At 40.3% G+C, this 68425-nt stretch overlaps 1 gene segment (V, D, J or C); it reads right to left on the bottom strand.

The window, feature by feature from the left end:
• Positions 1 to 8317: 8317 nt before the first annotated feature.
• On the bottom strand, positions 8318 to 58531 carry LOC112824783 (T cell receptor gamma constant 2-like). The segment is given in 7 exon segments: positions 8318 to 8925; positions 10593 to 10640; positions 14701 to 14826; positions 16495 to 16827; positions 24060 to 24118; positions 57963 to 58283; positions 58371 to 58531. Coding segments are annotated over 6 exon segments (951 nt in total).
• Between the last annotated feature and the right edge of the window lie 9894 nt (positions 58532 to 68425).

The raw sequence follows: 68425 nt of genomic DNA, 5'->3' as shown, positions 1-68425 counted from the left end.
CAATTATCATATGGTTTCACTTATTTGTGGAACATAAGGAATAGCGTGGAGGACATTAGGAGAAGGAAGGGAAAAGTGAAGAGGGTAAAATAGAACGGGAAGTAGAACTACTGGAGACTATGGACTCCGAGAAACAAACTGAGGGTTTTAGAGGGGAGGGAGTGGGGGATGAGTTAGTCTGGTGATGGGTATTAAGGAGGGCACACACTGCATGGAGCCCTGGGGGTTATACGCAAACAATGAATTATGGAACACTACATCAAAAACTAATGAGGGGCACCTGGTTGGCTCAGTTGGTTAAGTGGCTGCCTTCGGCTCAGGTCATGATCCCCAGGTCCTGGGATCAAGCCCCACATCTGGCCCCTGCTCAGTGGAGAGCCTGCTTCTCCCTCCCTCTCTGCCTGCCACTCTGTCTACTTGTGCTTTCTCTCTCTGTCAAATAAATAAACAAAATCTTAAAAAAAAAAACTAATGATGTATTGCATGGTGAATAACATAGCATAATAAAATAAAATTAAATTTTAAAAAGAATATGTATTTGTTGATTTTTTGTTGTCATATTTTCCTTAGTATTTTAAACATTTTTTTAACACATTGGTTATAGCCATCTCAAAGTATTTGTCTGCTAAAGAGAGTATCTGCCCACCTCGAGGAGAGTTTATATTGAGTTGTAGGGGTTTTTCTTCCCTAACAATGGTCACACTTTTGTGATTCTTTGCCTGTCTTATTATTTTTTATTGAAAAATATTTTGTTGGAAATATATTGTAGCAACTCTAGATTGTGACTTTTCTCCAAAAGGTTGCTTTCATTGCTGTTGTATGCTGAGAAAGTTGCTTCGCCTTAATCTGTGATATTATATCCCCTGCAGTATGTGGCTGCTCATAACTCTCCTGTTTTCTTTTTTAGTTATTTTATTTTTCAGCCTAGCTTCCTGGGAATCACCCTGTATCTAATAGCTTCATGGTTGCTATGATTACTTATGGATATGTCCCAGCAACTTGATTAAGACTTCACCTCTGCCAAATGGTTTTGTTGTAGATATTGGGTAGCACATTCATATTTTAGACAATTAGAACATAGATTGTACATGCTAAATTGTAAGTCTTCCCAGCCTATATTTTTTCTGAGTCTTTTCGTGGGTCCTCTGCATATACCAGTCACTTCAAGATTGACCAGTAGTGTTTGGCTGGCCTGGGCTCTTTTGAGTCTCTGCTAAGCATGCACACAGCTTCAGCCCAGCACATGCTTGCTGTAGCAATGACCACAACTGCAGACCAGCATAGGCCCTGGGCTTCCTGCTTGCATACCACACAGCTTGTCAGTTCACCTTCACATCATTCCCCACCCAAAATTAACTCAGCTCCTTATACTGTGTAACTTTGATGCCAGTCCACATGGCCTCTCCTATTTTGGAGGAAACTTCATGCTCGCTATGCTTGGTGTGGGACCTGGGGGAAGAATGGGAACAGCTGTAGGCAGGTGCATTACTGTTGTTCCCTGAATTCTGCAGGTTTTCAAACATAAACAATTCTCAGACTATTGCACAAATTTGGACATTTCCCAACCACTGAAATGATTAGATTTGTTGATCTAGTCCAGTTTTATTTTTGGCATCCAAGGGAAGATTTGTTGACCATAGACAGAGGGCCTTGCTAACATTCATTTTTAAATTATACAAGCTATTCATATTATTATGTTTTAATCAAATGTTTGGCTTTATTTAGGACTCCCAAATAATTCCAAGACATGTCAACTCCTTGTGGCTCAAATGCCTTTAGCTGGACAGGTAGAAAGGAAGCCCAGAAACAGGAAGATGTGGTATGACCACCTTCTTCAGACTCAATTCCAAGTGAGAAGGCATTTTATCTGCCCCAGTGTCTCTACAGCAGTTTAATAGGCTGGAAAGGGAAGCCCTCCAACAGTGATACCTTTACCTATATATGTTACCACAGATTTCACTTGAACTGAGAAGATAAGATGTGGGACACATCTTTTCTTAAGATTCTCTGCTATTTATTCTCCTGTACCAGATAGGTTCTTGGCTATAATGCAGGCAGACATTCTCAGAAGAAGAAAATATCCTGAGGTATATTATCAGACAAGAGGAAAGCAATTGCGAGGCAGGCTGCTTCCTTTGTGTGTGAGAAGGCTCTATCCCTCACCTGCTACCTTAGTCTTCCCATGGCTGTTCTTTTTTATGTTCCTTCCCTGATTGTGACAGTAACACATGCTTTTTGTAAAAATGTGCATAGAACTATAATCACAGAACCTGTTCTTCAAACCGTGACCACATCACTGTTGACAGTGATGCATTTGTTGACAGTTTAGTTTGTCTCCTGCTCATTTTGTGTTTGTATGTTCACATATTTGTGGCCATATGGCTGATATTATTCATACCCTGTTTTAAATTATAATGTAAAAGTAACAAAGTCATTTTGCTCTAGAGATTTTGGAATATCCAGGAATGATTGATGTCGCCTGGGTATTTTCTTCTTATCTTTCCGATTTGCAAATATATATTTAGGTTTTTATTTTGATAAATATGGTCTTAATGGGATATAGTTTTTTCATTACATATTTGCTTTTGCTTGATAGCATGACTATTTACTGAATTGTTGTATACTACATAAATATAATTTTAAGTGGATGCAAAATATTTCATGGAAATATAATAATTATTTAACTTTTCTTCTACTCTCAGACATTTAGCCTTCTTCTGATTTTAGAGAAAAATGCGCATGATGGAAAACAAGTATTATTTTGTCAGAGCTATTTCCTGAAGAAAAAATTACTGAATCTAATGACACAAATGTGTGTATTTGTGCAGGTCAGATCAGCTCCATCTGTGCTATTCTGAGAATGGACCAAATGACAGAAGTGCCACCAGGGGTGAGATGCTGAGGCTTAACCAGAAACAGTTTCTTAAGGTGGACAAAGGGGTGAGGAGGGTCTGCAGATTCTGGCCTTGGCACCAAAATCTCAAGAACTCAGTGGTGTGATCACAGTTAGAATATCCTGTGTTTAAAAAAAAAAAAAGATAGTAGGAAGGGAAAAATGAAGTGGGGGAAATAGGAGGGGGAGATGAACCATGAGAGACTATGGATTCTGAGAAACAAACTAAGGGTTTTAGAGGGGAGGGGGGCAGGGAATAGGTTAGCCCAGTGATGGGTATTAGGGAGGGCACATATTGAATGGAGCACTGGGTATTATATGCAAACAATGAATCATGGAACACTACACCAAAAACTAATGATGTATGGTGATTAACATAACATAATAAAATAAAATAAAATAAAATAAAAATAAAAGAATATCCTGTGTCAGGAGGGGAGTCGCATATACACCAGACCCACTGATGATATCTAAGCAAGGGGTGAGCTTATAATTTACCCTGAGAAAGAGCTCCCTCCTACACATACTGGGCTGAACCTGTGGCATGGGGCCCATGCTTATGGAAGCCAAGGTTCACCCAGAAGTTGGCTCTCAAGTACAAACCAAGAGAAGTGAAGTCTATGGTGAGAATGTGCTGTGAAGTCAAACTGTGAAAACCTAAAGCAGTGATCTCAGCAGTAGAGTTTTGTTTCCCCCAAGGACTGAATAGATTGGGTACAGGACTGGGCATCCTCTCTGTACCATGCTTGGGTGGGATGTGGCTGGGGACACTTGCTCTTTGTGCTCACATTACTGAACAGTCCTCCTCTGCTCCACTCCCAGCACATTTATCTGATGTGCATGACTTCTATTGAGCCTTGCTCAACCTGACTCTACAGTCACTTGTCCCTTTAGAGTGACTGAGATGACAGTCTATGACATTCAATGACAGAATTGAACTCTGGGCCTCCATATGCCTGTGTTCTTGTAAGGACAGAAGCATGTGCTTTTATGATGTCTACAGTCTACCTGTGCCAATAGCCTCATGGGCACAGGTCTCATGTCACCCTGCCTACACTGACAAAATGAACCTGAAAATCTGAGCCTTAGTAAATCACCTGCAGTGGAAAAGCGTGGATCCTGGTGGAACGTTGGGGATCACCTAATGCTACAAGTCTGCATGCTGTTTCCTTCAGAATAGTGTCATCAGAGTGGACTGAGGATGCAGCATCTCAACAGTCCTGGTCATAGCATACCAAATCATATAGCAACTACTTGGAATGAACTTGGTATAAATAGAGGGACCCCTCACCCACAGCCGAAGAGTTGACAGCAGGAGCATGCATGTGCAGATGCATATTTTCTTCCCATTAGCTGTGGCCTTTTGGAAATGAGCAAACTCGGCTGTGGTTTAACTGTCCTTATTTTATCTTTCAACAGTCAAGCCACATCTTGCACAGCTCCAACCAGCAGGGGCCGGTTTGATTTCAAGCATTTTCTACAAATCAACCACATGTGAAAGAGTAGATAGACAAAAAAAAAAAAAGCCTGAGAAATAAACACCATCACCACCCCAGCACCCTCCTGCCACCCACACTGTCTCCTGCACCACCACCCTCCACTTCTCTGCACCTCTCAGTCCAGGGCAGCCCAGGTCCAGTTGGGGAAGGAAGGGGCTAAGGAGTTGGAAGCCACGGGACATACTGCCTAGGAGACCCACCAGTAACATCAGCCCCACACAGATTTCCATCATTTGCTAGTTTCCCCTCTTTGCCTCCACGCTTTCCACGTGCAGAAACAGCTCCAGTTCCTCTAAGTAGAGGCCCAGGCATTTGTCCTAAAAGGTCTTGAAAAATTTTTGAGAATCAAACAGTAGATCAAAATTAAATATCCTCTTCCTTTATCTGCTGTGTCTTATGTTGTTTCCACATGGGAACCTCTACTTGGTGTCCAAAAGCACCTGTTTCTTTGGAACTGAACTTGATTGTAAATAAACAAAAACATCCTTCCCAATGTTAAATGAGACATTGTTTGAACTCTAATATATTAAAGTAATTATGTTAAATGCATTCATTAGCAAAAATAGAAAAATAAACAATAACTACTTTTTTCACCAACTCACCAACTTACCAAACACTGTATATTTTGTTTTACATCCATGTATGTAGAAATATACACACACATATTAATGAGTGTCCTACTTCTTAGTGTGTTTCTATTATATCTAACTTAGAGCTACCAAGAGTAGATGCTAATTTTGTTGAGGACTCCCATGTACCCGATAAGATTTTTTTTAATTTTATTTTGTTATGTTATGTTAGTCACCATACATTACATCATTAGTTTTTGATGTAGTGTTCCATGATTCATTGTTTGTGTATAACACCCAGTGCTCCATTCAATACATGCCCTCCTTAATACCCATCACCAGACTAACCCATCCCCCCACACTCTTCCCCTTTAAAACCCTCAGTTTGTTTCTCAGAGTCCATAGTCTCTCATGGTTCCTCTCCCCCTCCAATTTCCTCCCCCTCATTTTTCACTTCCTACTATCTTCTATTTTTATTTTAATATATAATGTATTATTTGTTTCAGAGGTACAGGTCTGTGAATCATCAGTCTTACATAATTCACAGTGCTCACCATAGCACATACCCTCCCCAATGTCTATCACCCAGCCACCCCATCTCTCCCACTCCCATCACTCCAGAAACCCTCAGTTTGTTTCCTGAGATTAAGAATTCCTCATATCAGTGAGATCATATGATACTTGTCTTTCTCTGATTGACTTATTTCACTTAGCATAATACCCTCGAGTTCCATCCATGTCATTGAAAATGGCAAGATTTTGGGGTTTTTTTTTGATGGCTGCATAATATTCCATTGTGTATATATATATATTAGATCCCTGGAAAAATGTCTGTTCATGTCTTCTATCCATTCATCTGTCGATGGACATCTTGGCTCTTTCCACAATTTGGCTACTGTGCACATTGCTGCTATAAACTTCAGGGTCCATGTACTCCCTCAGATACCTACATTTGTATCTTTGGGGTAAATACCCAATAGTGCAAATGCTGGGTCATAAGGTAGCTCTATTTTCAACATTTTGAGGAACCTCCACACTGTTTTCCAGAGTGGCTGCACCAGCTTGCAGTCCCACCAACGGTGTAAGGGGGGTTCCCCTTTTTCCACATCCTCACCAACATCTGTCATTTCCTGACTTGTTAATTTTAGCCATTCTCAGTGGTGTGAGGTGGTATCTCATTGAGGGTTTGATTTGGATTTCCCTGATGCCGAGTGATGTTGAGCACCTTTTCATGTGTCTGTTGGCCATTTGGACGTCTTCCCTGGAAAAATGTCTGTTCATGTCTTCTACCATTTCTTGATTGGATCATTTGTTTTTTGGGTGTTGAGTTTGATAAGTTCTTTATAGATTTTGGATACTAGCCTTTTATCTGATATGCCATTTGCAAATATCTTCTCCCATTCTGTCTGTTGTCTTTTGGTTTTGTTGACTGTTTCCTTTGCTGTGTAAAAGCTTTTTATTTTGATGAGGTCCCAATAATTCCTTTTTGCCCTTGCTTCCCCTGCCCTTGGTGATGTTTCTAGGAAGAAGTTGCTGCAGCTGAGGGCAAAGAGGTTCCTGCCTGTGTTCTCCTCTAGGATTTTGATGGATTCCTGTCTCACATTCAGGTCTTCCATCCATTTTGAGACTATTTTTGTGTGTGGTGTAAGGAAATGGTCCAGTTTCATTCTTCTACATGTGACTGTCCAATTTTCCCAACACCACTTGTTGAAGAGACTGTCTTTTTCCCATTGGACATTCTTTCCTACTTTGGTGAAGATTAGTTGACCATAGAGTTGAGGGTCCATTTCTGGGCCATTGATCTGTTGTTGTGCCAGTTCCACACTGTCTTGATGATTATAGCTTTGTAATAGAGCTTGAAATCTGGAATTGTGATGCCACCAGCTTTGCTTTTCTTTTTCAACATTCCTCTGGCTATGAGGGTCTTTTCTGGTTCCATACAAATTTTAGGATTATTTGCTCCATTTCTTTGAAAAAAGTGGATGGTATTTTGATGGGGATTGCATTGAATGTGGAGATTGCTCTAGGTAGCATTAACATTTTCACAATATTTGTTCTTCCAATCCATGAGCATGGAAAGTTTTTCCATTTCTTTGTGTCTTCCTCAATTTCTTTCATGAGTATTTTATAGTTTTCTGAGTACAGATTCTTTGCCTCTTTGGTTAGATTTATTCCTAGGTATCTTATGGTTTTGGGTGCAATTATAAATGGGATCAACTCCTTAATTTCTCTTTCTTCTGTCTTGTTGGTGTAGAGAAATACCACTGATTTCTGTGCATTGATTTTATATCCTGCCACTTTACTGAACTCTTGTATGAGTTCTAGCAGTTTTGCGGTGGAGTCTTTTGGGTTTTCCACCTAAAGTATCATATCATCTGCAAAGAGTGAGAGTTTGACTTCTTCTTTACCAATTAGGATGCCTTTGATTTCTTTTTGTTTTCTGATTGCTGTGGCTAGGACTTCTAAAACTATATTGAATAGCAGTGGTGATAGTGGACATTCCTGCCGCGTTCCTGACCTTAGAGGAAAAGCTCTCAGTTTTTCCCCATTGAGAATGATATTTGCTATGAGTTTTTCATAGATGGCTTTTATGATATTAAGGTATGTACCCTCTATCTCTACAATCTGAAGAATTTTAATCAAGAAAGGATGCTGTACTTTGTCAAATGCTTTTTATGCATCTATTGAGAGGATCATATGGGTTTTGTTCTTTTTTTTATTAATATATTGTATCACATTGATTGATTTGCAGATGGTGAACCAACCTGCACTCCAGGAATAAATCCCACTTGGTCATGGTGAATAATCCTTTTAATTGTACCCAATAAAATTGTCTCAGCCACACAACTCCAGGAGACAGATCACTCTAACTCCAAATTACAAATGAGAAAATTATGTCACAAAGAACTATAGAACCAAAATTTAAGCCCAGGCACTAGGGGTTCAAAGTCAAGCACTTATCCCCTCCACTGCCCTACCTTTCCAGTGTTAGTGCAGCTCTCATGGGGTTCTTGTGTGATCAGGAAACATGGTGCCCATGACACGCTGGGATAGGTCCTAGCACACCTGCCAGTCATGTGGCATGTTGTACTGTCACCACCAGAGCGTCTTCAACCAAATGAGTCTGAATCTGCTGACCTTTGAAGGAGAAATAACCTGGGCACCTTCACTGGCTGTGGCTCTCCTGGGGCCAGTGCCCCAAAGAAGGCATCATAAAGATTATCTGATGGAAAGAATTAGAAATGTGGAATTGACCATTATTACAACCAATGCTGAATAGGTTGGCTCAGTTGTCATGCTGTCCCTTATCTTGAACTCTCGTTAAATTGCACCAAATAAACTACACAAAGGCCAAATTAGACTTTTGATTGCTTTTATTGTGCCTATTATGAAAAACACTACAAACTTCAGGTAACAAGGATGGTGGCTTCCAGGTATGTAAAATAAAAGGCTTTGAGGCAGTTATCTGGTTAAAGAGTCCAAGAGATACAGATGTAACCTGTATGGTGGCTTTACCAAGGGGCGTGGGGACTGGGTGGCTGAGGAGCTGGTGAACAATAATGAGCGGGTGGTGCTGAAGCCCCTGTGGATGGCCCTCTGTCCAGGCCCCAGAGTGATGGCCACATTTGTTCTTGTTGCAGAGTGAAAGTTTCTGTTTGCCCAGCGGTTTGTAAACCCAGTCTTCAGTAATGACACAAGAGAAAAAGACACATGTGAACTGAAATAACCCAATCTCAGAAAGGAGCCACACTAGATCACTAGCAGACACTTTTAGGGACAATAGCCAATGGGAAAAAGTGGGACTTTGGTGCCACCATGTGTTAGGAACTCTTTCCATTGCCATAGAATGCTGGTCTCCCAAGCAGACAGATGGTGATGATGGTGGAGTAGACCAGGCTCTTCACAAGGAGGAGGAGGTAGGTGTAATAGGCAGAAGTGTTCATGAGTTGCAGCCGCAGGGTGTCTAAAAGAAGCATTTTATTAATTTCACGTGTTGTTTTGAAGGGCTAGGACTCATTAATGGTAGAGAGGTGACAGTATACATTTCTGGTGACTTAGCTGAAGTGACAGTCTCACACCAGCACAATGGATAGTAAACACCTACATCACCATCACCACCACCACCACCATCACCACCACCACTGCCACCACTGAGACAACTCAGAACCCAGTTTGCAGGTCAAGTAAGTCAAACACCTGTGAAATTCACCTAGAATTTCCAAGGTATTAAAAAGTAAAGTTGTGTTTATAATGAATGAATCCAATGGGAAAAAAGGCATTGGTGATAAATATCTTTTGGCATTTCTTCAATCCCACTGTGTCTCTAAGTAAGAGTAGAGGCAGTATCCATTAAGTACAGACTAAATGTTACTTATTTTGAGAAATTTGTGTGCAAAGCTTAAATCTTATTTAACTTTCCAATAACCTATGAGATTATAATTTTCATTCCCATTTTACAAATAAACTGGATGGAGAGAGAAGCCATTTGCCCAATTTCATGCAACTAGTAAGTACTATAATCCAGATTTCAATCCCTGCAACACAGCATTTAAGAACACTTTCGCAGCTGCTCTGTAATTCTGCAGCTCCATGTGCAATAAATACCAACAACTTCAAAATGATTAAGCAAAACTATAAAGTGGGATTAAGATGATAATGAAGATGATGATGATGATGATGATGATGATGATTAGAGTCAAGAAGTCCCTTGATATTGAATATGGAGGGTGGATCAGCAGGGCTAGAACCAATGCTCTTCATCATTACCTTTGTTCAAATGGGGAGAAAGAGCCAGGAGCTAATACTTATGATGAAGCAATTAAATGAGATACCTATGTTAGACATTCTACATATGCCATGTAATATCTTCTATAACTGAATTAGGTGGTATTTGTGTCATTTTTGGTGGGTTCAAAAAATGTAAATAGTTTACCCACACTCATGCAACTGATAATTAAAAGAATGGAGTTTAAGTCCAGTCTGTGACACTTGAAACCCAGGACTCACATCCCCTCCTGTGTGCACCTGTCTCAGGGCCTTGGCTTTGGGATTTCAGGAAGGATAAAAACTAAGGAAGTATGTGAACTCTTGATTCAGATGGTCTGGGATGAAGCCATCGATCTCACTGTGTAGCATGGAGACTTAAATAATTTCTGTTCATTGCCTTCATGTGTAAAATGGGAATAAACTTGGCAGTGACTCTTAAAGGAATTAAACAAAACGCACTTACAGGGCAGCACAATGCCTTCTGTACAAGAAGCTCTGTGTCAGCTCATGTTATTAACCACCAGCAAGAACAAAGACTTAAAAATACCTAGAAGCAACTTGATATCATGTTTTCCTCAGTCAGTAGAAACAAAGGTCATAGAAGTGAATGAAGTCCAGTGTTGAAAGAATTCAGAGCACATCACTGCACCCCTAATTATAGTCTTCTCACACCCAAACCTGCATTTACTGTGTGAAGAACACTCCTGAGAAATGATGGATTGACTTTAAATATCACTCAATCTATTTTGCAAGATTCAGCCATTCTGAGGTTTCTCCCTGAAGCCAGGGAAGTTCAAAAGTTATGTTGATCAGGTGGAAAAAATGCTATAGCATAACATAAAGGCAAACATAGACAAAACTTACTGTTTTCATCATTCAGAGAATATTTTGTGGAGTTAATAACAGCAAGATCTAAAAGAAATGAGAACATGTATTATTCAATTGTTCATATCCTTCTTTGATATTGTCTGGATTGTGGATAGATGTTAGATGACAGATAGATGATGATAGTTAGATAGATGATGATAGATGATAGATAGATAGATAGATAGATAGATAGATAGATAGATAGATGATAAATAGATAACAATTAGTCAACAGAGAGGTGAGCCATTACTAATTTGAGCCCCACAATTCCCTAAATGGTTGGTCTGATTCTGTGTAATTCAGTAGATTCAGTCAGCAAGTTCCTAGTGCTGACATGGAAATTCCCATGTCCACAGGTTAAAGGTTGCAGTTCTGGGTGTTGAAATGGCACTTGGGTAGGTATGAAGACATGGCTTACTGACTTGTGGTCTTAAGCTAAATGAGTACATTTTGAGCCTGTGGTTTTCCTTTTTAACAACCCTGCCTTTTGATCAGACTCTTAGCTTAACTGAGAGATAGGATCAAAATTGAAGGCATTAACACCACTCTCAGCAACTGCTCTGAAGTTCTCACAGTTTTTGTTGTTACTCTAGGTGATATTCACAGCTCTTGACCTTTTTGCTTAACCTTCGTGATGATCCCAGGTTACCACTTCAGTTTTACAATTTTTGAGTTGGTCATTCTCTTCATTCTTTGTGACGTTCCGGTCTTAAAAAGATCACTTGCTTGGAGATTACTGGCTTTGAATTTGCATGCCAAGCTTTTGAGGGAACATAAAACACCAGACAGATTGCTTTGATGCCAATAAACAGGATAATTCCCCATATTTGGAGTGCAATTTGATGCCATGGTCCCAAGACTCAAAGCAATTAAAGTCAAATAAGTAAGAAAGACACTGACGAAGAAGTCACTCAGTTAAGCCAAGTGGTTTGCACCCTGATCTGATCTTATTGGGTTTTAACTTCCCCAATAGTGTTCATCTGAGTATAGCACATGGTGCTGCCTAGAGCACAGATCCAGCCATGTTCAGCTGAGTCATAATCAAGGGCTATCTTACTTTCAAGAACTGCTTTGGTCGGAGTCTAAGGATTTTTATTGGGTATCCATTGCTTTCGGTGGGATTCTGCAACAATTTTAAGAATGGAGGAGAAAGTCTTGATAATCCCTCATTTCCAGTTATCCCTAACCAGGGAAGTAGGGCCAGCCAAAGGAGTGAATCCTGGTGGCTTCTTGGTAGTCCTACTAACTTAGGATATATCTTTAGGGAAGTCAACCAATGAGAGGTCTTATTTACCTTGAGAAAAATTAGGACTAGGGTTAGATTTTCTGCTAGCCTGAAATAAAATATTGCTCTAAATTCCAGAGGTTGACCCCTTGGCAATGACCAGGGAAATATAGGTTATTGCCAGAGTAAAAGAAAAGAGGGAGAAAGGATTTCATATTTAGTTGAAGTATGAAGTCTTGAACCCCTGTTTAGGTGAAAGCAGTCTGTTTGGATGTCAGCTACTTTTCTTACTCTCAAATTGATTCAGAAACTCCATGTCTGAGCAGGACCAGGTGTCAGGTGGAGACTTCTGTAGCTGTGGGATGTGTACAAGTTTCAACCTTTAGTTTTCTTTTTTTTAATTTAATTTAATTGTATTATGTTATGTTAGTCACCATACACTACATCATTAGTTTTTGATGTAGTGTTCCATGATTCATTGTTTTTGTATAACACCCAGTGTTCCATGCAATACATGCTCTCCTTAATACCCATCACTGGGCTAACCCATCCTCCCACCCCCTCCCCTCTAAAACCATCAGTTTGTTTCTCAGAGTCCATAGTCTCTCATGGTTCATCTCCCCCTCTGATTCCCCCCTCTTCACTTTTCCCTTCCTTCTCCTAATGTCCTCCATGCTATTCCTTATGTTCCACAAATTAGTGAAACCATATGATAATTGACTTTCTCTGTTTGACTTATTTCACTTAGCATAATCTCCTCCAGTCCCAACCATGTTGTTGTAAAAGTTGGGTATTCATCCTTTCTGATGGCTGAGTAATATTCCATTGTATATACAGACCACATCTTCTTTATTCATTCATCTGTTGAAGGGCATCTTGGCTCTTTCCACAGTTTGGCTATCGTGGACATTGTTGCTATAAACATTGGGGTGCATATGGCCCTTCTTTTCACTACATCTGTGTCTTTAGGGTAAATACCCAGGAGTGCAATTGCTGGGTCATAGGGTAGCGCTATTTTTAATTTCTTGAGGAACCTCCACACTGGTTAGTTTTACAGCAGGAGCACTTGGTAAAGTCCCTCATCTACTGGGATGTCGAGGGCTGTCTTCCTCCAATGTTGTGTCTAAAATACCTAATCACCAGGCTGCAACCTGTGACTGAGAGAATCCTTTTAATTGTGAACTAGGAAGGCTTCCATAACCTGGTGATGACAGGCTTGAGCATCAGACATTGGAGACTTACACTAGCTGGTCAGACTAACAGGCAACACAAAGGATGAGCAGAAGGTTGTACACTGAGACAATTCCAGGAAGGTTGCAAGATTTTCCTAAAGGCTCCTATGATTTGCCCAGTGAAGTAGGTGCCCTGGTCATTGGAGACCACAGAAGGTGTGCCCCAAGGGGGAAACCCATTTTTTAACAGTGTCTTTACCACAGCGCAGGCATCAGGGAAAGGCAGAAAATATACACACAATGACAAGGGAATATTGACAACCCACACTAAGTGGCAGTGGAATGAAATCCAACTGCAGATGTTCAAAGAGTCCAGAGGGAGGAGGCATGAAGCCTCTGGAGAGTAAACAGTTTTTCCAGGACTATGGACCTAGACATTGATGGTAAACTGTTTTGTACTTTTGGGATCTCCAACGTGATGGTTACCAAGCCGGTTCCTCAAGACACAAAAGAAGCTTTTAAGATTTTGCAACTTTGGGCTCACCTGGGTAGCTCAGTCAGTTAAGCATCTGCCTCAGCTAAGGTCCTGATCCTGGGGTGCTGGGATCCAGTCCTGCATCAGGTTCCCAGCTCAGTGGGAAGTCTGCTTTTCCTTCTTCCTCTGCCCCCCAACTCGTTATCTCTCTCTCAAATAAATAAAATAAAATCTTTAAAAATAAAGATTTTGCAATTTTGCTACATACCTTTAATCTGGAACTGTAGTTCTTAGGTGAAAAATAAACAGATATATCAGAAAAAATAATAAATAATATTTAAAAATTAAAAAAAAGAAAAAAACAGGTATTTCAGAGAATGGTGAGCTAATCTCTTTAGAATTTAAGGATACCATTAGTGAAGAATTTGGGCACTGGGTGTTATACAAAAACAATGGATCATGGATCACCACATCAAAAACTAATGATGTAGTGTATGGTGACTAACATAGCATAATAAAATTTTAAAAATTTTAAAAATTAAAAAAAAAATAAAAATAGTATGCTATTTTTCTGGCATTCATAAAAAAAAAAAAGAATTTGAGCTTCTCAGAGCCAAACAAATACCTAAAATGGATGTGGGTCTGGTATTGAGAATTTTGTGTTTTACAGTGTAGTTCCTTGCACAGAAGTTTTCTTGAGGTTGATGGGTACCTAGTGCTGATCCAACCCATTTCCTGACCAACCCATACAATCAAGGGAGTTTTCTTGAGGTAGCAAATGCTTGAGGTAGCAAATGCTCTTACAACCTCTAAATGCTTGACTCATGCCCACCAATTTCTGTGGCTTTTTCCACCTTCCTGTTCCTCTGTTGTCAGTATCCTTTATCTACACTGAAGACTAAAATTATGTGTACATTAGTGTAGGACAGTAAGAGATGTTACTGAGTTCTGACCACAGGAAGACTCTGTGTGCACCACCAACAATTCTCCTGAAAACTTACCGAGGTTTCCACCTGGGGAACTTGATCTGAAAGGTTAGGGGCTTGGTTGTGAGCCGACCCTTCTGCCAGTTCAGTTAGACTCTGGGCAAATATACCAGCTCAACAGAGCTCCAGAAAAACATGCTAGCATAACACTCTGGCAGCCCAAGCTGGCTTGCCCTGCAAAGCAAAGTCAGTTAGATTAGGAGTTTGAACACAAAGAGAATGGAGCTTAGAACCAAGAAGAACTCACCCACAGCCCCTGGAGCAGGTGAGAAGGATTGTGAACTCAAAGGGTTCACAGTTACCACCTCTGTGTTTTGTTCTGTCTCTGAATGTCCCTGGGAGTCCACTTTGGATTCCATCTCTGCCATCAAATCTGTTAAGGAACAAAAATTCAACTAAGTAAATGTTAAAGATCTAATGGCACTATTAATCAGTCAATTAATGAATCACACAGCAACCCATCTAGCAAGTAGAGGGGAGCTCAAAAGGACTACAGGAAAGGAAAAGGTTTTAACAATTGAGAGGGAGCAGAAAAAAAGAAAATTCAAAGAATCCATCGTTTTAGGCAAGGTCACCCTCTGGAAGGGAAGGGAAGGGGTGTTTCATGGTGCTGACCAGGAAATTCCCATGTTGACTGGCTAAAGGTTACTCTTTTGGGGTGTTAAATTGCCCTCATGTTAGGGATTAAGTCTTGGTTTAGTGACTTGAGCCTTAAACTAAGTGGGTTTTTTTCAGCATTCTAAGAACACAAAGACTGACTTGTATATAGAAAGGTCTTCACACGTTTTATGTGTTTGTTCCCCACTGCTTAAAAAGTGCTTGTGAACCACAGAGAAAAGTACAAACTGGTTCCTTCTTATGGGCCCTCTGGGGCCTTGGTGTGTGATGTTAATGGCAGGACTTGATTTCTGAGTCTAGTGAGTTATTCGATCACAGCAGGGCCAGGGCACTTTAGCCATCTGCCCACGCTATCTAAATATGTCCAGCATCTACAATTGGGTTCCTTTGGGACGCCATGCCTGAATTATGCCTGAATCATGAGAGACACTGAGTGATTAGGAAAAGTGTATTCTCTCTACTGTAGTGATCCTCCTTGGGACAGTAGTTCATCCTGCATGCCTACCAGGCCTGGCACAAAATAGGACTGCAATGTTTGCTGAACAGATTTACCAAAGGTAAGAAATACATTCATTGTATAGAATCAAAGAACCTTTATACATGCTAGCCTCACCCAGTCTTTACTTACTAAACTTCACCTTTTGCTGATATGTAAAATTCAAGTCTGAAAAAACTCATACTAAGACCTCAGTAGCCTAATTACTATTCTGGTTGAGCTATGATTCAGCTCCATCAAATGAACAGCATTTTCCCCTATAACTCATTGTTTGTGGGTCATACTTTGAGTAGAGCAAGATTGAAGTGAGAAGGATTGTGATGCTCAGAAAAACATTCTTGAAAGATATATAATTGTTCTCATTTCCTGATCAAGTAAAACCATCAAAATTGGATCCTCTGAGAATTTCTTGTATGTGAAGTTGCTAGGTGCTTTCATGTATATTGTTTCATTTAATCTATGAAATGACTATAAAAAACATCACTGTGACATTAATATTTTGGATGATGAAACTGAGGTGAGAAAGGCTAACTGAATGTTCCATAGGTCATCCTGTTTTTTTAAAAAAGATTTATTATTTATTTCAAGAGATAGAGAGCACAGGGAGAAGGGCTAGAGGGAGAGAACCTCAAGCAGCCATGCTGAGCATTGGGCCTGACACTGGGCTTGATCTCAGGACCCTGAGATCATGACCTGAATTGAATGAGGAGTCATGCACAACCAAGTGAGCCACCCAGGTGCCCTCAAAACCCATACTAGTTTAATTCTGTGGGGAAATAGCAGGACATTTATGCTTTCATTAAAGGCAACAACATTAGTGAAAATTTTCTATTTGCTTGTTTTCATTAATACTTGGCAGAAAAGGTAAGGTGTTCCCTTTGAAACAAAGGGTTCTGGGAGGTTATATTCGTGTTTATATGCACATACCTTTGTTTATTGAAGGAAAAAGAATCTCTTGATTAACCTTTGTTTTATCACTTTCGTGGTTGATGATACATTTGTGTTCTTTATCCATTGACGCTTCAGTCACAGTCAGCCAGCTGAATTTCATGTATGTGTCCTTAGTCTTCTTCATAGTGTCTCCCTGCTGGGATTTCAGAATTGTTTTGCCATCCTTTTCTTGCCAATCTATCTTGATAATGTCAGGGAAAAAATCCTCAAGAAGACAAAGGTATGTTCCAGCCTTATGGATTTTTATTTCAGCAACTGAAGGAAGAAAAATTGTGGGCTTGGGGGAAATGTCTTCATCAGGACTTGTATCTGTTGGAGAAAATGGAATAACAATTAAACCATAATTGGAGGGTGCCTGGGTAGCTCAGTCAGTTAAGCGTCTGCCTTTGAATCAGGTCAAGATTCCAGGGTCCTGGGATAGAGCCGTGAATCAGTCTCCCTGCTCATCAGGGAGCCAACTTCTCCCTCTCTCTCTGCCTGCCTCGCTGCCTACTTGTGCTCTCTTTCTCTGTCAAATAAATAAATAAAATCTTAAAAAAACATATTAGAGAAACACAAACATTGTGTGGTTTGGAAACACCCAGCACATAATAAAAGGGAAGAAATTTGCTATAGAATTAGTGTTTACTGTGGCTTTTCATCCACAGAAGGTTATGAGGCGCTTATTTTCTTAATTTCCTTGGAAAAAGAGGGTCTAGAGGTTATGTAACTTGCCTAAAGTCACAGGTATTAAGTGAAAAGCCCTGGATCAAATCATGGAATTTTTTTAAACAATACACACTCACTTGTTTGAGTGGGAATCTATCAAGTTGACCTTTTATTTACAAATAAGGATCCCATGCCCATTTCTGATATTGGAATTCTTCTCCTTGATTTCTGATTCTATAGAACATCTCGTTCTCACATCTGAACTACTGCATGATTTTGAGTAGGGCGATGTTTAATGCTGCACCTCCAAATTATTTACAATACCTGAAATTTAGAAACAAAATGGCCATATTTCCAAAACTTCTATCTAAAAATTTTTTTGATTATTTTCAGAAATTTTCATATAGTAACCCAATCAAGTAATGCAGTGGTCAGAATTTTGTTTTGCTTCAGGAAATGTTCACTAAAATACATTTTATATTGGAATTTCATTTGAAGATACCTTGACTAAGAAGACATTATATTTGACCCTTATCATCTCTCCCCAAATCTGAATCTGCCCTACAAGCCTGCTGAACTTGTAGTACCCCTCAATTTTCTTTCATTTCACCTGGTGAATAAAGTTATATCACCTAATGGTGTCATGTTAACAGTTATAATCTGGGTTTTTTGCAAACATAATGTCAAATTATATAATGAAACATCATGGTTTTCAAGGTCATGTCACTTGAAGGCTGGAATATTCCTTGGTTATACATTATTATTAACTGATGATTCAAATTATAAATAGTAGAATTCTTTCCAATTTGTGTTCCAACTGAAACACAAATTGTTTACTAATTTTCTCTTTCCAGTTGTTTGGAGTTAGAATAATAATTTCATGGGCCATTTCCTAAGAAAAAAATAGATTTCTCCTTTGAGAAGAAAGGAAAAAAAATTCTTCAGAATTTTTGCTCGTGCACCAAAGCTCCTGATTTTATACTAAATGAGTAAGCAAGCAATGATGACTTTTTTTTATGGTATAAATAAATATTAGGTCATAATGCACTTGTTTTAAGTTTTTACATCTTCCTTATAGTGCAAATAGTATTTTACTGATTATAAAGTTAGACACAGTATGGGGTGCCTGGGTGGCTCTGATGGTTAAGCATCTGCTTTTGGCTTAGGTCATGATCCCAGGGTCCTGGGATCGAGCCCCGCTTTGGGCTCCCTGCTCAACTGGGGAGGCTGCTTCTCCCTCTCCCTCTGCCATTCTCTCCACTTGTGCTCTCGGGCTCTATCTGTCAAATAAATAAATAAAATCTTTTTAAAAAAAGAGTAAGACACAGTATATTTCCTCAACCATATATTTCATCTTTACTTTAAAAAACATGTTATATAAAGCAAGATTTATTTTTCAGATACATGGTATTTACATAATTTTTGCCTCTCGTCAGTACATTAAATAATCTAGTTTTCATCTTAAAAAGTTCGGTTTTTCATAGGAATACTTATGATTCATCATAGTAAGGAACTTGAAAATCAAATCATGAGTTGGAAAAATTGGGATGGCAAGACATTATGCTTACCTCCTGTCACTTTTACTTAGCTAGAGCCCTGAAGTTTCATTCTTTTCAGAAGAGAAGGTATCTTGAACTTTCATAACTTTCTTAATGTGATAGTTAACTGAGCATTAAATAGTATTATTGATTATATATGATCGGTGCCTATATTTTATGGAATTATATTACACACTATTTTTTACCATTTTTTTAAAAGATTTTATTTATTTGACAGAGAGAGACACAGAGAGAGAGGGAACACAAGCAATGGGAGTGGGAGAGGGAGAAGCAGGCTTCCTGCTGAGCAGGGAGCCCAATGTGGGACTCAATCCCAGGACCCTGAGATCATGACCTGAGCTGAAGGCAGACGCCTAATGACTGAGTCACCCAGGCACCCTACCATTCTTATTTTATTAAGGATTTTATTTATTTATTTTAGAGAGAGAGAGAGTGGTGGGGGAGAGGCAGAATAAGAAGGAGAGTAAGAATCCTGAGCAGGCTCCATGCTCAGCCTGGAGCCCAACATGGAGCTCAAGGCTCAATCCCACTACCCTGAGATCATGACCAGATGCTTAATCGAAGAGCCACCCAGGTGCTCCACAACATTCTTTTTAAAACTTATTAAGAGTGTTTTTTATGGCCACAATCATTTCATTAATTTATAAAACAGAAACCATTTTACAAAATAAATAAATTTTCCCAATACATTTATAATGTTCATAATCAAAAAAATTTTCAAGTAAATTGCCTGAGTGGTATATAGTTGCTGACTATGAAGCAGTATGAATTCTACATAAACTAACCAAATGCAATGACATTTTCAATTAAGTATGGTATTTCAGATCTGCATATTAATACTGATTCAAAATTCCTCTATTTTATTCTTCTCATTTTTATTAAAAATACTTAAAACTATTTCTTATGTAAATATGAATTTCAAATTTATGACATTTCTAAATATATTTAAAAGTACTAACTGTATCCCTACCTATATTCCAAGGCATTTTCTAAATAAAATTTAAAATTTTAATTGTTTTTCTACTAAATACCAGTGTGAAGCCCAACTTATTAGCGTCAGACATGATATCAATTAAAATAAAGGATTAAGATTTAAGTACATACGAAACTTAAAAATACCAAAAAAAAATTGTGCCAAGTTAGGGAAACGTCCATTAAACAAATACCTCTAAATTCAAGGTTTTTGTACATCAGTGGACAGCAAGGTAACTTTCCACTAAAGTGGTTAGAAGTAGAGCTGAATCCTCTGGAGAATTTCTGCTCTGTCTGTACGGTTGGCTACAAACTACTTTCCATACTGGATACAATTCTCCCTTTAGGTTTGAAATGGGGCAACATCCTTTTACCATCAGAAAAGGCAATGTGTCAACTCACACAACTTATCTGTCATGACCAAGTTTGTTCTTGGGCCAAACGCTTTCAAGACAATTACACATGTTGTGCATGAGCACTTCATGCAAGTCCACACAGACACAAGGGCAGATCCTATTACGGTGTTTGCACAATGTTGTCTATGCTGGCCTTTACTGGAAGGATTTGTATCAAAATCTCTCCTAAGATTTCCACATCTAAACATGCTATGAAAATGAAGGATTATAATTATAGTTATCATTACCATTATTATTAGCAATTTGTTTGTGATGATTATGCGCTCCAACATCACATTTTAATCTCATGAGACCAAACCTTCTTTTACTAATAAGAATGCAGTATTTGGGGATAACAATTGGACCTATGTCAATTGAGCATCAAGATTCATTCCTTCGTTTGCCCCTCTCTTTGCTCTACTATGTCTGGAATTCTCTGAACCATGATCACTGAAAATGTGTCTTTCACACAATTATTAGGGAATCACTTGTCTTATCTTATCCAATGCCTTTCCAGGGTTAAGAAAATCAAATAGAAGCTAGTAAAGCCCAGTAATAGGGGGTCAATTCATGGAACAGATTCACCTGTATTGTCCAAAGCAAACGCTACTTTTTCCAGCGACTGCACAATCTATGAGCATTTTGAGCTCTCCTCAGAAATTTCTACCTCAAACTGACTTTGTTCCAGCTCATGTCCAAAGTTTGGCTTCAAACATCTACAGTGGGCCTTCATGGTGGAATGATTAAATCAATGGCTGGTTGCCTTGACATCCAAGCCTCCTATTGTCATGTTAAATCACTAGACACTCACCTGCCTGACCAAGTCTTCTGAAGGTCATCATCTGTGAATGACATTAAATATCATGGTGCCCATAGTAATAATGCAGTGGTAACATGAAATGTGTTTGTTAAAGACCATTTCTTCCATTTTCTAAAATGGATGTGGAAGGCAATGCTCACTCTTTCACTTCACATTGCTCCTAAAGGATTCATGCATTGAAGTCTTTTTCATTTTAAGGTGGGAAAAACATATTTGAAAATTTGGTGTGCTTCATTTTCTCAGTTAATAAAAAGTATGTACTCCACTACATCTTTCCCCCTACATTTGAATATAAAATTTTACCCTATGCTTCATGCTAGATAATTATAGGATTTTCTCTTCTGCTTCCATTTCCTTAATGCTTTTGGTATTCTGCTTTTGTTTCATTGCCTAACTGTCCTTGCATATTTTATTTTAGGTCTCCTCAAATAGATTTTGGAAATAGACAGTATAAATAAATGAGAAATAGTTCATGCATTAGAGCTTGTTTCTTTTTCTGCCCCAGAACTTGATAGTTTCGTAAGGTTTACCTCAAATTTGACATGAAAAATGGGAGAAGATATTTGCAAATACCACTCTGTGATATAAATGCAAAACATTCAGAATTCAAACACGCTGAATTCAGAATTCAGAATTCAAACACACTGAAATGCCAGAACATAAGATGAAGCTTTTGTTCCCAAAATTATGCCTTATAAAACAGAATTTCCCTTATGTTTCAGTTTGGACAATCTCTCACTTTAAAAAATACTCTTCTAATACTCTACTTTGATTGAACAATACACTTGGACACGATATCAACCTGAAATAAACTCAACTAAAGCCAGTTTAGAGGTAGCACCAGTAAAAAAAATAAATAAATAAGGACATTTAATATGTATTTGGTAAATATTACCTGGGACTAAAGTCTTTATACTTTATGCTTACATTGTACATATACAGAATGACAGAATAAATGAAAAAAATGCTTTTATTTTGTAAGTGGATAAATGTCCGTTCCAGTAAAATATCCAAAGACATCATCATAAAAGTATCCCCAGACACTCAGACCCTAACTAAGATGACTCAGAAATTTGCTCTAAAGTATATATTTTAGATGCATGTGAAGAATCTGAACAAAATGTTTAATAAAATATGAGGTTAAAAAAACAGTATTTCTCAAGTGATATTTGTAATAATATAATTTTTAATTTGTAGGTATAATCCAATGAAGATATAAACTATTAAAAGTGAATATTTGAGGGGCACTGGGTGGCTCAGTCTGTTAAGCATCTGACTTTGGCTCAGTTCATGATCCCAGCATCCTGGATGGAGCCCACCACATTGGGCTTGCTGCTCAGCTGGGAGTCTGCTTCTCTTCTCTGTCTGCCTCTCCCCCCAGCTCCTGTGCGCATTCTCTCTCTCACATGCATGTTCTCTCTCTCTCAAATAAATAAAAAATAAAATGCTTTATTAAAAAAGTGAATACTTGACTTTTTATGTATATTAGTATAATTTTATATATTCAATTATAAAACATCTCCCTTGTTTATATCCAGACATTTCCACTGAAAAGGGAGAGATCAACTTATGTTGAGATTAACAATATATGAGGTAATGCTTACTACATTCTACTCATTTTTATTTATTTATTTATTTATTTTTTATTTATTTTTTAAAAAGATTTTATTTATTTATTTGAGAGAGAGCATGAGAGAGAGAGAGAGCACATGAGAAGGGGGAGGGTCAGAGGGAGAAGCAGACTCCCTGCTGAGCAGGGAGCCCGATGTGGGACTCGATCCTGGGACTCCAGGATCATGACCTGAGCCGAAGGCAGTCCCTTAACAAACTGAGCCACCCAGGCACCTGCTACTCATTTTTAGAAACATGTAACAATGAGTCTTAGAAATTGAAAGTATTCTGCAAATACTGACCAATTATTCTTAAGTGACCTGTAGACTAGATCATAATTAATACAGTTTTATGTACTCTGCATTTAAAAAGAACTCCACTGAGTGATAATTGGAATTTGTAGAACTGACTTTTTTTAATGAATTTCTACATCCCAACCTATGCAGTAGATATTTCCATATTTAATTTCACTTAGTTCCACAACATCCACGTGAGATGGCTGTTACCTTGACAGAATGATGGATGGAAATATAGCAAATGTTAACAGAATAAGTGTCATTATACATTTTTAATACTTTATTTTTTCTCTTTTCCAATTTTTCTCTAATGGGCATGTATTATTTCTATACTGTTAAGAAAGCAATAACCAGTGAATCAAAATTTATTGGCTGAAGGATGACTACACAGAAAGTAAAAGATCCAGAATGTGGACACATTTTTCTCTACACCACACTCTCCTATGAAAAAAATTTCAGGACCTCATGAATTACATCTGTGTCACCATTATTTAATTAGATTGCTAGAATTTATATTGCAGTCAGTTGGGGAAAAAATGGAACTAGAAAGTTGCTTTTCAATTTATGAATTCATGCATGCCTATGATCACAACCAGAAAGACACCAAAATATATCACTCCTTTCACTTTTCCAATGTTTCCCCAGCCTTGTGAAGATTCTCTGAAAACATTTGACTAGATTGTATAGGGGAGAAACATCCCTGTGAGACGTTCTCCCTCATCCAGGCCAAATTTCATCCCTAGGCTAATGAAGAATGAACAAATTTACTAGTCTGAATTTGGAAAAAAACAAACCCAGCTTATGCCATTCCTGGATACATTTATGCAGTTAAATATGTCAATACCTAATACGAATCACATTCAGACAAAATGGCAAGTTTATCAATTTTTTGTTCATTCTTTTCCTGTGGTTACTTTTTGGAATCTAATAAATAAGATACACAAATTTCTTTACAAATGTTTCAACACAGAAATCCCTAAGGGATTAACAGCTCCACCCTGTAGAGACCCTCAGTTGCTCTAGCTTGTTAGCTCCTTGTTAATCTCCTCCATTCTAGCTCAGGCAGCAACTCCCCCTAGGACTGGGACAGAGTCAACTACCTCTCCAAGTAACCCACTGCTATTTATGACTAAACTGGGAACAAATCCTAGAATTCTGAGCCAACACCAGCACCTAGCCTGCCCTCCCTGCATCACCTACCTCCTCTCCCTACCTTAAGGGAAGAATTAAAATATTTTACCTGTAATCCTGAGCAATGTGCCAGGACCAAACACTTTGTTCTCCCACCAGCTATTCCATGTACACTGTCTGAAAAGCTTTTACAGAAATCTCCCTGTGTGCTTCTTTTAAAATTGTGTCCATATTTTTCCAATATTTATATAAATATATATAGATAGACACTGCTAACATTAAACAAAGATAAATCTCAAGCAAAATCACATTAGATATGAACGTAGTCAAGAATGGATGAACTGACAACTCTCAGACTGGGCAACGTGGGTCTGTCTTTCCCATCTCACTCACATGCATTGGAGAGTCTGATTTTACCTTTTCTCACCATGTTCCTGAAACTTCTAAATCTTTTTTCTTAAAAGGTTTTCATGTGTCATATCAGTTCTTTTCCTAGAGTGTAATTTACAGTTACTACTTCTGTGATTTTAACAGAGGAACAAAAATAGACATAATATATTTTAATATTTAATAGATGAATGTTCAATATTTTATAGGTTTTTTTAAATTTCTGCACATTGAAGGGCAGACATCTGGTTTGATTTTAACATAAGTTCTTTCCAGATTTCAGTCCTCACTGATACTAGAACAGATGAGTTGTTACAGAGTGTGAAATATTAATGATGATCCCATTTATTCCTGAAAGACTGTTCCTTTGAACTTGAAATTACCCTACCAAGTTCCAGGATATGGACTTACAATTCTGAGCTGCCCACCAGAGGATCCTGTTTGGTTTGCTCTCTCTGCAGCTGTCCAGCAGGAGTGCAAAGGCAGCTCTGAGTTCTGCAGCCGAGTCCTGCATGTAATACAACTGCTCCCTTTCTTCTGCCAGCTTCCATATTTCCAGCAAATTTGATGCCAATACAGAAAGATTGAATTGAATGGTAACAAAAGGACTTGCAGTTTATAGAAATACCCTAAGAATCACATTGTGAGAATTTAATAAATGAATATTCAACATATCATTCAACATAATAAATAAATGACTAACTTGAAGTCTTGGGGGGAAGAGAGGCAATGTTAGTGCCATGATTAGAAGCAGAAGCATTGTTTTCTGCATGAGGAGTCATACAAATTATGAGCTATTACTATTAAACATTCAACTACATAGTCTATTTAAAAGGTCAGACTACAAAGGACTGTATATTCAGAATAAAAGCATGGCTTAATGTTTCTAATAGCATATAATGGTATAGACCATGCATTATGGAACAAACAAGGAACTATTTGGTCCCAAACTTTGGCATAGTAACTAGCCATGTGAATGTAAGTAAATAACTGAACTCTCTAAGCCTCAGTTTCTCCATCAGTGAAATTGGAATAAGAAAATTTCCTGTATAGTACTCTTAAGGATTGAGATAGGGCACAGAAACCAGGCAGTATGATATCTGACTCTCAATAAATATTAGCTAATAGTATTATTGTCTTTAATCAGATGGTTTGGGGGCCCTTTATCAAATTTTCCACTAAACAAATATATGGATTTTATAAGCAATAAGTATTTATTATATAAATTAGAGAAAGCAAAAGAGCTCATGAATCCGACATTCTATGTGGCTGGCAACCACAGGCCAAAATACATGAGGTTCAATCAAGCCACAATCTAGAATACTTATCCACTAGGCTACAAACTTTCTGAGTGTTGGGGCTGTGTCTTGGGTACCCTTTTACCTCTAGCTTCCATCATAGAAACTGTCTTCAATAAATGAAAAAACAAGGATGTAAAACCATGCTGACAGCTTCTTTTCATGGATTCTGGAACTGAAAGAGTTTACCGAGCTCACAAATTCCATTAAACTGGACCATCTCTAGGCAATATCACAAGAGCCACAATAGCTCAATTTTTGACTAAATTGAGCCTACCCACCAAGAAACTAGAGTAATAATAATGTGTTTATTTATTGATGTTCTATAGTCATCTACTGTGAGTTAAATTTTTTCCACTGCTCTTAAAGATGAAATCAGAAGCAATCATAGAGTTTTTGTGGGTTATTACAGAAAGGAACACTATTCATTAAGAAAGGAGCACTATTAATACTACAGGTACTTCATCAAAGTGTTTCTCACTTAAAAGGCCAACTACATGAATATCATCTTGAACCAATAACTTACACAAATATATCACAGACAAGGTCACAGAAATATTTTAATTTCAGGCCTGCATCTATACCTTTATGTACATATTTTCTAAAAGTAGAATTTCAATCTGCTTGCAAGCAGGGAAGTAAATAAACCATTTACAAAGTAGTTTTGTCTCATATATAGCGACCAGTAGCTGCAAAATTGTGTCCAAATGCTAAGTTGATTCTACATTGTTTTTTCTAAAAAGCATCTCTCAGTATATTTCCACAGGATATAAAAAGAGCAAAGTTACTTACCAGGAGGAGTTACTATGAACTTGGTTCCTTCTACAAATATCTTGATCCAGCCTGGTTAGAGGTTATCACACTGGCTAGAGCTTCTACAAAAATATAAGCCTTCTCCTGAGGCTCATGTCAGGGCCAACAGGTAGAAACTTTGTACTGGCAATTTGATCTTTTGAGGTCATTAAAAGTCCTTGAATATAGGCTTCATGGCATCTGATATTTTATGTTCCTCAGATTAATTGATCTAAATGTCTGTTTTGATGGAGGCAGCAATCATGGAAAACTGCGAATAGAAAATGGATATGATGAGAGCAAAGAAAAATAAACAGAAAGAGAGAGAGGAAAGAAGGAGGGAGCAAAGGAAAGAAAGAAGGAAAAAAGAAAGAAAGGGTGGAAGGAGAGAAGGAAGGAAGGAAGGAATAGAGAGGCAACAGATAGAGAGGAAAGGGAGGGAGGGAGAGAGAGAGAGAAAGAAAGGGAGAAAGAAAGAAAGTGAAAGAAAAAACAAAAGAAAGAAAAAGAAGCTCAGGACTAACTGGTCATCCAATGACTTTTCTAAATTACCAGAAACAGTGTTCAGAGAATTAAGAGACTTTGATTTCCAGGTGCTCAAGTGTGTGAAACTGCTCAGAGATGCATCAAAGGAAACCTCTTCTGTTCTCACAAACACCAGGCCTACTGTGTCAGCAGTTTAGGATTGTATTTCTGAAGACAATACGCTTCACTAACTGAAAAGGCGAACATGCCAATAGAAATATACTTGAGAAATGTGAACAATGGTCTCCACTTTTTAGTAAGCCACTTTTGCCATTTGACAACACAAATTTTTTTCAGGGAAAGCAAAATGAGAAAATACTTTCTGTGATGACTATATTTTCCTGGAATAAAAGAAGAAATTTGAGGAATTCTATCTCCCACAGAAAAATAGATTTTTTATTAAAACTCAACTTGGGATTGCTTGCAAATACCAGGGGTTTTCTGTATTTTTAAAAATACTTCCCAGCGTCATATTTATTCCTTCTCTTTTGTAACTGCTGTCTTTACAACAGGAAAACATCTGCATTTCTACTTTACAGCTGTCTCTTTTAAAATAAACTGTGCAAATGGACTTTGCCATCACAAAAAAATAAATAAATAAAAAATAAAACTCAACTTGGAAAACAAACCCAGTTCTCTGATATGTTGAAAGAAGAAGCCTCTTGGAAGCTATTCTGTGATCTTTGGAAAAACAGCTGTAGCCCTGCCTCTATGGATAACTAGCTTTGGACAAGGCATTTGCCATCGCTGGACCCCCACATCCCATTTGATGTGTGGGCATTGATTGACCTACGTATGTCCAAAGGGCCCTTCCTGTTCCAACAGCTTATAAACCTGTGATTAAGAGCAGGAAAGGGGGAGGGAGGAGCAAGATGGCGGAGGAGTAGAACTAAATTTCATCTGGTCTCAGGAATTCAGCTAGAGCGCTATCAAGCCATTCTGAACACCTACAAACTCAACAGGAGATCGAAGAAAAGAATAGCAGCAACTCTCTGAACAGAAAAGCGACCGCTTTCTGGAAGGTAGGACGTGCGGAGAAGTGAATCTGAGGCGATATTCAGGGAGATAAATGGTGGGGGAGGGGGGCCTCCATCAGCCGCTACTGGCAAGGGATAGAGCAGCAGAGCACAAAATCAGAACTTTGAGAAGTCTGCTGCGCTGAGGGACGTCGCTCCAGTGGCTAAGCGGGGGTGTGGAACCCTTGTGGGACAGTGTGGTCTCAAGACCCTTGGGGTCACAGAAAGACCAGGGGTGCCTCAGAGTGGCAGAGCTCCCATGTATCAGAGCGGGGAAGCTGGCTGCAGAGATGGAGCTAGGGAGTGGGCTCTCAGCTCGGGGTTGCCATAAACCATGATCCGTGGCACAGTCGGGCCACTGCTCTTCCAGCAGGGACCCAAAAAGTGGCAGATCCGGGGAGACTCCCCTTCCTCCCCTGGGAGGACTGGTGCAGAAGTGCACCGCAGGAGTCTGCTGGGTTTAGAGACTCCACATGGGGTCGTGTGCCAGAGATAGAAACGCTCGGTCACAGGCCGTGTGAGCACGGAGTGCGGCCAGAGACCGGGGAGATGGGAGTGATTGACTGCTTTTATCAGGGGGCTCACTGAGGAGTGGGGCCCCAAGTTCTCAGCTCCTCAGGGTGGAGATTGGGAGGCCACCATTTTCACTCTCATCCTCCAAAGCTATAAGGAAAGCTTGCAGGGATAAAAGCTCCCGAGAGCAAACCCGAGCAGATTACTTAGCCTAGACCAGGCAAGGGTGGGGCAATTCCGCCTCCGGCAAAGACATTTGGGAACCACGGCAACAGGCCCCTCCCCCAGAAGATCAGCAAGAACAGCCCACCAAGACCAAATTTACCCATCAATGAGAATGGCAGAACTCCAGCGCTAGAGGAATACTGCACATAGAATTCATGAATTTTTCACATGATTCTTTAGTCTTTCAAAGTTAATTTTTTTAATGTTCTTTTTCTTTTTTTTTGAAATTTCTTTTTCCCTTTTTCAACAAACATCTTATCAATCCCTTTTTAAAAAATCTTTTTTATTTTTCATTTTTAGAGTCATATTCTATCCCTTCATAGTACTTAACCTTATTTTTGGTATATATATATAAGTTCTTCTCTCTTTAAAATTTTGGGATAAAGATTCTTCTAACAGACCAAAATACATCCTAAATCTCTAGTGTATGGCTTTCTTCTAGTCTCCTGCCTGATCACATTCTCTCCCCCTTTTTTTTTTAATCCTCTTCTTTCTTTTTTCAAACAACTTCTTATCTTATCAACTCCTTTTATAAAGTCTTTTTTAATTTTCATCTTTACACTCATATTCCATCCCTTCATCATATTAACCCTTATTTTTGTACATATATGTTTTTCTTTCTTTAAAATTTTGGGAGGCACTTTCTTCTAACGGACCAAAACACACCCAAAATCTAGTGTGTAGCACTGATCTATGCACCAGCCTGATCACATTTGATCATATTCTATTTTTTGTTTCTGTTTTCATTTTTGTTTATTTGTTTTTATCTTTTTATTTTCTTTTTTCTTTCTTTCCCTTTCTTTTGCCCTGGTTTCAGATCTCTTCTGATTGTTTAGTGGGAGTGTTTTCTGGGGACACTCTTACCCTGTTAGCATTTTGTTCTCTCATTCATCTATTCTCCCCTGGACAAAATGACAAGATGGACAAAATCACCTCATAAAAAAGGACAAGAAGCAGTACTGACTCCAGGGACCTAATCAATATGGACATTAGTAAGATGTCTGAACTAGAGTTCAGATTGATGATTTTAAAAGATACTAGCTGGGCTTGAAAAAAGCATGAAAGACATTAGAAAAACCCTTTCTGGAGAAATAAAAGAAATAAAATCTAACGAAGTCAAATTCAAAAAGGCTATTAATGAGGTGCAATCAAAAATGGAGGCTCTAACTGCTAGGATAAATGACGCAGAAGAGAGAATTAATGATATAGAAGACCAAATTATGGAAAATAAAGAAACTGAGAAGAAGAGAGATAAACAACTACTGGATCAAGAGGACAGAATTCGAGAGATAAGTGATACCATAAGATGAAAAAACATTAGAATAATTGGGATCCCAGAAGAATATACCAGAACGTATATTGGAGCAAATTACAGCAGAGAATTTCCCGAATTTGGGAAAGGAAACAGGCATCAAAATCCAGGAGGCAGAGACAACCCCCCTTAAAAGCAATACAAATAGGTCAAAACCCTGACATCTAATAGTAAAACTTACGAGTCTCAGCGACAAAGAGAAAATCCTGAAAGCAGCTTGGGAGAAGAGATCTATAACCTAGAATGGTAGAAACATGAGATTGGCACAGACCCATCCACAGAGACCTGGCAGGCCAGAATGGACAGGCATGATATATTCAGAGCACTAATTGAGAAAAATATGCAACCAAGAATACTGTATCTAGCTAGGCAGTCATTGAAAATAGAAGGAGAGATAAAAAGATTCCAGAACAAACAAAAAATAAAGGAATTTGCAAACACGAAACCGGGCCTCCAAGAAATATTGAAAGGGGTCCTCTAAGCAAAGAGAGAGCCTAAAAGCAGCAAAGATCAGAAAGAGAGAGCCTAAAAATGACATAGACCAGAAAGGAACACAAACAATATACAGTAACAGTCACCTTACAGGTAATACAATGGCACTAAATTCATATCTTTCAATAGTTACCTTGAATGTAAATGGGTGAGATGCCCCAATCAAAAGACACAGGCTATCAGATTGGATAAAAAAACCAAGACCCATCAATATGCTGTCTGCAAGAGACTCATTTTAGACCCAAAGACACCCCCAGATTGAAAGTGAGGGGATGGAAAACCATTTACCATGCTAATGGACACCAAAAGAAAGCTAGGGCAGCAATCCTTATATCAGACAAATTAGATTTTAAACCAAAGACTGTAATAAAAGATGATGAAGGACATTATATTCTACTTAATGGGTCTATCCAACAAGAAGATCTAACAATTGTAAATATCTATGCCCCTAACATGGGGGCAGCCAATTTTATAAGGCAATTAATAACCAAAGGAAAGGAACATGGACAACAATACAATAATAGTGGGGGACTTTAACACCCCCCTCACTGAAATGGACAGATCATCTAAGCAAAAGATCAACAAGGAAATAAAGACTTTAAATGGCACACTGGACCAAATGGACTTCACAGACATATTCAGAACATTCCATCCTAAAACAATGGAACACACATTCTTCTCTAGTGCCCATGGAACATTCTCCAGAATAGATCGCATCCTAGGTCACAAATCAGGTCTCAACTGCTACCAAAAGATTGGGATAATTCCCTGCATATTTTCAGACCATAATGCTTTGAAACTGGAACTCAACCATAAGAGGAAAGTTAGAAAGAACTCAAATACATGGAGGCTAAAGAGCATCCTACTAAAGAATGAATGGGTCAACCAGGAAAATAAAGAAGAATTAAAAAAGATCATGGAAACAAATGAAAATGAAAACACAACTGCTCAAAATCTTTGGGATGCAGCAAAGGCAGTCCTAAGAAGAAACTATAGAGCAACACAAGCTCAAGAAACAAGAAAGTTCTCAAATACACAACCTAATCCTACACCTAAAGGAGCTGGAGAAAGAACAGCAAATAAAGCCTAAACCCAGCAGGAGAAGAGAAATCATAAAGATCAGAGCAGAAATCAAGGAACTAGAAACCAAAAGAACAGTAGAACAGATCAACGAAACTAGGAGCTGGTTCTTTGAAAGAATTAACAAGATTGATAAACCCCTGGCCAGACTGATCAAAAAGAAAAGAGAAATGACCCAAATCAACAAAATCATGAATGAAAGAGGAGAGATCACAACCAACACCAAAGAAATACAAACAATTAAAAGAACATATTATGAGCAACTCTATGTCAGCAAATTAGATAACCTGGAAGAAATGGGTGCATTCCTAGAGATGTATCAACTACCAAAACTGAAACAGGAAGAAATACAAAACCCGAACAGACCTGTAACCACTAAGGAAATTGAAGCAGTTATCAAAAATCTCCCAAGAAAGAAAAGCCCAGGGCCAGATGGCTTCCCGGGGGAATTCTACCAAACATTTCAAGAAGAATTAATACCTATTCTTCTGAAACTGTTCCAAAAAATAGAAATGGAAGGAAAACTTCCAAACTCGTTTTAGGAGGCCACTATTACCTTGATCCCCAAACCTGACAAAGACCCCATCAAAAAGGAAAATTACAGACCAATATCCTTGATGAACACGGATGCAAAAATTCTCACCAAAATAGTAGCCAATAAGATACAACAGCACATTAAAAGGATCTTTCACCACGACCAAGTGGGATTCATCCCTGGGCTGCATGGTTGGTTCAACAACTGCAAATCAATCAATGTGTTACAATACATTAATAAAAGAAAGAACAATGACCATATGATCCTCTCAATAGATGCAGAAAAAGCATTTGACAAAGTACAGCATCCTTTCTTGATCAAAACTCTTCAGAGTATAGGGATAGAGGGTACATACCTCAATATCATAAAAGCCATCTATGAAAAACCCACAGCGAATATCATGCTCAATGGGGAAAAGCTGAGAGCTTTTCCCCTAAGGTCAGGAACACAGCAGGGATGTTCCCTATCACCACTGCTCTTCAACATAGTATTAGATGTCCTAGCCACAGCAATCAGACAACAAAAAGAAATGAAAGGCATCCAAATTGGCAAAGAAGAAGTCAAACTCTCACTGTTTGCAGATGATATGATATTTTATGTGGAAAACCCAAGGGGACTAGGAAAGATGGCGGAGGAGTAGGGGATCCTATTTCAACTGGTCCCCGGACCACTCTGAGCACCCACAAAACCAGCCTGAGATGTAAGAAGATCTTGATTTATACAAACAGAATATCACAGGTGGTTGGTTTCAAGGTACGAAGCGGGGAACCGTGATTCCGTGGGCAGATCAGAGGATAAATGGCAGCGGGAGGGTGCCTGGCCATGGGGATCCTACACCACCGCTGAGGGACAGCCTTGCGCACTGGGGACTGGGCACAGACTCACAGACCAGTAGCGGTGGGGAAAGGACTTTAGGGCAGCCCCTGGGATAGAAAACTGGAGCGGCGGTGTTGTGCATGTGATTTGGAGGCAGCCAGCGGTTTTAGAAGCACAAAGGGCAGAGACATGCCCTGACCCGGAGGCAGGACTGGGAGCGCCGCGGAGGGGCCCACAACCCAGGCCGCTGCAGGTTATAGCAGCATGGACAGAAATGGAGACAGTGTGGCCTGGAGAGCCCACTGAAGGACAGACTGCAGTCTCTTTGTTCTGAGGCAGAGTGTTCGAAAGAGTCTCTTCTGCTCTGACTCACGGAAGAGACATGGAAGCCACCAGAGAACAAAAGCCCCAAAAACTGATTCCCATGGAGCCCATCCCCCACCACAAGGGGGCAGGGCAACTCTGCCAAAACAGGGTTGCCTGAGTAAGAGCGCGGCAGGCCCCTCCCCCAGAAGACAGGCTGAGTAAACAAGAGGCCAGCAATACTAAGGTCCCAAGAAAACAGGTGCATCTTGCTTGGGTTCTGGTCAATAATTTGGACTCTATACATTCCCTCAACCACCCATCAAGAGAATGACTAGGAGGAGGAGCCCCCAAAATAGAAAAGACTCAGAGATTATGACTTATGCTGCAGATTTACAAATGGATGCAGATATAACCAAGATGTCGGAGATGGAATTCAGGCTAGCAATTGTGAAGACAATGGCTAGAATGGAGAAATCAATTAAAAGCAACATAGAATCTCTAAGGGCAGAAATGAAAGCTGAACTGGCAGAACATAAAAATGCTATCAGTGAGATCCAATCCAATGTAGATAATCTAACAGCTAGGGTAGCTGAGGCAGAAGAATGAATAAGCGACCTGGAAGACAATATAATAGATAAAAAGGGAAAAGAGGAGGCCAGGGGAAAACAACTCAGAATCCATGAAAATAGAATTAGAGAATTAAGTGACACCATGAAACATTCCAATGTCAGAATAATTGGAATCCTGGAGGGAGTGGAGAGAGAGAGCAGACTAGAAGATGTATTTGAGCAAATAGTAGTGGAGAATTTCCCTAATCTGGGGAATGAAACAAACATTCGCATCCTATAGGCAGAGAGGACCCCTCCAAGATCAAGGAAAACAGGCCAACACTCCAGTATGTAATAGTAAAACTTCCAAATCTTAAAACCAAGGAAACCATCTTAAGGGAAGTTAGGGGGAAGAGATTCCTTACATACAGAAGGAGGAACATCAGAATAACATCAGACCTATCCACAGAGAACTGGCAAGCCAGAAAGGCCTGGCAAGACATATTCAGGGTACTAAATGAGAAGAACATGCAGCCAAGAATACTTTATCCAGCAAGGCTGTCATTTAGAATGGTTGGAGAGATGCAGAGCTTCCACGACTGGCAGAAACTGAAAGAATATGTGTCCACTAAGCTGGCCCTGCAAGAAATATTTAGGGGGGTTCTATAAAAGGAGAAAGACCCCAAGAGTAATATACAACAGAAATTTAGAGGGACAATCTATAAAAACAAGGTCTTCACAGGCAACATGATGACAATTAATTCATATCTTTCAATAATCACTCTCAATGTGAATGGCCTAAACACTCCCATAAAACGGCACAGGGTTGCAGATTGGATAAAAAGACAGGACCCATCCATATGCTGTCTACAAGAGACTCATTTTGAACCTAAAGATACATCCAGACTGAAAGTGAAGGGATGGAGATCCATCTTCCCTGCCAGCGGGCCTCAAAAGAAAGCCTGGGTAGCAATTCTTATATCAGACAAATTAGATTTTAAACTAAAGTCTGTAATTAGAGACACAAAAGGACACTATATCATTCTTAAAGGGTCTATCCAACAAGAAGACCTAACAATTGTAAATATCTATGCCCCCAACATGGGAGCATACATCTACATAAGCCAACTGTTAACCAAAATAAAGAGTCATATTGATAACAATACGTTAATTGTAGGAGACCTCAATACTCCACTTTCATCAATGGACAGATCATCTAAGCAGAAAATTAACAAGGAAACAAGAGCTTTGAATGACACACTGGACCAGATGGACCTCATAGATATATACAGAACATTCCACCCTAAACAACAGAATACTCATTCTTCTCGAGCACACGTGGAACTTTCTCCAGAATAGACCACATACTGGGTCACAAATCAAGTCTCATCCGATACCAAAAGATTGACATTATTCCCTGTGTATTCTCAGAGCATAATGCTTTAAAACTGGAACTCAATCATAAGAAAATTTTGGAAGAAATTCAAACACTTGGAAGCTAAAGACCACTCTGCTCAAGAATGTTTGGGTCAACCAGGAAATCAAAGAAGAACTTAAACAATTAATGGAGATCAATGAGAATGAAAATACATCGGTCCAAAACCTATGGGATACTGGAAAGGCAGTCCTTAGGGGGAAATACATAGCCATCCAAGCCTCACTCAAAAAAACAGAAAAGTCGTAAATTCATCAACTCACTCTACACCTTAAAGAACTAGAGAAAAAGCAACAAACAATGCCTAAGCCATGCATTAGAAGAGAAATAATTAAAATTAAAGCAGAGATCAATGAATTAGAAACCAGGAACACAGTAGATCAGATCAATGAAACCAGAAGTTGGTTCTTTGAAATAATTAATAAGATCGATAAACTACTGGCCAGACTTATCCAAAAGAAAAAAGAAAGGACCCAAATTAATAAAATTATGAATGAAAAGGGAGAGTTCACGACTAACACCGAGGAAATTGAAACAATTATTAAAAATTAGTATCAACAACTATATGCCAATAAACTGAGCAATCTGGATGAAATGGAGGCCTTCCTGGAAACCTATAACCTGCCAAGACTGAAACAGGAAGAAATTGACAACCTGAATAAGTCAATAACCAGTAACGAGATTGAAGCAGTGATCAAAAACCTCCCAAAAACAAGAGTCCAGGGCCTGATAGATTCCCTGGGGAATTCTACCAAACATTCAAAGAAGAAATAATACCTTTTTTACTGAAGTTGTTTCAAAAAATAAAAACAGAGGAAAACTTCCAAACTCATTCTATGAGGCCAGCATTACCTTAATCCCCAAACCAGGCAAAGACCCCATCAAAAAGGAGAATTTCAGACCTATATGCCTGAAGAATATGGATTCCAAAATCCTCAACAAAATCCTAGCAAATAGGATCCAACAATACATTAAAAGGATCATCCACCACGACCAAGTGGGATTTCTCCCTGAGATGCAAGGGTGGTTCAACATTTGCAGATCAATCAATGTGATAGAACACATTAATAAGAGGATAGAGAAGAACCATATGGTCCTCCCAACTGAAGCAGAAAAAGCATTTGACAGAATACAGCATCCTTTCCTGATTAAAACTCTTCAGAGTATAGGGATAGAGGGAACATTCCTCAAATTCATAAAATCCATCTATGAAAAACCCAGAGCGAATATCATCCTCAATGGGGAAAAGCTGAGAGCCTCTCCCTTAAGATCAGGAACATGTCAAGGATGCCCACTCTCGCCACTATTGTTCAACATAGTACTAGAAGTCCTAGCAACAGCAATCAGACAACAAAAAGAAATAAAAGCTATTCAGAATGGCAAAGAAGAAGTCAAACTCTCTCTCTCCGCAGATGACATGATACTTTATGTGGAAAACCCAAAGACTCCACCCCCAAATAATAGAACTCTTACAGCAATTCAGTAATGTGGCAGGATACAAAATTAATGCAAAGAAATTAGTTGCTTTCTCATACGCTAACAACACAACTGTAGAAAGAGAAATGAGAAACAATTCCGTTTACTATAGCACCAAAAACCATAAGATACCTCGGAATAAACCTAACCAAAGAGGTAAAGGATCTATATTCTAGGAACTACAAAACACTCATGAAAGAAATTGAAGAAGACACAAAAAGATGGAAAAATATTCCATGCTCATGGATCGGAAGAATAAACATAGTTAAAATGTCTATGCTACCCAGAGCAATCTATATATTCAATGCCATCCTGATCAAAATTCCAATGACATTTTTCAAAGTGCTGGAGCAAACAATCCTAAAATTTGTATGGAATCAGAAAAGACACCGAATCACCAAGGAAATGTTGAAAAAGAAATACAAAGCAGGGGTCATCACATTGCCCGATTTCAAGCTATATTACAAAGCTATGATCACCAAGACAGCATGGTACTGGCACAAAAACAGACACATAGACCAATGGAACAGAATAGAGAGCCCAGATATGGACCCTCAATTCTATGGTCAAATAATCTTTGACAAAGCAGGAAAAAATATGCAATGGAAAAAAGACAGTCTCTTCAATAAATGGTGCTGGGAAAATTGGACAGCCACATGCAGAAGAATGAAACTCAACCATTCTCTAACACCATTCACAAAGATAAACTCAAAGTGGATGAATGACCTCAATATGAGAAAGGAATCCATCAACATCCTAGAGGAGAACATAGGCAGTAACCTCTTTGACATCGCCCACAGCAACTGCTTTCAAGATACATCTCCAAAGCTAGTGAAACGAAATCAAAAATGAACTTTTGGGACTTCATCAAGATAAAAAGCTTCTGCCCAGCAAAGGAAACAGTCAACAAAACAAAGAGGCAACCCACAGAATGGGAGAAGATATTTGCAAATGACACCACAGATAAAGGGCTGGTATCCAAGATCTATAAAGAACTTCTCAAACTCAACACCCAAAAAACAAATAATCAAGTCAAAAAATGGGCAGAAGACGTGAAAAACACTTCTCTGAAGAAGACATACAAATGGCTAACAGACACATGAAAAAATGTTCATCATCATTAGACATCAGGGAAATTCAAATCAAAACCACATTGAGATACCACATTACACCAGTTAGAATGGCAAAAATGGACAGGGAAAGAAACAACAAATGTTGGAGAGGTTGTGGAAAAGGGGGAACCCTCTTACACTGTTGTTGGGAATGCAAGTTGGTACAGCCACTTTGGATAACAGTGTGGAGGTTCCTCAAAAATTTAAAAATAGAGCTACCCTATGACCCAGCAATTGCACTCCTGGGTATTTACCCCAAAGACACAGATGTAGTGGAAAGAAGGGCCATATACACCGCAATGTTCATAGAAGCAAGGTCCACAATAGCCAAAATGTGGAAGGAGCTGAGATGCCCTTCAACAGATGAATGGATAAAGAAGATGTGGTCCATATATACAATGGAATATTACTCAGCCATCAGGAAGGATGAATACCCAACTTTTACATCAACATGGATGGGACTGGAGGAGATTATGCTAAGTGAAATAAGTCAAGCAGAGAAAGTCAATTATCATATGGTTTCATTTATTTGTGGAACATCAGGAATAGCGTGGAGGACATTAGGAGAAGGAAGGGAAAAATGAAGGGGGGGAAATCGGAGGGAGAGAGACTATGGACTCTGAGAAACAACAGGGTTTTAGAGGAGAGGGGGATGGGGTATGGGTTAGCACGGTTATGGGTATTAAGGAGGGCACGTACAGCATGGAGCGCTGGGTGTTAAAGAAAACAATGGATCGTGGATCACCACATCAAAAACTAATGATGTATTGTAGGTGATTAACATAACATAATAAAAAAATTTTTTTAAAGTCAGTTAGTATGGGGAGGATGGATATTTAGCAAAGGGTCACTGAGGAAACACTGAGAAATAGGGAAACAAAATTAAAATAGGGGTGCCTGGGTGGCTCAGTCATTAAGCATCTGCCTTCGGCTCAGATCATAATCCCAGATGGCTCAGATCGAGCCATGCATCAGGCTCCCTGCTCAGCAGGAAACCCTGCTTCTCCCTCTCCCCACTCCCCCTGCTTGTGTTCCCTCTCTCGCTGTGTCTGTCTCTGTCAAATAAATAAATAAAATCTTTAAAAAAAATAAAAAATAAAATAAAACAAAATAAAAATAAATGTCACTCACAGTATATCATTGAGGGCAATGATTGACAAACTTCTTCTGTAAAGGGCCAAATAGTCAACATTTTAGGCTTTGTGGGTCTCTGTTGCAACTACTCAACTCTGTCTTTGTAGTGGAAACAGCTACAGAAGATTTGTAAGCGTATGGTCAAGATTGTGTTTCAATAAAACTTTATTTACAAAACTAGGACTTGCCTGGTGTGGGCAGAATTTGTGGACCCACTGTTCCATGGTAAATACTATTGCCATTATGGTTAATTGTAGCTTTTTAGTTTTTCTTTTTTTTTCAGAGTGTTACAGAGTATTATTAGTATTAGTATATTAGTATAGTAGTATTAGATGGGAAAATATAAATATATAAACATATTAAGTGTTATATACACAATTATATTTTATATTCTTATATAAATAATCTCATTATTAAATGTAAAACCAAAAAAAATGCTGACTTCATTAGTGCTGGAAATACTGACTCTACCTTTGGCCCTCCATCTTGATCAAGTCCTCTCTTGGGGCAACATGTTCTGGATGCCCTGGAAATTTTAGAAGTGGTGACGGACCAAGGCACCAACCTGAGGAAATTTGCTCTGCCCCTTAATAAATTTGTAAACTTGACATACAGTTCTTCTAAAAACAGGTTTTTGACAGCCACATAGTATCTTGTCACTTCAGAGCCACATAGATAAGGCTGTCCTTTCCCTCCTGTCATCACTGTAGTGTCTCATGGTTGTTGTGTGTTGGAAAGTCAGGGTGACTCCATCTCCCCATGTGGCCAATTCAATCCATTCTGCACTGCTCTTTTGAGAATTAAATAAAATAATCTGTGTAAAATATTTAGCACAGATACTGTGAGAAGCTTAATCCCTCTTTTCATTCACTTCTTTTTATAAAAAAGGATTTTATTTATTTATTTGAGTGAGAGGGAAAGTAAGAGAGATCACAGAGGGAGAAAGAGAAACAACTTACTGCTGAGTGGAGAGCCTGATGCGGGGCTTGACCCCGGGAACCCTGAGATGATGACCTCAGCTGAAGGCAGACACTTAACCAACTGAGCCAACGAGGCACCCTTCATTCACTTCTTTCTAGAAAGTGTTCATTGTTCTCTGACTCCATATTTCATTCAGGGGTCTTCTTACCTTCTTTCTGTAGATGTGTTAGGGGACAAGTGAGGCCTTGTTGAGACCCAGGCCTTCAGGTTTCTCCCCCTGGAACTCACCCCAGTCAAGAATCATGATGGGCAGGGTGTGGGACACAAAATCCTGAGTTTGCCCCGGGGAAGGTTCTGACACTGCTGTGGCAGGAATTCATTCTGCTTCCATAGCATCTCTGCACTTGATAGCACCACCTGATTCCTAGAAGGAGAAACAGAGAATGAAGGTGTTGTCATGATCTCAGGAACCAGAGGTAAACTGCATGCATCGTGATTATGTGCTCAGATATCCAAGTTACCAAAAGTATCAAGTTCTTCTGAAGTAAAGATCTTATCTCAACATTTGCAAGTGGACTCTAAGGAGGTGGGGGAGGAGGTTTTGTAATTTCACACAATACTTTTGGTTATCACTATTTGTTGAAAACTGGCAACTATCCAGCTACTAATTACAGAATTTTATTCTCAATCACGATTTTTAAATTTATTAATTTGTGAGAGGCCTTTGCCATCTTTTCTTTACAGATAAAGGGAGTACCCATTATCCTTCTTTTTAACCATCTGATACGTATTCAGGATTTTTTTATTTTCTTTCCAGAACCCCAGAGAACAAGATTTTAGAGGCATATCCACCATGTTGTAGGCACCTGTTGTTCTCAGGGGCCTGTTCCAATGGAGAGTGTGTGTTCCTTTTGTCCTACTATTGACCCTGAACGTGGAGTGAGGTGCTGCTTCTATCTCTAGGATACAGGATTTATACCTTGGTGTCTCCTATGCCCAAATAACTGCCATATACTTAGGGATATAACAATCAGTAGATTCTTTCAGTAGGGCCACAGGCTGGTAGTAAAGGCATGGAATTTTTATGTTTGACAGATCATTCTACCTCTGAAAAGCTGCAATGCCCATGAATAAAATTGGAAGTGATAATAAGAAATACTTATATAATCTGTATACCCCTTTCCTGTCTTCATTTTGAGCCATTCAGGTACCAGAAATCTTTCTCTACAGTGCATTAACAGACAAATGGATTTTCCTGTGAACCATTCACTCTGTATTTTCAGAGTTCCCAGACAGCCTAATTTGGTAGGATATCGGTTCAAACTGCTTTAATTTGTACCATAATTGCCGATATCATATGGGGCTCACTGTGTGAACAGAATCTAAGACATTTTCCTGCCAAGCTCAGGAAATACTGCAGAGGGAGAGGCTCTGGCTGGGCACCCAGCTGTGCAGCCTCTGTGGTTGCCCATATTGAGAAGGATGTGGGTGTGGTCAGACCTGAAGATGGTTCTTGTGCAGCTTCTCTTGGCAACTCTAATGCTGTGGGTCCAAATCCAGCAGCCACAGTAGTACATGGCCCTATCTTGTTTCCTTAAGAAATTTATTTTCAAGGTCCAAGTGGAAGTTTCTTGTTCTTCCCATTTAAGTGACTCTAAGTAAGCTTTGTTGAGACAAATGTGAGATATTCTCTCCCTGATCTGGTTTCTGTCACTACCAGTGCATGGCTCTTTTGTTAAGCCAGTGGGCACTTTCTAAGATATGTGTGCACAGTCATCTCTTGCTCTGGAAATTGATATTTCAAGTTGCTCCAGCTTTAACTGACTGTGGCCAACTGCACGCAAGGAAGGGAAATTCCCATGAAAAAAATTATATGCAAAAAGGCAACAAGAAGAATTTCTTGAGGTTTTCTGTAGACCGAAGTTCCTGGGGGACAACTCACAGGCCTGAGAGACAAGAAAATGACTGCTTTCAGCAGTGGCATTTTGTTGGTCTGGCTGGGTCCCCAGCAACAAGGTAAGAAATGTCCCTGTTAACAGGACTTGTCAGGCCAGAGGCAGGAAGGTGGGGCTGGTTCAGGTTTCTCAGAAGTGGTGGCTTAGATAGTTCCCTGGGGTTGTTCATTATCTGCCACAAATATGAGTAGTTCTGGGCCTTCCTGTGCCCTGTGAGTGCTGGGCAGACGGGGTGAGAGGGCTCCCAATCTGGAAAGAAATTCCTGGTAAATGTGTCTGTTTGGGGTGTGGCAGGATGATTCTCACACCCACTCTGCCATTCCCCTTGGAATCCCATACTGCAGAAACGTTGCTCAGAAACATGAAGACAGGCCTTTTATATTGAAAAGGCAACTGAGAATTTACTGGCATTTTACTTATTCTCTGAAGACACCTAATCCCTCAGGTCCTGCACCTGTGCTGCAGCACATTGTAACAATTTGTGTCAGTTAGTGTTCAGTATCAGTTTTGTCTCTGCTGTGGGGGACAGTGTATTGTTCTTTTATTGTCCTGCAGTGAAATGGTTTAGTGTAATGGTCAAAAGGAATCAGCTGATCGGGTCCCTCCCCTTCTCCGCCACCTCACCCAGTACCAGCTGTGGACCCAGATAAGTCACTGACTCCCTTAGTACTTCAGTTACCTCAGGAGTCAGACATGCTTGCTGATTATACTGGAACAGAATATTTAGGTGATGTGGGTTACAGGAGCTAACATATGCTCAGAAGGGAGAATACACACACACACACGCACACACACATACACACACACACACAAACACTCAGGTTTTTCTGCTCCTGGCAGGTTCCCTCTCTTCTTTCACAGGGAGCATCAACAGAGGCCCAATATGGCAACCCATCTAACAGCCTTAATGAATTCTGAGCTCTATTCTGATGACATCGTGCTGGCACAACCTCCCCACACCTCCAAGCAAAAGGGCCTTGCTCCAATTCTAATTCACTGGACCCCCTAGAGTTCACTTAAGGAATTGCAGTCTTTAAACCGTTCAGTGCCCATTATCCCAGTTCAAAAGGCATGAACTTACTATCTTTGGCTCAACATTAAGCCTAAATTCATTAAGCTCTAATTTTTTTAGTTTTAAAATGGACCAATAATAGTTATGTTACAGAGGGATTTCTTTTATTTATTTTTTTAAAGATTTTATTTATTTATTTAAGAGAGAGAGAATGAGAGATAGCACGAGAGGGAAGAGGGTCAGAGAGAGAAGCAGACTCCCTGCTGAGCAGGGAGCCTGAGGTGGGACTCGATCCTGGGACTCCAGGATCATGACCTGAGCAGAAGGCAGTCGCTTAACCAACTGAGCCACCCAGGCGCCCAAGGGATTTCTTTTAGATGTTATAAAAATGGCACGCAGTGATTCCCTGTCTCAGCCTGAACCTTACTCATATACTGAGTCTCTGGATGCTGAGACTTAGCATTTTAAGTGACTTTAAATTTAAATGAGACTCAGAAATTTAATTTTAAAATATTACATGTTTAATAAATATTAACTTTCAGAAGAGCAAATATTTAGGGCACCTGGGTGGCTCAGGTGGTTAATATCTGACTCTTGATTTTGGCTCAGGACATGGTCTCAGGGTCCTGAGATTGAGCCCCACACTGGGCTTGTGCTGAGCTTGGAGTGTGCGTAAGATTCTCTCTCTCCCTCTGCCCGTCCTCCAGCCCTTCTAAAAAAATGAGCTGGGGGTGGCTGGCAGTTTTAGAAGCACAGAGGGAGAGACACTTTGGACCTGGAAGTGAGGGCTGAGAGTGCTGCTGTGGGGTGCACAACCCAGGACGCTGCTGTTTTTAGCAGCACAGACAGAAATGGAGACAATGTGGCCCAGAGAGTTCACTGAAGAACAGACTGTGATCTCTATCCTGAGGCAGAGGTTTAGATACAGTCACTTCTGCTCTGACTCTCAGAAGAGATGGGGAAAGCTGCCAGGGAAAACTGCCAGAGAACAAAAGCCCCCCCAGATGGGTTTTAACTGAACCCATCCCCCCACAAGACAACTCTGCACATACAGGATTGCCTGAGTAACAGCGCAGCAAGCCCCTCCCCTAGAAGACAGGATGGAAGAAAAAGGCCAACAACCTAAAGGTCCCTAGAAAATAGGTGCATCTTGCTTGGGTTGTGGTCAATAATTTGGACTCTGTACATTCCCTCAACCACCCCTCAACAGAATGACTAAGAGGAGGAACTCCTAAAATAGGAAAGACTCAGAGACTGTGACTTCTGCCACAGAACAAATGGATGTAGATATAAACAAGATGTTGGAAATAGACTGCAGAATAATAGTTATGAAGACAATAGCTAGGATGGAGAAAACGATTAATGGCATCACAGATTGTCTAAGGGGAGAAATGAGAGCTGATCTGGCAGAACTTAAAAATGCTATCAATGAGATCCAATCTAATCTAGATACCCTAACAGCTAGGATAAATGAGGCAGAAGAACACATTAATGATCTAGAAGACGAACTGATAGAAAAGAAGGAAAAGGAGGAGGTCAGGAACAAACAGCTTAAAATCCATGAAAAGCAGAATTAGAGAAATAAGTGACACCATGAAACATTCCAATCTCAGAATTATTGGGATCCCTGAGGGGGTGGAGAGAGAGAACTAGAAGGTATATTTGAGCAAATCATAGCTGAGAACTTCCCTAATCTGGGGATTGAAACAAACATTCGTGTCCTAGAGACAGAGAGGAGCCCTCCCAAGATCAAGGAGAATAGACCAACGCCCCGGCATGTAATAGTAAAACTCGCAAATCTTAGAACCAAGGAAACCATCTAAAGGGCAGTTGGGGGAAAGGGATTCCTTACATACAGAGGTAAGAACATCAGAATAATGTCAGACCTATCCACAGAGACCTGGCAAGCCAGAAAGGGCTGGCAAGTTATAGTCAGGGTACTAAATGAGAAGAACATGCAGCCAAGAATACTTTATCTGGCAAGGCTGTCATTTAGAATGGATGGAGAGATACAGAGCTTCCAGGACTGGCAAAAACTAAGAGAATATGTGACCACTAAGCTGGCCCTGCAAGAAATATTAAGGGAGGTTCTATAAAAGGAGAAAGACCCCAAGAGTGATATACAACAGAAATTTACAGAGACAATCTATAGAAACAAGGACTTCACAGGCAATATGATGACAATAAAATCATATCTTTCAATAATCATTCTCAATGTGAATGGCCTAAATGCTCCCATAAAATGGCACAGGGTTGCAGATTGGATAAAAAGACAGGACCCATCCATATGCTGTCTACAAGAGACTCATTTTGAACCTAAAGATACAACCAGACTGAAAGTGAAGGGAAGGAGAACCATCTTTCATGCCAATGGGCCTCAAAAGAAAGCTGGGGTAGCAATTCTTATATCAGACAAATTAGATTTTAACCTAAAGACTGTAGTTAAAGACACAGAAGGACACTATATCATTCTTAAATTGTCTATCCAACAAGAAGATCTAACAACTGTAAATATCTATGCCCTGAACATGGGAGCAGCCATCTACATAAGCCAACTGTTAACCAGAATAAAGTCACATTGATAATAATATGTTAATAGTAGGAGACCTTAATACTCCACTCTCAGCAATAGACAGCTCATCTAAGCAGAAAATCAACAAAGAAACAAGAGCTTTGAATGGCACACTGGACCATATGGACCTCATAGATATATACAGAACATTCCACCCAAAACAAGAGAATACTTATTCTTCTCGAGTGCACACAGAACTTTTTCCAGAATAGACCACATACTGGGTCACAAATCAGGTCTCAACGGATACCAAAAGATTGAGATTATTCCCTGAATATTCTTAGACCATAATGCTTTAAAACTGGAACTCAATCACAAGAAAAAAATTGGAAGAAATTCAAACACTTGGAAGCTAAAGACCACTCTGCTCAAGAAGTATCTAGGCCAACCAGGAAATCAAAGAAGTTAAACAATTCATGGAAACCAATGAGAACAAAAACACATCAGTCCAAAACCTATAGGATACTGCAAAGGCAGTCCTAAGGGGGAAATACATAGCCATCCAAGCCTCACTCAAAAAAATAGAAAAATCCCAAATTCACGAACTAACTTTACACCGTAAAGAACTGGAGAAAAAACAACAAATGATGCCTAAGCCACACATTAAAAGAGAAATAATTAAGATTAGAGCAGAGATCAATGAATTAGAAACCAGAAATACAGTAGAGCAGATCAACAAAAGTAGAAGCTGGTTCTTTGAAAGAATTAATAAGATCAATAAACCACTGGCCAGACTTCTCCAAAAGAAAAGAGAAAGGATCCAAATTAATAAAATTATGAACGAAAGGTGAGAGATCACAACTAAAACCAAGGAAATAGAAACAATTATTAAAAATTATTATCAACAACTATATGCCAAAAAATTGAGCAACCTGGAAGAAATGGATGCCCTCCTGGAAACCTATAATCTATCAATACTGAAACAGGAAGAAATTGACAATCTGAATAGACCAATAACCAGTCAAAAGATTGAAACAGTGATCAAAAACCTCCCAAAAAACAAGTCCAGGACCTGATGGAGTCCCTGGGGAATTCTACCAAACATTCAAAGGAGAAATAATACCTGTTCTGAAGCTGTTTTAAAAAATAGAAACAGAAGGAAAGCTTCCAGACTCATTCTATGAGGCCAGCATTACCTTGATCCCCAAATCAGGCAAGGACCACATCAAAAAGGAGAATTTCAGACAGATATCCCTGATGAATATGGATTCCAAAATCCTCAACAAAATCCTAGCTAGTAGGATCCAACAGTACATTAAAAGGATTATCCACCACGACCAAGTGGGATTTATCCCAGGGATACAAGGATGGTCCAACATTCACAAATCAATCAATGTGACAGGACACATTAATAAGAGGATAGAGAAGAACCATATGGTCCTCTCAATTGAAGCAGAAAAAGCATTTGACAAAATACAGCATCCTTTCCTGATTAAAACTTTTCAGAGTACAGGGATAGAGGGGGCATGCCTCAAGTTCATAAAACCCATCTATGAAAAACCCAGAGCGAATATCATCCTCAATGGGGAAAAGCTGAGAGCCTTTCCTTAAGATCAGGAACACGTCAAGGATGCCCACTCTCACCACTATTGTTCAATATAGTACTAGAAGTGCTAGCAACCGCAATCAGACAACAAAAAGAAATAAAAGCTATTCAGAATGGCAAAGAAGAAGTCAAACTCTCTCTCTTCGCAGATGACATGATACTTTATGTGGAAAACCCAAAAGACTCCACCCCTAAATTACTAGAACTGATATAGCAATTCTGTAATGTGGCAGGATACAAAATCAATGCACAGAAATCAGTTGCTTTCTTATACACTAACAATGTAACTATAGAAAGAGAAATTAGAGAATCGATTCCATTTACAATAGCACCAAAAACCATAAGATACCTCGGAATAAACCTAACCAAAGAGGTAAAGGATCTGACTACAGAACACTCATGAAAGAAATTGAAGAAGACACAAAAAGATGGAAAAATATTCCATGCTCATGGATCGGAGGAATAAACATTGTTTAAATGTCTATGCTGCCTAGAGCAATCTATACTTTCCATGCCATCCTGATCAAAATACCAATGGCATTTTTCAAAGTGCTGGAGCAAACAATCCTAAAATTTGTATGGAATCAGAAAAGACCCTGAATTGCCAAGGAAATGTTGAAAAAGAAAAACAAAGTGGGGGGCATCACATTGCCCGATTTCAAGCTATATTACAATGCTATGATCACCAAGACAGCATGGTACCGGCACAAAAACAGACACATAGACCAATGGAACAGAATAGAGAGCCCAGATATGGACCCTCAACTCTATGGTCAAATAATCTTTGACAAAGCAGGAAAAAATATGCAATGGAAAAAAGACAGTCTCTTCAATAAATGGTGCTGGGAAAATTGGACAGCCACATGCAGAAGAATGAAACTCAACCATTCTCTAACACCATTCACAAAGATAAACTCAAAGTGGATGAATGACCTCAATATGAGAAAGGAATCCATCAACATCCTAGAGGAGAACATAGGCAGTAACCTCTTTGACATCGCCCACAGCAACTGCTTTCAAGATACATCTCCAAAGCTAGTGAAACGAAATCAAAAATGAACTTTTGGGACTTCATCAATATAAAAAGCTTCTGCCCAGCAAAGGAAACAGTCAACAAAACAAAGAGGCAACCCACAGAATGGGAGAAGATATTTACAAATAGCACTACCAACAAAGAGCCGATATCCAAGATCTATAAAGAACTTCTCAAACACAACACCCAAAAAACAAATTAAGTCAAAAAATGGGCAGAAGACATGAGCAGACACTTCTCCAAAGAAGACGTACAAATGGCTAACAGACACATGAAAAAATGGTCATCATCATTGGCCATCAGGGAAATTCAAATTAAAACCACATTGAGATACCACCTTACACCAGTTAGAATAGCAGAAATAGACAAGGCAAGAAACAACAAATGTTGGAGAGGTTGTGGAGAAAGGGGAACCCTCTTACACTGTTGGTGGGAAAGCAAGTTGGTACAGCCACTTTGGAAAACAGTGTGGAGGTGCCTCAAAAAAATAAAAATTGAGCTACCCTATGACCCAGCAATTGCACTCCTGGGTATTTACCCCAAAGACACAGATGTAGTGAAAAGAAGGGCCATATGCACCCCAATGTTCATAGAAGCAAGGTCCACAATACCCAAACTGGGAAAAGCTGAGATACCCTTCAACAGATGAATGAATAAGATGTGGTCCATTTATACAATGGAATATTATTCAACTATCAGAAAGGATGAATACCTAACTTCTACATCAACATGGATGGGATTGGAGGAGATTATACTAAGTGAAATAAGTCAAGCAGAGAAAGTCAATTATCATATGGTTTCACTTATTTATGGAACATAAGGAACAGCATGGAGGACATTAGGAGAAGGAAGGGAAAAATGAAAGGGGGGAAATCGGAGGGGGAGATGAACCATGAGAGACTATGGACTCCGAGAAACAAACTGAGAGTTTTAGAGGCGTGGGGGTAAGGGGATGGGTTAGCCCAGTGATGGGTCTTAAGGAGGGCACGTATTGCATGGAGCACTGGGTGTTACATGCAAACAATGAATCATGGACCACTACATCAAAAACTAATGATGTACTGTATGATGACTAACATAACATAATTTAAAAAAAAAAAGAAAATAAAAAAAGGAAGGCTGAGAAACAGTATCTGACATTTTTCCTCCCTATACTGGGAATGAATTCATTCTTTCACTAAGATTCATAAGGTAGAGAATTTCCTGGACATAAACGAGTGTTTCAAATGCTAGGAGCCAAGAAGGGAGATAAATGGTCACTTCAGACACATTCATGAAAAAATGTGTTTTCTCTTCATGAATTATTTCAAACAGAGAAGTAAACAAAGGCAGAATTTATCTTTTATTCATTATTTTAAATACTTTCAAAAATAGAGATTTTTTTTCTTTATTTTTCATAACATTAATAGCTCACAATATTGAAGGCATTTCTACATGGTAGGTGTTGTGCTACAAACACATTGGTTCTATTATCTCATTTAATCTTCACAAAGTCTACTAAGCTGGTGCTTTTATTGTTTCCAACTTTCAGACGAGAGAAGGGAGGCTTTTGACACACCAGGAATTTTATCAAAGGCCTGACATGAACAAGTAGCAGAACAGTAATTTGCACCAGAAGATCTATATCTAGAACCCACAATCTTAAATAAGATACTTTATTTCGTCCATATGTACTTTTTATAACATAATATATTTATACCACTATGCAATAAAAATATGTATATGTGTCTAAGTACATATGTATGTATGTATGTATTTACAGAGGTGTCTGTGTATATATTTCTATCAAGGTTCTAGAATGCATGCTTAGGATTCATTACAGGAAATACTCTAAATATTATTCCTCAATAATGCTTCCTGAGATTCATTGATTCACATATTAATTCAGCAAAGGTGTACGGAGGCTGCACTAGAGACAAGGCATGTGCAGACCCTGGCAAGGTCACAGACATCAGAGACATAGGTCCTCCTTTGGGAGCACTTGTATCCCAGCAGCACTTGCATTCATCTTCCTTCATTTGGCGCTGCACCTGACCCTCACAGTCAGGTCTATGATCACAGTCACCCGCCCTCCCTCCATTTCAAGTCCCTTGTTATGCAGCCTGTGCCATCCATACTCCCTAGAACTCTCTCAGGAAAAAGAACTGATGGTTCCTGACTCAGGCTGTTCTCAACAACCCCAGACAGAAGCTCTCATCAGGAGACCATCAGGTCAATGGGAAGTTGGAGCAGGAAGGCTGATATCCTGCAGGCATAGTTGGTGACTGTCTGCTTCTTTTCCCCTTGATTTTAGGACTGAGGTACCTGTCAGGGAGCACAGAGTGGAGGCTGAGGCTGAGGCTGGAACTAGGGCTGAGGTTGCCCATGTGGAAAGGATGAGAGTCCAGAACTGAAGAGAGGTTCTTTGGGCTGACTGTCTTGCTCCTCTAATATTTTGTACATTTGCACGTGGTTTCATCTACTGTGTTCTGTGGACTGTATAAAATAATTGCAGTAGAGGAGACAGGATGTCTCAGTGCTTCCTATTTATTGTTCTCATATTGCCTCTAAGCAGGTGTTATAAGAGACCAAATATGTATCAGATACCCAAAGTCTGATTCATTTTTTTGGTACCAATAAATGACTAAGGTGGCAGGTGCAATGTTGAGTATGGTACATAAATGTAATTATCCTTTTTTCTACTGTGGATATAGATATTTCAGTTGTGTCATTTTGGCTACTAACTGTGAAGAGAGAGAGAGTGAGACAGAGATATAAACACAGATATGTAGACAGAGAGATATGGAGAGAGAGACAGAAATGAAGACAAAGACTGACAGAGACATAGACACAGGTATATCTAGTGCAGATAGAAATATTGTAAATGTGCCTCAAGGGAGACTTTTCTAAATTAATTGTCCCAATTATTTCATGGTAAGGTGTAGAGACAGATGTGAAATTTAAAAGAAGTACTGATGATATTACTGAGTCCTCCTCCAGGCTGGATGCTAAGCATCTTGGATTTCTCATCTCATAATCTCACAGCAGTTACTGGCTGGGTGGGAGCAACTCTGCTCCACAGAAGTCAACTCTGGATGCTCCAGCTGACCTCCTCCTCTCACTCCACAGTCTGGGGCCCCTGGGGTCTATGCAAATGCTGGCTTTTGTTGTTGCTGTTTTACTGCATTTCTCATGACTGTCAGTTTCTCTCAAGGATTTGAATTGTAAAATTTGGTTCCTAGGTTCAAACAATAGTATTTTCATTGGTTCTTGGACAACACTTTTTGTAGATTAGTTTATCTTTTTTAGAGTCAGAAAGCTTCATAGATTAAGTTTTTTAAAACCCTGGATCTTGTCTATATAACTATGTAGTTACTACCTTCTGAACAGAGTCTCTGTAGCACAGAAGTCTCCGTTTTAACTAAATAAAAAAGGACACAGCTTTTGCAGAATAATTAGAAAAAGTCACTCTTTCTCCAAGCTGACACAGCTCTGCTCAGGGTATAGAGGAGGGTGGGCATGGGATGGATTTTGTTCCCCACTGTGCCCCCTCACATAGGCACACATGAGCAGGGCACACTGGTAACACCAAACAGAGGCTGCAACTCCAGGTTTGTTGCAGGGGAAGGAAGTGTCATTATTTTTGATAATGTACATATGTTATCTCTTCTTCATTCTGATATTGGAGGGAAGTGTTAACCTTACCAACTGAAAATAGTTTCCTCTGGGTTGGAACAGCCTCTTTCAAGTTAGGACAATCTCCTTTGGCACATTCCTCATCCTTTGTTTCTCTGTCTGTCTCCTGGTCATTCTCATGATGACATCACTACACATGGGAGGAGGGGAGTTAGTTCTTACAGTCTTCCTCTCACCTTCTTCCAGCCTTTGTCCTGCTGGTCTTTAGGATTCGCCCTCTTTGTCAGAACTATCTTGTGCAATAACCAACCCTGAGCCCACCACCACTGACTCACACCATACCATGGGATGTAAAGTTTCCCCCTTGCACCTTCTGTTCTTGTCTAAGCATCGATTCTTTCTTCCATGAAATAAGTGTATCTGCAGGATTTTTGAATGATCACATGATTTCCTCAACAGACTCAACATGTAGCATATTATCTGGCAGCTAAATGGATATGAATTCCAATTTATTCATTGCCAGCACCTTTAGATTGAGCTTTTCACAGTTATTGAAAATCTCTGAGCACCTTACTTCTCTCTGAGATAACCAGACCATTTCAGCAGAGTCTCTAAATATGAAAGCAAATCAATAGGAAATTATGTCAAACCAGACATTTAGAGCAGGTTTAGTGACATCTGTGGGGGTACAATAGTAGCCGTCAGACTCCCTTTCCTCTGATACTAAGGCATTACATAACAAGAAGTATATAAAGTGCTTAATACACTGCCTACCTAGTACAGGTTTCAGTAAAAAAATAGCTATTTTTTTTAATTTTTTATTGTTATGTTAATCACCATATATTACATCATTTGTTTTTGATGTAGTGTTCCATGATTCATTGTTTGTTCATAACACCCAGTGCTCCATGCAGAATGTGCCCTCTTTAATACCCATCACCAGGTTAACCCATCCCCCTACCTCCTCCCCTCTAGAACCCTCAGTTTGTTTTTCAGAGTCCATCATCTCTCATGGTTCGTCTCCCCCTGACTTACTCCCCTTCATTCTTCCTCTCCTGCTATCTTCTTCTTTCTCTTTTTTCTTAAAATATGTTGCATTATTTGTTTCAGAAGTACAGATCTGTGATTCAACAGTCTTGCACAATTCACAGCGCTCACCGTAGCACATACCCTCCCCAATGTCTATCACCCAGCCACCCCATCCCTCCCACCCCCAACCACTCCAGTAACACTCAGTTTGTTTCCTGAGATTAAGAATTCCTCATATCAGTGAGGTCATGTGATACATGTCTTTCTCTGATTGACTTATTTCACTCAGCATAACACCCTCCAGTTCCATCCACGTCGTTGCAAATGGCAAGATCTCATTCCTTTTGATGGCTGCATAATATTCCATTGTGTATATATACCACTTCTTCTTTAGCCATTCATCTGTTGATGGACATCTTGGCTCTTTCCACAGTTTGGCTATTGTGGACATTGCTGCTATAAACATTGGGGTGCACGTGCCCCTTCGGGTCCCTACATTTGTATCTTTGTGGTAAATACCCAGTAGTGCAATTGCTGGATCGAATGGTAGCTCTAATTTCAACTGTTTGAGGAACCTCCATACTGTTTTCCAGAGTGGTTGCACCAGCTTGCATTCCCACCAACAGTGTAGGAGGGTTCCCCTTTCTCCACATCCCCGCCAACATCTGTCGTTCCCTGACTTGTTAATTTTAGCCATTCTGACGGGTGTGAGGTGGTATCTCATTGAGGTTTTGATTTGGATTTCCCTGATGCCGAGCGATGTTGAGCACTTTTTCATGTGCCTGTTGGCCATTTGGATGTCTTCTTTGGAAAAATATCTGTTCATGTCTTCTGCCCATTTAAAAAATAGCTATTATTAAAATCTTATCAGAACATTGTTTATTAAATTTCAAAAGAACTTAATTCTTTTTCTTTGAGCAAAGGAAAGCAATCAAAGTAATCTGTTGACATGTGGATTACAAATACTAATTCTACCACTTTCAGAATATAACTACAGATTTTTGGTAACTATTCGGTAACTTAAATTTAGAAGTTAAAAAAATAAAGGTGACAGAACGCACAATAGATAGGAATGATCAGTTTGTGAGTGAAACATTTAAATGTTGACTCATAAATGGCAGGAAAGTAGATGAAGGAAGGACAGAAATGATAGAACAATTATAATAAACGTGAGAGGCTGGATTTTAGTTGACATGAAAATGGCAGGCATTTCTCTACTTTCTTTTCATAAGAGTTAAGATTGGTTCACTACTGCACACTTGTTTACTGTATTAAAGAACATCAAGAACACAGAATTGAATTCATCATAATATTGGTTCATAAAGCCCTATAATCATTCTTCTACACAGAGATAGAGATCTCTTTATTTATTTTATTCTACTTAGGTGATGATGACTTACCTCTAATAAATTGGCAAATACCTCAGAATCCCTGATTTAACTGAAGAACAAAAGCATTAGAAATAATCTACATGCTCCTCTCTACTAAATTCATCAACTAGAAAAGCACAACATGTAATGATAATCTCTCAACACTTTTCCAGTTTCCTGTTTTCTTACTGAGGGAACAGGGCACATCCTGGTCTGTTAGAGATGGGACTTTGATGGCTTTGTGTAATGAGAAATGAAAGGAACCAGATAAAATCTCCCAACTCTGCAACTTGTTTTACTTATTTGGGGGCAAATACAACCTGTTTATTTGACTGTCTAGTTGATTTTTATTCTTTTGTTCCTCCAGATGGACAGTCTACTTCTCTTTACCTTGCCCTGGGCATTACGAGGTGGACCCTCATGGTTTTCCTTATTCTCTGGTTGCTGTTTGGGAGCAGCTAATGGAAGTAGCAGCAAGAGACTGAGAAGTGGGAGAGAGTGAGCTTAGGGCTCCCTCTCTGAAGGAGGCCTGCATCCTCACAGGGGCAAACATATAGTGATGGAATAAGAGGTGCATGTGGGAGAAGTAATTCTCTTTTATACCACTCAACCCACTGGAGGAATGTGTTTCTTTTTTCCCAGGGCCCTGGATCCACAGGCTTGGAAACCTAGTGCCCAAGAAGAAATACTTTTGTCAGGTGACATGGTGATGGTTCTTTGAACTTCAAATTCCATTGGCCAACTTTCCATTGGAAATTAGAGCAAAGATTCCCATTACTGTAATCCACAGGGGTTAGGTTCCTGGGGCACAGAGCAATGGGGAGAAAAGTGGAGCATTGATGCTGAGGAGGAAATAGGAGATTTCACAGTATCCATCCTTTGTGCCCCCCAGCATCCATTCTTGTTCTTTGCCTAGGGGAGAAATCTGTCCCCCCACAGCAGGGGACACACAGGGTCCTACTTGAAAGCCTATCTTCCTCTCAGTCTCCAGATGAACATGTGAGGCTGATTTTCTGGCAAATTTCCATGAATGGTAGCAGATCATGTTTTCAGGCAATAAAAGTGCCAAATAGGGTGCCTGGGTGGCTCAGATGGTTAAGCGTCTGCCTTCGGCTCAGGTCATGATCCCGGGGTCCTGGGATCGAGTCCCACATTGGGCTCCCTGCTCCTTGGGAGCCTGCTTCTCCCTCTGCTTCTCCCTCTCTCTCTCTCTCCTCCTCTGTCTCTCATGAATAAATAAATAAAATCTTTAAAAAAAAAAAGTGCCAAACAACTGTGTTGAAAAAAACTATGGTTGTGTGCAATTCTGCTTGGGATGATCTCATTTGCTCGTCTGCATGTGGACAAAAGAGATGTAAAGAAACTAAGGAAATTAGGTACAGTGTTACTAGAAGACTCAGCATTGTTGCCACTGTCTACAGTACCTGGTATCTGTCCTTCACTGGGGAAAAGACCCACTCAACTGAAGAAGTTACTTTGAGCTCTCCAAGTATGAACCTGGTCTCTAACTTGGCAGATGGAGTCAGTAGGAATCAGCAGAGAAAACAAGATTTTGTTTTGTAAAAGAAGCAAAGGTTGTTGGAGAAGAGGGGAGAAATAGTGGTCAAGACAGAGGCTATTACACACATTTCTAACCATCAGACTTCACATGGTGTGTCTAAGTGTTCAATAATATACAAGAATTTTAATATTAAGTAACATGTGAATTCTTTTTAACAATAAATTTTAAAATAAAAATCAAAAGCCATACAGGCTTTCCATGAGTCAATTAGGGTATGGAAGTAACATAGTAAAAACTCTACTGATCCCAATGTTTAGAATGACCTCTCCAAGTTGTGCCCTTTCCTCTACCCAAGATGGTGTCCCTGAACCCGTTCTGGGGGTGGAACATAAAGAACACCCAACACAAAACAATCAGCATAGATTTCCAGGTGTTCCCAGAAATTTTTAGAATTGTGATTTTTAGATGACTCTCATGTAACAGACATGACACTTTGCCCACTACTAGTGTGTGTGATCAACTGAGATCAACTGAGAATGAATAATATAACTATGAAAACTGATTTTTTGAGATGTTCTTAGACTTTTTTCAGCATCAATTTCATAATATAATGTTGTTTCTATTACTCAAAATCATTGTGTCTCACCCACCTCAGGAGTGAAATAAATGAGTTGAGCCCAAATCATCAGGATATTTCAAGCATCCACCTATGCGAAATCCCCCACCTGTGAGGTAATGTGAGCCCCTTTCTAATAGTCAAAATATCAATCTCACTTCAACAGACATTAATGGAATCACCACTGTACTTGGTCCTGTACATTCTAACAAGATGCTTTCAGTGTTGTTAGAATCAGCCATTTAAACAACCATTTAATTAGCAAACGTTTACTTAGGATGGGAGGGCTTATTGGTCTCTGGCTGGTTTGGCTTTACTGTGTGTGGTTGAAGTGTCCTTGGTGAAGCTCACCATATCCTCAAGGAGAAGGGCAGGAGGAGGAAATGACTCCAAATATGATTTGTTGTTCTCTCCACATAGGGGTTGTTTTCTCCATGCACAAGACCATTGTCCTCTCAGGTTGTAACTCAAAGGCACTATAGACCCATGTTGCAAACTGAGATTTAAATTGACTTGGGAGGACTTCTCATGACAGTGTCTTCATATTTAGCTAATTTCTCTGTAACGAAATTATAATAGGTGTTTTGGACTTTCCTTTCAATAATCATGTTTACCAATCCTATTAAGTGTACATAAAATTTGATTCTTTGATTGAAAATACAATTAATTCAGCTTAGACCTCCTAAGAGAGCTTTTTCTTCTTCCCCACATATGGCAGCAGGTGTTTTCCTGTTTGGGACTGGAGAATCAGTAATATAGCTTTTCTTTTCTTTTTTTTCTCAAGAAGTTGACAAACTTTATAAGAAGTTAGTAAACATATTGGTATCTTATTTGTACAATTTTGCTTTAACAGAAATCAGTCACACAATTGTGGCAGGTAAAACACCCATTTTACAGAGGCGGTAACAGAGGTCCAGGGAATCGGGCCCCCAAATCCCATATGGAGTAGCATTCAAGGAGAAGTGGAAGGCTGTAGGCCCCAGGCTCATCCGAGGTTGATGCATCAACCTGCCTGAGGATCATGTCCCCCCATAGGAGTTGAGCACCAAGCTTGCCAGTGTATGAGGATGCTGAGTTGTGAGATGTGCTTTTGATCCCTGATTCTCCACTGTAAAGTAACTAGCAGTGGGCCGGGCAGCAACTTAGAAAATGGAATCAGAAGGTGACTTCCAATCTCAGTTTTCCTCTCTGGAATGATTTTCACAATACTTTATTCTCACATTCTTCATTGGCGATGGCCAGAATCTTCAATCACCAGTCTGTCACAGCTCTGTTCAGTAGAAATAAATGTATGTCACAATTTGAGACATATTTTCTAACTATTACATTTTTAAAAAAATGTTAAAGAAACAAATAAAATTCTAGGGTTATTTTTATTTACTGCGAGATATTCAAAATAGTGTTTCAACAGTAATCAATGCAGAAATTACTAAGATAGTTCATCTGTTTTTATAGTCTCCAGAATGTGATTTGTATGTTACACAAACAGCCCATCTCAGTTTGGACTAGTGCTACATTTCACGTTCTCAGGAGCCCCATGTGGGGCCAGTGGCTACTGCTTTGAGCTGCACAGATTCTGCTCCAAGGGCTTCAGAAACGCTGCGCTGGACCATCTTTAGAAAAGTCCCTCCCGACTGGACAGCTCCCTGGGTCTGTGTCAGACTGAGCAGCTCCTTAGCCTGCAGGGTTCTGTGCAGTGGACCCGCGGAAAGCGAGAGTCCGGGGTGCTGAGGGCTGACCCCAGGGCAACCCCAGGGACCCAGAGCCAGTGGGAGGTGCGGGGCATGGAGCGCCCTGGGAGACAGAGACCTTTTTGCTCAGGGACCTGGTGAGAGCACAGGGCTGTGCACTTCCCAGGCAGCGCAGTAGTACACGCCCTCGTCGCTCTTCTCCAGGTTCAGCACCGACAGAGTACAGCTGTTGCTCTCCCTGCCCTTCTTGGCATTGACTTTGTCCGCTTTCATGGGAAAATCCCTCTTCACAAAGGACCTGGACATGTCTAGGTAGAGGAGCCTCTTGGGGGCCGTACCCTCCTGGTGGCGGTACCAGTGGACGTAATTGACCGAGGTGTCTACTTTGCATGGCAGGGTGGCTGAGCTGTCCAAGCGCAAGCGCGCCACCACCAAAGCAGGCTGATCCAGCTTGAGCCCTGCTCCACCACCTGCCAGGGGGAGGAGAGGACAGTGGTGAGACACGGATGGCCAGGAGCCTCAGGGTACCCTGCACGGGGGAGCGTGTCTGGACTTACCAGGAAACAGGAGAGTGCACAGGATGGCAAGGAGACCCAGCATGGTTCTTCTTCCTACCTGGAAAGAAACCGAGGGTGACCTCCTAGATGCACTTGCTGGGAGGAGACTGCCTGGGTGGTGGCAGAGGGCAGGTTAGGATCTGAGCTTCTGCTTCCCTGAGGCACCTGCAGGTAATGATGACAGGCAGGAGGAAGGGAGGGAGGGGCCAGAGGGCAGGGACAGGTCTGACCACAAGGCGGGGAGAGAACATCCATGGTTAGGGAGCTGAGAAACAATGAGGAATGTTGGTGCAAGGAGAATACCAGTGATAACAGCAATCCTTGATTGGACTTCGACCACACCTGAGCACCACACTAATTGGTTTCTGCTCATTTTTTTTTAATCACATCTGAAAATCACCCCATGGGATGAATGGTAATACCCTCAATTTAGAAATGGGGAAAGCCTGGCTGGTATTTTAAGTAACCATTCCAAGGCAACATGGCTAAAGAGGATTAGGTGATGGGGATGTTAGCCAGATCTGCCTGGAGACAAATCTCAAGCCTCAAATGGCCACTTGGTACCGACAGAGCAATGGGTGTGCAGGCTGCTCGGGAGGCAGGGACAAGCACAGAGCAGAGATCCCTGCTGAAAAGGCAACAGGCCCCCTGAGCTAGCACTGGAGCATTTCTCCCAGAGGTCTCATCAGAAGATGTAAATGCCCTAACGTGACATGATAGCTGTGTAGTCTTGGACAAGCTAGTTCTCCTTTTCCTCATATGTCAAAGGGACCTCATTAGGTTGAATGCAGAGTAAGCAGGCAATGTGAGCAAAGCCTGTGTCCTGTCCCAGATGCAAAGAAAAAGCTCAGGAAATGTTGGAGATTGGTGTTTCATCTTAAAACTGGACTAGTTGCAGTAGATGATTTCTGGGATCCTTATAGTGTAGTATTACAGGGAATATTACAGTTATGGAAAATCAGGTGTGTGTGTGTGTGTGTGCACACGTGAGCACGAGAATGCAAGCATAGCAAATTAATTTAAAAGAGAATTTCTGTTGTTCCTGAGGCAAAAAGGTAGCCTCACATAGGGTTGCCAGATTTAATGGAAAAATAATGCAAAATGCTATGCAATATTTGGACATAAACTACAAAATTATTTGTTATTTATCTGAAATCCAGGGAAATGCAAATCAAATACACAATGAGATATCACTTCCCACCTCTTTGAATGCCTATTATCAAAAAGTACAGATAACAAGTGTCATCACAGAAGCTGGGAGGTGAGGAAGCACAGGGACTCAGGGTGACCGTCCTTTGCTCAAGGACCGACCCCATGTGCTGGGGACAGGAGGCTGTCCCAGGAGCTGCTCTGAGAGCAGACGCTCCCGGGCAATCTCAATGCCTTGCAGTCCCAGAAAATCCTTCCTGGGACAGAAGACTCATGGTTTCAAAAATAAGAAAACATAAAATTGTCATCACACTAAAGCAGAAAGAGTGTTCTTAAAGTGGTAATAAGAGAAATCTACTTCAGAACCCTCAGCCAAAGCTTCCCATCTGTCTGCTTTTGCCACAGGCTCTGAGGCTGCCAGGTGCTCACGGTCTGCAGGGAACTCTGGGTTCAGACCAACTCCACGTTCCTGCCAGCCTCCCAGACCTGCTGGCCTCAGGAATGGTCCAGTCAGGGGGCCGAGCCTGGGAGCCCAGCTCTCTTCACAGCCAACGATGTCACCTGATCAATGGTACGCTGAGGCGAGAGGCCCTTCTCAGTACGTAGCTGCCAAATGGGACACTTGGAAGAGTCTGAATGATACCTCCTAACTCTGGGAGGATTGATTACATTGACAAGGACAGAATGACTGCTCCAGTCCAAGCCCTGCCACTTGGAGGATGTGTGTCCTTGGGAAAGTCCCTATAAATGGGAATAATAATGCTCACACTGGGGACACCATCCACCATGGGTCAGGGATTGGGCCAAGCCGGTTGCTTTGTAAATAAATACTATCAGTCAGTCTGAAGTATGATGTGACTCTTATAACCACTTATTCCTTATAATAACACGTCAACATAGTTATAACAACCACATATGACAGAGCAGCTAACTGGAATCTTAAAATATTTCATCTATGCCATCACATAAATAATGGAGCCTTGATTCAAACACAAAGCTAACAAATGCAAAACCTGTCACACCATCCATTCTATATATGTAGAATTCAACATATATATACAGAGAGAGAGTTATGTTTAAGCTCTAAAGAGTAAGGGGTCATGAGGAAAATTTCAGCGAGGTTGCAGAATTCAAGAATATCTCTCACATGCCAGGGAGCAAAGAGCAGAAGCTGTTCTTGAAGAGCAGTCATTCAGGTAATGGTGCTGGACCTCAGAACATAGTAGAGATTATTCTAGCATTGGTGAAACAATAGCTGCTTGCCTTTTGGAGAGACTAATTTTTTTAAAGGACATAACAGTAATCATTGATCTATTAATAATGGCAAATACACTTTATTGAATGTCATACATGGTACATATTGATTCCTTCCCTGCATGCATAAAGCAGGTGTTATTAATCCCATTCTGCAGACGAGACAGAGGCTTTGAGAGGTTGAGTAGCCCCACTAAGAAGAGCACACCATGAACTTCAAGTCAGCCAGGTTAACGAAGCATGTGCCCTCCGTACCCTGCTTGGATGTTTTTGATTCCGAGATTAATTTCTGCTCTCCCTGAGTTGTTTCTTTGAATGCAAATTGTGATCTTATTAAATTTCACATTTGTTTTAAATAATGTGCTTCCCTCTTAAAAACCTACATTATTTTACTTATTACTTACACTGACTTCTATCTCCCCCTGCTGGCAATTGCGGGTACGTCACACACGTTATAGTCCTCAGTATTGGAGTGCAGGTAAGTGAAGTCTATTACAACAAAGATCAGCTTAGTGAGGGGAAGAGCCCAGAAATACTAGGCAGGAAACCTGTTTTTTCCAAATGTACTCAGTATGGGTGGTAGTTTTGGGTAAGTGGCTCTTCCTTGCACGGCCCCAATTTCCCAGCCTCAAATGAGAGAATTGACTGATATGTTTGGTGTCTTATGTACCTGTGAAAACTACAGAGATTTGCTTGTGAATAATGCATATTTATGTTTATATAAATGGCATAGCATTCCTGTCAATCCGTATCTGTCCTTCTGTCTCTCCTCCAGTTTGCTGCTCCTTGGTGCTGCTCCTGGCGCCCCTGGCTACAGCCACTGCATTAATACATCCACTGACCGTGACAGACACTCATACTGCTGCCCAGGCTGGCTTCACCAGCAATGCTGTCATCTACAGCTCAGGAGCTCTGCACGCTGGGAGTAAACATTTCCCTGGGAATCTCATCCCAGGGTTGCTGGTCCCAGGAAATACACACCCACGTTCTCCATAAACACTGCCCATCCTGTGTTATCTGACAGCAAAGTTCTTACCGACCTGATGGCTCCCACACAGCATCACATTGTTTGAGGAGGTTCTGGGCTCCTGTCTGATGATGAGGAAGCTGAGGGACTCTGTTTACACCGGGTGTCCATGAAGCGTCTCCCTCAGAGACGAGCTTCTCCGTGTGCTTTAGGTGCAGCAAAGGGGAGGCTGGCTCGCAGAGGCTACAGCGCACAGCAGAGCCAGGCCTCCTGTGCTATTTCCAGGCCCCCCATGTCCTGCCTGTGAGCCCTGGAGTCAGTGCTCTTACTGCTGTTTCTCAGCTCCTCATCTGCAGACAGGAAAAAGCAGCAATACCTCATAGGGTTATGAAGATTAAATAATGTACTACATGCAGAACAATAAGGAGCGTGTTGGGCAAATGAAGATGGTTAGTTATTATTATCTTTACTATTAACAGTAATTGATTAATCTTACATATAAATACAAATAAAGATACAATGACATAAACACCAAATTGTTAAAATTAAGATGGTAGTAATCATTTTTAATTATTTGTAACTTGAACATGTATGTCTCTTAGATATTTATCCATTCTGAGTTTTAGTTGTTACAAATAACCTCAGCTAATCTATCAATTGTCTAAAGTTTGTCTAAAGCCCTTTCATTAACTAGAGATTCTCAATTTTGTAATCAATCTCTTATTGACCACATCCTTGCCTACTTTGGAGTCATGTTTAAGAAAACGTGTCCCTCTCCAGCACCATGAAAGTGTTCTCTCATGTCTTGTGATATTCAGTTTGAGATTTGAGCCAGGCTAATCCTGCAATTAGTGTGTCTTGACTTCTGTGAACTCATCCATCCCTCAGTCTCTCCTTTATTTGCTCCTTGCACGTGTACATACGATCCCTGCAGCGGATTCAGAACACAGAGCAGGGCGGTAGAGACTTTATCAGTTACCGGGAAATGAAGAAGTGAGTTGTATTGACTTGACACTGAATTCCGTAAGAAACGCGAGTGGGTGCTGGTGGAGAAGTGAACGAGTGGAGAACGCTAATGATGTTCCTTCCTGATGAGCTTACATTGAGTACAGAGTTATGGAGGGAAAAAGAGTAATCCAGTGAAAGATATTAAGAATTCTCCCATATAGACATTGGGGCAGTGACTGAACTTTTCTATATGACCTATTGTTATATACCTGTATGATCTATTAATGTTATATACCTGTAAATATAAAATGTCGGAAAAATATTGACCAAAACTGTGGCTGGTATGAGAAGAAATTGCTGATTATGAAGGTTGTCAGGTTTTTAGTGATACATGTACAATGTTAATACTACATTGCACCTCGTGTCAGCCTGTAAATTTAATGAGAATCAGAATGTAAAATGCCTCCTCTTCCAGGAAGCTCACTCTGACTGGGGTGTGTGTGTGTGTGTATGTATGTGTGTGGTGATTTGCTAACCAATACTGACTCTGCAGCTGTGTTAATACTTACACAGCTTCACACTCGATGTCCCCTAACCCCATTCTGTCAGTCAGGCTCCTGTTGGCATCACTCTGGGCAGGTGTCATGTTGCTAGGAACCCTAGTTGGGGGATGAGGGACAAGGTCCTGTGGGATGATCTCTGGGCTCCCAACCACTAGGGGGAGCCCCGCCTCTGCATTTCAGGGGTCCCTTCTGTGGGGAGAGGGCCTTTGCATATTGCACCTAGTGGGGGACAAAACTTAGGTTCCCAGCACACTAGCCTGCTAGACCCTGGGAGGAGGGAGAGCACCGGTAGCCAGGGAGGGATCGGGAGCCACGGAGAAGCCCACGATGGCCCAGTGCACGCGTTCAGGGGCCAGAGACAGAGTGATGTGGGCAGGAGCCGGGCCTGGCTGAGCTTTTCCAGGCATTGGGAGCTTCTGGCTCAGACAGGTGTCTTTGGGGGCAGGTGTCTTCCCACATAAAATGTCTAATTCGAATGGGGCTGGATTATGTGTCTGTCAGCTGACGACAGCTGTGACTAGTGCCTTTTACTCCCAAGTGATCCTGTCACAGGTCCAGCCTCCCAGGTGTTCTGTACCATCACTGTCTATTATGGAGAAGGCTCGTTTTCCAGTGTGAGCTCCCAGAAACTGCATTTCCCTCTCCTGGTCACATCAGTCCTTTCAGCTTTTCTCTCAGGGGCTTTCGGCTGTGTGCTCCCCATTATTCCGTGCCCCCTTGCCTGGATGGAGGTGTGGTTCCTGGTTCTCAAAGTGTCACCTCAAGAGGCAGAAGAGGAACCGCAAGTGTCCCCCCAGGTTAGGCTCCTGAGACTGGCTAGAGACCGAGCTAGAAGGAAGACCCTGGAAGTGCTGATTGGAACGGAGCCCCACTCGGGGGTGAGGTGGATCTCAGGTCTCCATCCTTCAGCAGGCCCAGCAGAAATCCAGAGCAAGTGGAGGAGAGGATGGGAAGAGAACGTGGCTCCTCTCTCGAGCTGTCAGGCCAGGCTTCCCTAGAAGACAGTGTGAGACCTGGGGAAAAGCACATTCCAACACCAGAAACAGCCAGCACCTCTCTGTCCCTGGGATCACAGTCCTGGGACCCTGTGCACTTTGTGTATCTGAACAGCCTGGTTCCTCAGGGACAGAGAGATGGAAACCAGTCGGGCTGAGCTGAGACAGCAACTCTAGGAGTCAGAGACCCTCCAGGGTCTCCCAAGGCCATCATAGAGCAGGCAGTGGCTTTGAGGGGCCACTATCAGCACAGGTGGTGCCTGGAGGAGACAGGTGGGTGAGGGAGGAACATGGAGGGTGGGAGGAGGGAGAGAGCCAGCCAGACAAATGCTCAGTCACCTCAGGCTTCCCCCACCCTCCTGTGAGGAGCAGAGGGATTCCTAGCGCTGTGGGATCCTGAGCCCTGCCAGGGGTTATCATCACTTGTTGGCTTTGAGTCCCCTGGATACTGACTAGGAAGCCCCATGATGGACTGAGCTGCATGGTTCATTATTGGGCTCTAATTCGTCTCTGCATGATGGCCTAAGTGGATGCCCAGCGGCCACCACTGCCCTCTTGTTGATTATGTGATCAAGACTCAATGCAGAGCCCCAGACCTTTTCAACACATGCTGTGATTATGCTCTGTCAGCATCTGGCTTGGTTTGCCCTGCCTAATAGGAACAGAAGGTCTCATGTCCTAAGGAAAGTTAAGCCTGATTATAACCTCAAGTTATAGCAGAGGAAAATTATAAATGGTTTTATTTTGGGTAACCTCATTTATAGAACAGAAATCTACAAGAACAGAATTAATATTGAAGATGAATCACAGACCTGTACCTCTGAAACAAATAATACATTATATGTTGAAAAAAAAAAAGGAAGATAGTAGAAAAGGAAAAATGGAGGAGGAAATCGGAGGGGGAGATGAACCATGAGAGAGTATGGACTCTGAGAAACAAACTGAGGGTTCTAGAGGGGAGGGGGTGGGGGATGGGTTAGCCTGGTGATGGGTATTAAAGAGGGCACATTCTGCATGGAGCACTGGGTGTTATGCACAAACAATGAATCATGGAACACTACATCAAAAACTAATGATGTAATGTATGGTGATTAACATAATAAAATACAAAAAAGAGAAATTGTAAATCACCTGAATCAGATCAAGATAGGTCTTCTATCCTGTGCCCTCTGTTCTTCTCTGAAAACCTATCCTGGAGCATTGGCAGAGAGAGCTAATGGAAGTTGCTTCTGTAATTGTGTGTCAACATCAAATTGAGCTTGGTTGTAAGCATATCACCTATTGATGTGACTGAGGCTTGAATGCTTATGTGATTCAGTCAAATTCAAAGGCACTAAAAAAGCAGAACACAGGATGAATGAAACACCGAGAGCACCTGTGTTCTCAGGCTCAGTAGCAGGTGGTATATACACCTGGCTCCTGGGTTGAGGCTGCTGCTTCCTCCAGCTTCTCCCAGTGTTACCCGCCCTGGGGCCCTGAGCCTCACCGTGATGGTCCCTCTCATCATGTGTGAGTGTGCTGAGCTCTCACGTTGGGTTTCCTCCCTGTTTCTATCCTCTTGTAATTCCCTCATTTTGGGTGAGCACTGTTTTAGTGAATAAGTATTTCTTCACCATCTGAATACACTTTATATATTTATAAAAGGATATCCATTCATTACACTTTACAATTGACATTTCTCTAACAAAATGCATACTTTAGGCCATTTGTCTGACCTGACCTGGTTTTTTGATTTGCTTTGTGTTTTGGTTTTGATGATGTAGTTGATTTCTGAGGGTGGGAGGTATTCCCCAAGGAAAGATGCTATAAATACTGAGTCAAAGATTCCCCTGAATAACAGGCAAGTCTTTAAACTAGTTGAAACCTGTCCTTATAGAACTGTTTCACAGTTTATTAACAAAACCCTTTTCAGTCAAGAGATTTCAAAATACCACTTTTTGCTGAGTTTTATTCTCCTCTTGAATCTGAAGCAGATAAAATACGTGATTATCATTTGTGTTTTCATCCATCATTCAAAAGCAATAAATTTCTTAGAGCAATAAAATTTCTCAGTAGTAATGTATTTACTTAATTAGAAGTTCAGAGCAGCAGGATAATAATACAGGAGGAATACCACCTTAGACATCTTTTTTTTTTCAACTTTTATTTTTTTATTTTATTATGTTATGTTCGTCACCATACAATACATCATTAGTTTTTGATGTAGTGATCCACGATTCATTGTTTTCATATAACATCCAGTGCTGCATGCAGTACGTGCCATCCTTAATACCCATCACCGGGCTAACCCACCCCCCCCAACCCCTCCCCTTTAAAACCCTCAGGTTGTTTCTCAGAGTCCATAGTCTCTCATGGTTCATCTCTCCCTCCGATTCCCCCCCCTTCATTTTTCCCTTCCTTCTCCTAATGTTCTCCCTGCTATTCCTTATGTTCCACAAATAAGTGAAATCATATAATTAACTTTCTCTGCTTGACTTATTTCACTTAGCATAATCTCCTCCAGTCCATGTTGATGTAAAAGTTGGGTATTCATCCTTTCTGATGGCTGAGTAATATTCCATTGTATATATGGACCACATCTTTATCCATTCATCTGCTAAAGGGCATCTTCATCAAGCTTTCTAGCTCCGAAACCATTGGCTTCCTGTCTCTGACTTTTACCCCCACCTAGTGGTGTTTTGGAGCATTACCATTTCATTGGATCATGAGCTGAACTAGAACTAGAGCATTGTCAGGGTGTTGTTCTGGGTACTGCTTTGTTCAAGGCAAAATGCAGGTAAGTTGCAGGCAGAGAAGGATTGTTCAAAGTGACTTACTTTATTGTATTATATTTTCACTGAACATTCAAGTTAGGAAAGAATTAAAATTAAAAACTATTAATGGAATCAATGTGCCTAGAACGTAAGATTCGACTCTAAAGCACAGCTGGCTCATTTGGGCAGTGGCTACAAATGAAGCAGAACAGGAGTCTGTGCTCCTGCTGCCCTGGGACGAATCCAGTGCTGATGGGCCCCTGGTGGAGGAGAGGGCGTCTGGGGGCTGCTTGCCTTCTCCTGACTTTCTTTCTCCAGCACCTAGTGCAGAGCCGGCACAGAGTAGATGTATAGCTGTGGAAGGAATGGGTGAGAAGAGAGAAAGAAAGACATCAGAGGCACCAACAATTAAAATTAAAATATTAGCATTTTTCCTTGTAAATTTCTTTGAAATTTAGTATCATAGGGATTTGGAATATTAGTACCTTTTGTTAGATGTACTTTTAAAGGATATAAAGGTGGTGTGTTTGCAGGTTTGCGTGTTGGTCTAACCATGTCCTGCTTCCCCGTGTATTCAATGGAAGGAAGGAGGAAGCACAGTCCTCTTTCAGACGATTGGGCTGAAGATGTTATGTGTCTTCAGACAGCTGAAGTGAACCAGTTGTGATGCTGAGGATAAAGTAGTTGTCACTTCCTGAGCCATGGGAAGACTGACTTAAAATGAAGAGTAGCTCAATTACATAACATAACCTATGCTAAGCAAATCTCGATGAAGGCACTGAAATTTGAATTTGATTAGTTCTAAAAGTAACCAACACACATGCTGGTTTGTCTAAGACAGTCTGGCTAACTCCTGAGGCCACATGCAATTATTATCAGAACACATTTAATCTTTCTGAAGTGTTCTTGCTTAAATGATCAATTAGTCACCCTATATGTAGTCAGTAGAGTTGCAACACTATTTTTCTAATTTTTAGTAAAAAATTTGTTAAGTATGGAGACATCACTGCTAAGTAACCTTGATTTAAGATAAACAGCTTTAGCGAGGTATAATTTGCATATCATGAAATTCGTCCATTGTATACTTGCAATTGCATGACTTTTAGTTAATTATACTATTAAACCAATATCACAATACAATTTTAGAGCAATTTTTTGATTTACCAAAAAAGTTTCTTTACTTACAGTTAATCCCTGTTCCGAAATCCAGTCCTAGATAAACCACTGATCAGCTTTCTGTTTTGTAAATTTTCCCTATTGGGCAATTAATAGAAATTAAATCATACAGTGTGTAGATTTTTTTTTACATCTGGCTTCTTCCACTTTGCATAATGTTTTTGGGGGTCATTCATGTTGTAGCATGCATAAGTGGTTTGTCCCTTTGTATTGCTGAATACTGTTCCAGTGCATGGATGACAGCATTTTG

The sequence above is a fragment of the Callorhinus ursinus genome, unplaced genomic scaffold, assembly GCF_003265705.2.
Source record: "Callorhinus ursinus isolate GAN/ISIS: 27379988/994484 unplaced genomic scaffold, GSC_fseal_2.0 scaffold184, whole genome shotgun sequence".
Lineage (NCBI taxonomy): Eukaryota > Metazoa > Chordata > Mammalia > Carnivora > Otariidae > Callorhinus > Callorhinus ursinus.
Note: the sequence above shows the minus strand (reverse complement) of the source record. Positions and strands in the feature narration are given on the sequence as shown.